The 72,089-nt window shown below is 35.6% G+C and overlaps 3 protein-coding genes across 4 annotated transcripts; all 3 read right to left on the bottom strand.

Annotated features, from left to right (window-relative positions):
• Positions 1 to 13,910: 13,910 nt before the first annotated feature.
• Positions 13,911 to 19,443, bottom strand: LOC126715525 (homeobox protein knotted-1-like 2). Of its 2 annotated transcripts, none has more exons than XM_050416165.1 (6): positions 18,734 to 19,443; positions 16,440 to 16,560; positions 14,930 to 15,123; positions 14,720 to 14,851; positions 14,491 to 14,627; positions 13,911 to 14,398 (listed from the first exon to the last, which is right to left on the bottom strand). In XM_050416165.1, the coding sequence occupies exons 1-6, from the start codon at positions 19,292 to 19,294 to the stop codon at positions 14,395 to 14,397; spliced, it is 1,149 nt and encodes a 382-aa protein (XP_050272122.1). In that variant the 5' UTR covers positions 19,295 to 19,443; the 3' UTR covers positions 13,911 to 14,394. The 2 variants fall into 2 exon arrangements, with proteins under 2 accessions (XP_050272122.1, XP_050272121.1); XM_050416164.1 differs by having other exon boundaries at positions 13,911 to 14,413.
• A 12,154-nt stretch (positions 19,444 to 31,597) lies between these two features.
• On the bottom strand, positions 31,598 to 34,129 carry LOC126715526 (peptidyl-prolyl cis-trans isomerase CYP28, chloroplastic). Its single transcript, XM_050416166.1, has 2 exons — positions 33,301 to 34,129; positions 31,598 to 31,960 (listed from the first exon to the last, which is right to left on the bottom strand). The coding sequence occupies exons 1-2, from the start codon at positions 34,019 to 34,021 to the stop codon at positions 31,752 to 31,754; spliced, it is 930 nt and encodes a 309-aa protein (XP_050272123.1). The 5' UTR covers positions 34,022 to 34,129; the 3' UTR covers positions 31,598 to 31,751.
• Positions 34,130 to 53,380: 19,251 nt separating this feature from the next.
• On the bottom strand, positions 53,381 to 53,987 carry LOC126715528 (uncharacterized). The gene has a single exon (XM_050416167.1). It carries the CDS (start codon positions 53,885 to 53,887, stop codon positions 53,567 to 53,569), a length of 321 nt encoding a protein of 106 aa, XP_050272124.1. The 5' UTR covers positions 53,888 to 53,987; the 3' UTR covers positions 53,381 to 53,566.
• Between the last annotated feature and the right edge of the window lie 18,102 nt (positions 53,988 to 72,089).

Raw genomic sequence — 72,089 nt, forward strand, 5'->3', positions numbered from 1 at the left:
TCTACCTTATGGACTTAATAATTTTTTAATCATCCTTTTGGATGAACCTGTCCTCTTATGGACTGGTTACTTTAATTCAAATCCTTCCACTTTATGGACTTTAAATGTAGAAAATGTAGATAGCAAAAAAATAGGAAACTGCTGTTTGGGCTTAAAAATACTGTAAATAATAAAAATTAATTAAAAGGAAGTAAACTGAAAATAAGGAATGTTGTTTTTTGTGTCACTGTCTACTAGTAGTACTTTTTCAGGTGCTTAGTGTTTCATGGGTGATGCAACTTTTGCCCATCCAATGTCTCTAAGTGGTATGTTCCCTTCCTATGCCATGATGCAATCCTGTACGATCCTTCCCAGTTAGGTCCTAGCTTGCCCTGAGAGGCGTCTTTTGTAGCGCCCATCACCTTTCTTAAGACAAGATCTCCAACCTGGAAGTCCCTATGTCTGACCTTGGAGTTGTAGTACTTGGCCATGAGGTCTTGGTATCATGCTAACCTCTGCTTAGCCGTTGCTTTGACCTCGTCCACCAGATCAAGCTGCAAGCGTAGTGCTTTGTCATTTTTTTCTCGTCATGATTTCCTATTCGGTAGCTGGTGAGCCCTACTTCGGTTGGAATGACGGCATCGCTTCCATATGCTAGTCAAAACAGTATTTCTCCTGTAGGTGTCCTTATCGTCGTCCTGTACGCCCATAAGACGCTTGGCAATTCCTCCAGCCATATACCCCTGCCCCCTCAAGCCTGGTCTTAATGATCTTGAGCAAGGACCGATTCGTGACTTCATCCTGTCCGTTGGCTTGAGGGTGTGTAAGAGATGAGTAGTGATTCTTAATCCCAAGTTGTGAGCAAAAGACTCTAAATGCGTCGTTGTCAAACTGCTTCCCATTGTCTGAGACCAGCACTCTAGGTATTCCATACCTGCAGACAATGTTCCTCTATATGAAGCTTCGCACATTTTTCTCCGTGATTATGGCTAGTGCTTCTGCTTCCACCCATTTGGTGAAGTAGTCTATACCGACTACCAGGAATTTTAGCTGTCGAATTGCGGTTGGAAATGGATCTATGATGTCCAACCCCCATTGCACGAAAGGCCATGGGGCCGTCATCGGAGTGAGTTCTTTTGACAGTTGTCGAATGAGGTTGGCAAACCTCTAGCATTTGTCACACGCCTTAACATAAGCAGTGGCATCCGTCTGCATAGTAGGCAAATAGTATCCCGCCCGGATGAGTTTATGCACTAACGATCGTGACCCAAAATGGTTTCTGCAGACTCCTTTGTGGACTTCTTGCATTGCATAGTCTACCTCCTCCGGGATGAGACACCTCAAATATGGTTGAGAGAAGCCCTTTTTTTATAAAACGCCTTTAATTAGAATGAAGCGTGCTGCTCAAACCTTCAACTTCCTTGTAGCTTCCTTTCCATCAGGCAACTCGCCATTCTTCAAGTAAGAGATTATTAGTGTTGTCTAGTAGCTCATGGGACCTATTTCCTACATGTTGATGCTGTCTATTACTAGTGAGATTTGAACGAAGGATAGTACTCGATTAGGTATGAGCATGTGTTTCACTGAGGCAGCTTTAGCAAGACGGTCGGCGTGCTTGTTCTCCTCCCTTGGTATTTGAAAAAACTTCACTTCGAGGTTGTTAACTCAATCCTTTACTTGCTCAAGGTACTTTTTCATCCGTTCGTTCTTGCACTCATAGTCGTCGTTAACCTGGCTGATTACTACTTGGAATCGCAGTATACGACAATATCTGTAGCTCTTATCACTTTGGCGAGATCCAGCCCTGCTATCAAAGCTTTACACTCTGCCTCGTTATTGGTCGTAGGGAAATCAAGGCGGATCATGCATTCAATTTTGTCCCCTTCGGGATTATGGAATACCATGCTAGCTCTACCTGCTTGCTTGTTGGATGATCCATTCGTGTGGATGCTCCACTAGGGTGTCTTTTCTACCCCCTAATCTTTCGTGAGGGTGAATTCTGCAATGAAGTTAGCAATAACTTGTCCCTTTATAGCCGTTCGTGGTTGGTACTGTATGTTGAATTCACTCAACTCAATCACCCATAACGCCATCTGTCCAATAGCTTCAGAGCTGCTCATTGCCCTTTGAAGGGGTTTATTCGTTAGGACAATCATAGTATGTGCCTAGAATTATGGCTTAAGCTTTTGGGCCATAGTTACTAATGCAAAGACGAGCTTTTACATCAGGGGGTATCTCTCTTCTACTCCTCGGAATGCTCGGCTTGTGAAATACACTAGTTTCTGCACCCCATTCTCTTCTCTAACTAAGGTCGCACTGACAATGGCAAAGGAGACAGCTAGGTATAGGAACAATACTTCCCCTGGTTTTGACGGGCTTAGTAATTGTGGGGAAGAAAAATACATCTTCAAGTCTTCGAAAGCTTGCTGACATTCGACCGTCCACTCATATGATTTCTTCAATGTACGGAAGAAAGGTAGGCACTTATCTTTTGCTCTTGAGACAAACCTGTTTAGCGTAGTTACCTTACCATTCAAGCTCTGCACCTCCTTTATAGTCTTTGGTGGGGCTAACTCCATTGTGACCTGAATCTTATCCAGGTTGACCTTAATACCCCTTTGGGATACCATGAATCCCAGGAATTTTCCTACCGTCACCCCAAGCACACACTTGCTTGGGTTCAGTTTCATGTTATAAGATCGAAGGGTGTCAAAGGTCTCTTGGAGGTCGTCCAAGTGGTCATCCTTCCGTATACTTTTGACCAACATGTCGTCCACGTAAACTTCACATTCCTCCCAATTTGGTGTGTGAACATTTTGTTCATCGGCCTTTAATACATAGCACCTACGTTCTTAAGCCCAAATGACATTACTTTGTAACAGAAGAGGCCCCGAATAGTAACGAATGAAGTTTCCTCTTGGTCGGGCTCATCCAGCTTTATCTAGTTGTATCTAGAAAACGCGTCCATGAAACTTAGCAACTAGTGTCTTGCTGTTAAGTCTACCAAGATGTTAGTCATCGTGAGAGGATAGTTGTCCTAAGGGCAGGCCCTGTTTAGGTCCATGAAGTTCACACACATCTTCCATTTTCCGTTTGCTTTCTTGACCATCACCACGTTGGCCAACCAGTTAGGGTAGTACACTTCTCGTATGAAGTCTACTTCCTGTGATTTGTGAACCTCTTCCGCTATGGCCCTGTCGCGCTCCTGCACGAACACACGTTTTTTCTGGTGTATGGGAGGAGAAGAAGGCGATACGTTTAGCTTATGGACAATGACACATGGATCAATTCCAAGCATGTCCCCATGGCTCCAGGTGAACACATCCTAGTTTTCTCTTAGAAATGTCATCAGTGCTTGCTTGACTGGCGAGCTAGCCAGAGTGCTGATTCTGGTAATCCGTTCAGGGTTAGAGTCGTTAAGGAGAACTTCTTACAATCCTTCCACTAGTTTTGCCATTGTTCGCTACTCCTTTATACACATTGCCTGCAAATGATCGTCTATTTCTAGCATAGCAATATAGCATTCGTGCACCGCTACTTGATCTCCTCGTACCTCCCCAACTTTGTACTCTGTTGGGAACTTGATCATTAAATGGTAAGTTAAGGTTACGGCCTTCCATGAATTCAAAGTAGGACAACCTAATATGGCATTATAAGCGGATGAACAATCTACAACCAAGAACGTGATATCCTTGATGATCTGCTGTGGGTAATCTTTGACTGTTACGGACAAAGTAACAGCTCCTAGGGGGTGTACCCTTATTCCTCCAAACTCGACAAGCAGCGCATTAACAGGAACCAATCATTCTCTATCAATCCTCATCTGTTGGAACGCTGGGTAGTAGAGGATGTCGGTAGAACTCCCATTTTTCACAAGGACTTAATGGGTGTTGTAGTCCCCTATTCGAATGCTAACCACGAGCGCGTCATCGTGTGGGTGGTGGAGGCGCCTGGCATCTTCCTCTGTAAAGCCAATGACAGGGTTATCAATTCGTGCCATCTTCAGGACGAATCCCATTAACTGGACATTTTGAACCACCCGTAGGTAGGTTTTGCATGCCTTTTTGGACGAGCCAGATGCCATGGTTCCCCATACGATCATCCATATGTCTCCTAGTGGGGGTCTAGGATGCTCATTTTCTCTTTGGGTAAGTGGTTCCTGGAGTTGATCCGTCCTTTCCTTACCGACGAACCTTTGCAACTTCCCTTGCTTAATAAGAGTTTTTATCTATTGTTTCAAGTTATAGCAGTCAGACGTGTTATGATTGTGGTCACGGTGGAAATGACAGTACTTATCTCTGGTCCTTTTACTAAGGTCTCCCTTCAGCTTGCCTAGGAACGTCAGGGCTCCTTCGTCCTTGATCTGCACCAAAACCTAATCAATCGGGGTGTTTAGCGAAATGAAGCTTGCGAACCTTCCGGTGGGAGGCTTAGAGCGCCTTTCTTCCCTTTTGTCTCTTGTCCTCGCTATCTTTTGCCCCTTGTCCTATCGTGGTTCCTCCTGCCTTTCTCTCTTCCTAGGCTTCTCTTCGTGAGCCATCAGTGCGTCTTCCACGTTCATGTACTTAGTAGCCCTATAGAGCACATCCAACATAATCTTTGGGTCGTTTTTATATAAGGAAAATAGGAACTTACCCTTCCGTAGCCCATTTGTAAACGCGGCCACAAGTATCTTGTCGTTAGCTTCATCGATTGAAAGTATCTCCTTGTTAAAGCAGGCTATGTATGACCTCGGCGTCTCATCTTTCCGTTGTTTAATGCTCATCAAGCATGTTGTGGACTTCTTATACCTTTGCCTCCCGATAAATTGTGAGTCAAACTGAGCGCTCAACTCCTTAAAGGTACTGATAGAGTTGGGTGCCAACTTGTTGAACCAAATTCTTGCGAGGCCCTTTAGCATAGTGGGGAAGGCCCTGCACATAATCTCGTTTGCCACTCCTTGTAGGTGCATCAAGGTCTTAAAGGACTCGAGGTGATTTAGGGGGTCCTTAGATCCGTCGTAGCTTTCCACTTATGGCATACGGAACTTTGGTGGAAGGGGAAATGATGTGACAAATGCAGTGAATGGTGAATCAGTTCGATGGACCAAGTCATCGAGGTCGTTAGACATCCGTCCTTTAAGGGCGTTCATCACGAAGTCCATTTGTTCCTTCATCATCTGCATCTCTACGACTATGTAAGGCAAAACCGTATTTACGGCAGATGGACGGCTCGTGTCTTGTCACTGTGGTCTACTTGGGGCATTGCTACCTTCTGGCCCCTCGTGGTCCCTTCTCTCAACGCAAATGCCTTCCTGATCCCCCTCCTGAGCATTAAGCTCTGCATTCTTTTGGCGCAGTTGCTCTTCTAGATCATGATTCTACTAGGTGAGGCATTCTACGGCAATGGCGAGAGTCTGAACCTATCTCTCGAGTGTGGCGGTACGTGCTTCGTCTCCTTGAACATTGTTGGTGGTTGTCATTGAGCGAGTAAACACCATGCAACTCTTTGTTTGGGAAGCAATGGTATGGCTTGTTCTTTCCCACAGACGACGCCAACCGATGATGTCAAAAATTGTCAGTAAGCCACGCAGTCCTCACGTGCTCAAGACAATACTTGCACAACACAGAACAAAAAGACCTTAGGAGAGTACCAGTGTGGTACTGGCCAAAGACCCTCCAAAAGTTAAGTTAGAAAACTTCTCATAACCCTAGAGTGTTAGAGTTGGGGTCAATTATGCGTACCTTCGTTTGGAAGTGCTTTTGGGGTTTTTATAGTAGTGTAGAACTGACTCCTGCTCCTTGGGTAGAAAGATCTTTTCTTATAGAAAGAATTGTAATAAATGTACGTATTTCGTGGGATTCTTCCCATATAGGGGTTCTTGACGTAGAGTGCAAGATATTTCCATTTAAGATTCCTTAGAATTTACTTAAGCCATGTGGGTGCCACGTGGCCTTGACATTATTTGCCCTCCTGTCCATACACCAAGGATTCCGTCCGTCTAGGACTACCCGTCATGCATTCTTTCCGTCTAGAACCTTGATCTGTCACCTTATATTATTTACAATCGTCAGGTTCATGTATCCGTCATATTTGATTTTTATCCCCTTAATCTATAATTATATAAAAAGAATGAAGGTAATTATATAGAAAGAATGAAGGTTGTTCAATGGATGGTAATTTTGACTTGAGTTTTTTGAGTTTGAGTCAAGTTTGATAGTCAGCATTTCAATTGAAAATACTACGATTGTCAATTGAACTATAAGACATTTGGTGTGACTGCACCTCAATACTAATAGTAGTAAATCTATAATTATAGAAAAAGAATGAAGGTTGTTCAGTGGATGGAATAATTTTGACATTTTAAGTTATGTGAGTTTGATAGACAACGTGTTTTCGTGTAAGGAGTTCAAGGAGAGGGTTTCAAGTTTCAACATTCTTAGGATTTGATGTTGATTTGGGCCCATGTGGCTTGAGTTTCCTTTTAGCTTTTTTTTTTCTTTTTTTTTTTTTTTTTTTTTTTTTAATTTTTAGCTTTTATATACAACTTTCTAAAACTTCATATTTTTCTGCTTTTTTTTTTCTTTTTAAATTTTTTTAAGGTATAACTATATTTTAGCACATTTTAAGCAAAAAACTAGATAAGCTATTGCCAAATGGACATTAAGAGTTTGTTTGACGTCAACTTTAGCTTTTAATTTTTATCTCTTATGTACAGCTTTTTTAAAACCCCACGTTTTCCTTTTTCTTTTCTTTTTTCTTTTTCTTTTTTTTTTCACTTTTTCTCACTTTTTTCAAGGTACAAGTATATTTAAGCACACTTTCAGTAGAAAGTTTTTTTGTAAAAAGCTAGATAAGTTGTTCCCAAAATGACACTAAATATATAACACAATATACATAGTCGTGTTATTAATGTAGCACTATGTGTGTTACTTTTAACAGTCGCAACTCACAAGGGGAAATGACAAAGTTTAGCTTTTAGTTTTTAATTTTTGATTTTTATCTCTTATGTACAACTTTTTTAAAACCTCATGTTTTTCCAAATTTTTTTTCCACTTTTTCCAAGGTACAATTATACTTAAGCACACTTTCAACAAAAAACTAGATAAGTTATTCCCAAAATGACATTAAATATATAACACAATATACATAGTCATGTTATTAATGTGGCACTGTGTGTGTTACTTTTAGCAGTTGCAACTCTCACGGGGAAATGACAAAGTTTAGCTTTTAGCTTGAGTTGTACCTAATGGCTACACTTCCACTCAATATCTTTTTCTTGGATGTGAATTTTGAGAAATTCACCATTCGATTATATTTTCTTCTTATATCATCCATAATTGCAAAATTTCCAAAAAATCAAAGATCATTTGTTATGTCATATATCAAATGTTTAAATTTCAAATTTTTGTACTTTAAAATTATGCATAAAAAGTAGGTTTATGAATTAAATAGTAAATATCATTTGATTAACACAAAATTTGACATACATATTAAGAACATAAAGAACCTTCAATCTAACATTTAAATTTCCAAAATAAGTAGCTATTGTAAAAATATTGTGTGAAGTTGTAGTTATTAGTTACAAGTCTACAACCAAATTTGTAGTCAAACTTTATCTTAGAAAAAATAACAAGAGAAGTTCAGCCATGTAAGAGAAAAAAAGTTGCAGGTTTCTTAGTTTTGTGACTATCTCCTTATTTTCTATAAGACAAAGTTTAGTTACAAACTTAGTTGTATCCAATGGCTACAACTCTACTCAATATCTTTTCATTTGATGTGAATTTTGACAAGATAACCATTGGATTATATTTTCTTCTTAAATTCTCCATACTTGCAAAATTTCTAGAAGATCAATAATTATGTTATCAATCAAATGTTTAAATTTAAAATTTTATAGTCTAAAATTATGCATAAATAATAAGTTTATGGTTCGACTAGTAAATAACATTCGATTAAGGGCCCATATATCAGTCTCACAGAGGGTCTATATGCCCAGCTCATACAAAATTTTCTCCCTTCGAGCACATACATGGTTATAGTATATCAATTGTAGTATATCATGTGTTTTGATATATATATATATATATAAGCAAATTACAACTTACCCACCTGTGATTTGCCTCGAATTTAAGTTGCTTGCTAATGGTTTGAAATTTGACACTTTAACCACTTAAACTATGCTTTGTTAGGTTTCCGTAACACACCTCTTCATTTTATGTTAAAGAAACACATTTAGATACAAAAATATAACATAAAAAGGATCAAAAAACTAGGGTTTAAAATTTTGCAAAAGGTGGATGAACATCACATAAAAAAAAAAAAAATCAAACAAATACAAATTAAATATCAAAACTTCTCTCAAAAAAAGTTCTAATCGAAAACACTAAGCCTTTTATGACAAACCCATCAAAATGAAGCAAACTTCCGGTGTTAGCCTAAAGAGAAACTAAAAAATATAAATAAAATTGAAAACATAGCATGAATCTTGGCTGGGGTTTTGAGAGTGAGAGAGAGAGAGAGAGAACTTCAATAAAACATGACAAGGCACTAGGGACAAGATGATATCTAGGGAAGATGATAAAAATGAAGAAGTCAATATATTTTCTACACTTTTGGCTAATCTTGATTAGGATTAGGATTCAGAAATAGTGATCTTGATTGCTAGGGTGTGGAGTCCTTTTCGGAGGAGTATTTAATTTTAATGCCCACAACTCTTTCCTATCTTCTCATCTTAGGAATTGGAAATTTGAGAATGTTGGACAATAAGGGGCTTCAACACCTTACCTCTACATTCCTCACATTCCCTTCATAGACATCGATGAAGAAATTGTTTAAGAAAATGATTATTTTTTCATCTTCTTGTATCGATTAGATGTGGCGTTATGCTGGCCTTAAAAAAGATCAATGGTAGAAACCAAGCAATCTTTGAAGGCCTAGAAACTAACCCTCTTGAACTCTGCCAAAAAGTTGATAAGTCCATAGTTGAGCATAGAAAGTCCATTGCAAATCAGTCAGGTCCCCAATTGTCGAAACCAGTACAAAGGTGGAAGAAACCCCCTAGAGATTCAATCAAGATAAATGTTGATGCTACTTTCAATGATGGTTGTTCCTCCATTGCAGTCGTTGCTAGAGATTGGAGATGGGAATTGGTATTTGCATGTGCTAAGAGAGTGTATACCAACCTCCCTCTCCAAGTAGAGGCAGAAGCCATTAAATGGGCTTTAAAGTGGAAAGTGACTCCAAAGACTATGTCGAAGCATTAGCATCTTCTTGTAAAAAGGGTCTCTGGAGAATTAGAGGTATTTGTAATGAAATTCTCAACTTGATTTTGCTTACCCTTGGCTATCGTGTTATCTGGATCCCTAGGGGGGCAAATAAAACAACTCACTCTCTAACTAAGTGGACCTTTTTTAATAATGTTTTTGGGTCTTTTGATGTAGGTTTTGGTCCCCCATGTTTTGAGCTTATCCTTAAGGATGAGGCTCTTTGTAATTTTGTCCTTGTTCTGTGAATAAAATATCATGTTCTTTGAAAAAAAAAAAAAAATCAATGGTATGGATTTTTACCTAGAAGTTACCAAATGAGGGATGGAAAGACGGGCACTTTCGCCTTAACAACTCAAACTATATTCACAAGTCACAACTACTTTAAATATTTTTGTATTTTCCTTTTAAGTTTTTTGAAGGCTTTGGCCAATATTTATTTCTATATCCAGGAATCTTCTCTACTTTCCCAACTTGGTCCAGACCAACTACTCTACTCCATGAGTGTATTGTTCTGTTTAACAAAAATGTCTTAAAGTGAAAGTAAAATTTCTCTCTTGTATTTGCTATCTTCATCTAATCGATACATATGTTTGACTTTGAATCATTTATCAAATAAGCCTAAGACTAAAATTCAAACTTGGTTTATTTATATACAAATAAACATTAATACACTTTTTATCTAAACAAGCCCAAGATTCATTTACAACCTTAAATAGAAAGAAAAAAAATTACAACCTTTTTTTTTTCAAGATTAGTAAGGTTGTATATTAGACTTGTGGATAATACAATAATGTCAATAGTAAATCTAGAAGTGATATTAGTTTAATTAAAATGTAAAAACACTCTTTAAGATTTGGGTCAATTGCAAAAACATGCTCCTAAGGTTTCATTTCTTCATTATGTGTGGGTTTGGATTCAGCATTTCCGCTGAATCTTGCGTCGCGTTTTCCCTTCTTTTTTTTTTTTGCTTTCACACGTTTAAGGGAGAGACAAAAGTTACTGTTCATGCGACATGTTACTGTTCACGCACTGTTTAGCACTGTTTATATACTGTTTAGCACTGTTCACAGATTAAAAAAATATTAAAAATGGGTCCCACGGTACTATTCACACATTTAAAAATTATTTTGCTACAGTGTTTTCAGTTTTCAGTTTTTAGTTTCAGTAACAATAAGTTCAATCCAAACAGACTCATGTGATTTTTTTCATCCATAAAAGCCAACTAAAATTATTCCTAAGGGTCAATTTAGTGGATATTAAAAGTTCAAGGAGTTCATAAAGGAAGGATTGAAACCCCCTTGGCGTTTTTGCATTTGATCCAAGCCCCATGGGATGTTTTTGCATTTAGGCGATAATTATAAATTACTACTTTAATAAATTTTTATTTTTTTTGAAAATATGAGAAAAATATTCTATACATAACTTTGTTTTTAAGTATGCTTGTACTGAGGGTTTTTTTTTCCGTCACCATTATTGTTTGTCCCTATAAATTCCTCACTGAATGTGTGCTAGTGTTTTAATAAGTAGTTCATAGTAAACTCAATATGGAAATGGAGAAACAACACGTCTAAATTCTATTCCATTTACAAACTTCATAGCTCATTTAATTAAGTAATATTCTTTATATTTGATGTGTATTTGATAGGGCTTATAATTCAGCTTATTTGACTTATTAGGTATATATATATATATATATATATATTAAATTTCTATGTTATAGTTTATTCAAAATTCATTAATTAACATGAACCCTATTTTTAGGACTTAAAATTTGAAGAAAAAAAAAGGCGAATATGCCACATAATCAATATATCGAAAAACACTAAGCCTTTTATGACAAACCCATCAAAGAAGCAAACTTCCGGTGTTAGCCTAAAGAGAAACCCAAATATATAAATAAAATTGAAAACATAGCATGAATATGGGGCTTTGAGAGAGAGAGAGAAAGAGAGAGAGAGAGAGAGAGCTTGAACTTCAATAAAACATGACAATGTACTAGGGACAAGATGATGTTTGGGTAAGATGATAAAAATGAAGAAGTCAATATATTTTCTACACTTTTGGCTGATCTTGATTGCTAGGGTGTGGAGTCCTTTCTAGAGGAGTATTTAATTTTAATGCCCACAACTCTTTCCCATCTTCTCATCTTAGGATTTGGAAATTTAAGAATGTTGGACAGTAAGGGGTTTCAACACCTTACCTCTACATTCCTCACATTCCCTTCATAGACATCAATGAAGAAATCAATCAATATCTGAGCCAAAAAAGTGTAGACAAGATCCAACCCATATGTTATTTGGGTAAGATGATGTAGTGTGAAAATTTTTCTTTAAACCCTAAATTTTTTATTTGTTCAATGTTATGTTTTTATATTAAAATGTGTTTTTTAACTAAAAATAGAGAGGTAGATTATAAAAATGTAACAGAGCATAATTCAAATAAGTAAAGTATCAATCCACAAGTGGATAAGTTGTAATTAACTCTATAATATATGACGAATTGTGATTGATAAGTGACAGAGGATTTTTATTCCTAATGTTAGGAGTGCTTTACCAAGGATTATATCGATGTGGCGTTATGTTGGCCTTAAAAAAGATCAATGGTAAGGATTTTTACCTAGAAGTTACCAAATGAGGGATGGAAAGACGGGCACTTTCGCCTTAACAAGTCAAACTGTATTCACAAGTCACAACTACTTTAAATATTTTTGTATTTTCATTTTAAGTTTATTGAAGGCTTTGGCCAATATTTATTTCTATATCCAGAAATCTTCTCTACTTTCCCAACTTGGTCTAGACCATCCGAACTAATCTGCTCCATGAGTATATTGTTCTGTTTAACAAAAATGTCTTAAAGTGAAAGTAAAATTTCTCTCTTGTATTTGCCATCTTCATCTAATCGATACCAGAAGATGAAAAAATAATCATTTTCTTAAACAATTTCTTCTTTTGAATTTTTTTATATTGATCAAATACTAATTCAAACTGTTGCACCTCACATCAATTGTTTGAATAGAACCAGTACTATTATAAACAGCTATGCAATAAAAGGAGACTAAAGTATGTCATTGGTTAGAAACTCATAGTGTGAAATGTCAAGTGTCAACCATGATGTCCAATGAGGCTACATTAGGCACAATTACGTACCAGACACAATTTGCTGAAAGAACTCAAACAAGTACTCATATTCGGCTGAAGATTTCAGATTTTAACAATCTTAGTGACAAAGAAAAGAGAGAAACTATCTGAGAAATTTACGTAGTTCGGCAATATATTTATATTTATGAAAGCGAGCAGTTGAGAATTTCATTATATAAAAATTAGAGTTTACAACAAATTTATACAAATCCTAAGAAACCCAAACTCGATATATTGAATTTTCTAACATACCCTTAACATATAGCGGGGTTTCACCCCCACATTCCATTTCTCCTTGTCCTTGAAGACTTTAAACTAAAGATCAAGGCTACTTTCACAAACAAAATATGAACCCCTATCTTTAACATTTTCTATAACCTAATTACAGAAGTGCACTGAAAACTTATCATATCTCTTGTTATTATTCTTTCAAACCGTCGTCAATATTGAGATGGTGCCACATTAGTTATATGGTTGGACTTCTTGTGCTCCAAATAAATGAGTGGCACATTAGAGCACGCACATGGCTTATGCAAAATAGCATTTTAGCCTAAACAGGCCTAATGAACCCCCCAAAAATCATCCACATTGGATTAACAATCATTTAGCCAAATTACCATTAGCTATGTGCTTCTCTAAAAAGAGAGAACACTGCATTAACAATCAATTAGCCAAAACTCCAATAGTTAATAGTGTTGCTCAACCCATTTGGATCTCATTGCTAGATTCTTTGATCCTATTTGGACGATAAATATGTGGTGACTAACGGTGTAGGCCGAGTCATTTCATTGTGGTTGAGAGTAGTGGTATTGGTAGGTGGGTCTTTAAGCCTCACTTCATTGCAGTTTGAAGACTGAATTTGCAGTGGATGCTTTCATTGTGGTTGAGAGTAGTGGTATTGGTGGGTGGGTCTTTAAGCCTCACTTCATTGCAGTTTGAAGGCTGAATTTGCAGTGGATGCCTGGAGATTGGAGGGCCAGGTTTGTTGCCGGTGAGGGTTTTGTTAGTGATTTTGGGTGTTGAATGGTGATTTGGGCATGAATGATGAAATGAAAATTGGGGTTCTAAGAAAAATATTGTGAAATCGAGCAACGTGAGATTAGATTTGGGGAAGAGAAAGGAGAGATATGAGTAATAAAAAAAATGGAAATTACATTTTAATAGAATAAAGAAAGAAATAGATCATAAGATGTGAACTTTATTTAAAAGTGCTTAGGTTAAATAGAAAAAGTAACTTCTCACCTACAAATTTGTCAAAAGAATTTGCCTAATCATGTGAATGCTCTTATAGTATACTAAATCAACAACAAATTTTGTTGGGTATACAAGAATAAGTGAAAGTCTCACATGAAAGAAAAATAATAAACTTGAGGAATCAATGACATAATTGGATAGTTAAAGTTTTTTGGTATATCTCAATATCTCATTTTAAGGCCTGACTACAGGCTCTTAAAAGTTCTTCAAATTACGCTTCTGGGCACACTCCTTTGTTTTACAGCAAAGTTTTTAGCTAGATACCAATAGAAATAGAATAGTACGAAATATATAATGAGAAGATTTTACTATATATATCCATAACTTCTGTATTATCTTTTGAGCTTAGTTATGCACCCATAATCTATAACCATAATAATTCACAGATGTAAACGCCAAAAGCAGAAATAATAGGTAGAGTCACCTGGTATAGAATATGCTATCTAGTTCCACACGCAGGTGGTACAAAAAGGCTATCCAGATAAATTTCTTCCAGTCCTGTATGCTTCAAGTACTTACATATGATTGTGGTACAGAGATCAAATGTAAAGCATACTCGTCATCGACTGGAACCAATCAGTGGTGGGTCAAATACTCATAGGTATCAAGTGGCAGGTTTAGACTAATCCATATGAACAAAATAAAGATCTTTAAGAAGTCTTGTAATCTTCACAATGGTGTGCTTCAACACTAAACTTCCAAAAAGATTTGACACAAGTATATACAAAGTAGTTTTCTCTTTCAATTTGTCCAGTTACAAGCACTGCTTGCTGGTTTCACCTGCATTAATTCTTTCTAAATTACAATTGGCAAAAATCTTGAAGTGAAATTGATCTTTAACAAGCAAAAAAATATGTTTATCATCAGCTTACCTCTTGCGTTTGCTCTTCAAAACGTTAGAAGATGATGGGTTAGTATGCCAATTCCTTTTCCTTTGATTAATGAACCAGTTATTTATTTGCTTCAATTGCAAGCCTGTTTCCTGCACCAACCTTGCTTTGTCTTCCTCCTAAAGACAATATTAACAAGTAAATACGTGCCCGTGGAGCCATTTTCAAAACATTTAGCCAAAATGATAAGAGGAGATTGTGTCAAACCTACCGTGGGGTATGGCCACTTAGAATGTGATTGCCACCAAGATTTTAAGAGCGAGGTGGTGTCACCTGGCAGTTTTCCTGCTCTTCTCTTGCGTAGAATTTCCTCTCTGATGTCTACAATCTTCTCCTTGTAACCCTGAAAAGCAAGAAGCTTATGAGCTACTTATCTGTTTGGCAATATACTGATATAGTAATGAAGCGTATGCATTCTTACCTGTTTTAGCTCATGCTTCAATTCTTGCCTTACACGCTCCATCAAGGACCTCTCACTTTCAGTTGGGATGAGAGGACCAAATCCCATGCTGTCAGGTCCATCCAGACTTCCATCATACAAGTTGGTGTCACTATCTGCTTGGTCATCTTCGTCATCAGACATTGTAGCACCTGTGCCTTCACCTGGAGATACACCTGTTCACACATTATCCATATTTGAATTAGCCACTTTAACCTGTTCTAGAATATACAAAAACAAAAAAGGGAGATAGAGTGAAAAACTGGGTAAGATCTTCATCACTCCATCATCTACTGTATGCCAGAGAAGCTAGAGGTGAAGACCCCAGAGCGAAATCAACCTTTGGGCCATATATTTTCAGGTTGGAAGTGCAAGAGAGTTTAGGTTCCCCAGATAATAACGATGCTAATAAACATAGTGAGAAAACTAATTTATAACAGAGGGAGCAGGATTGAATAAAAAAGTGAATCAGAAGATTCACTAGCAGATAACCCACAATTGAAGAATCCCCAAATAACAAGTATAATATCTTCAAAGTATTTAACCAATTTTCAGTAAAAAATTGTATGCTTGCATCCAAATGGACACTGAATTGATAATCACAAGCCTCACCCTAAAACAAAACCCAATCTCGATCCAAAATGAACATAGCAAAATATTGAAGGAAGACTATAAAAGTAACCATAATAATAGATATCTCATAAACAAATCTAAAATAAATAAAGGAATGACAATAGTTGAACCTTAATACTCTAGTAAGAATGTAAGCATCAACTCGTTGAAATCTGTGAAGCTGACATTGAAACAATGGGGATGCTTCCAATCATATGGATCAAGGTCACATAACTAGTTATAAGCGAAGTACAGTGCTAACTTATTCTTGTCATGACAATAATGACAACAAGGTAATAGATGTTAAGCTAAATTAAACAGAGAGCTCGTATAACAGACCTTTATTAAACAAAAGTTATACAAATAGTACCCTCTTCCCTTTAAAAGGGGAGGCTGGATTCAGCCTATAGGATAGGGGGAGTTTGGGCTTGGGGAGGGCTAAACTCATTTTGTGGCTCACTACTGCCAATGAAAAACAGAAGAAATTATTAAAAAAAATCTCAAAATTGAAAGATAAACATATAAAGAATTCTTCCAAACATCTAAAGCCAATTGGGATGTGATATTTCTTTGCATATGGATACATTTGCCAATCCAAAGTTCCTCATCATATAAAGAAAGAGCAGAACAATATGATCAAGTGTAACAGACATGATAGAAGGCAGGTCCATTTGTCTTACCATTATAGTTCATATACTAAATATTGGGAGTATTAGTCAACAAATATAAAAATTTGGAAACTAAATAAAAACTTTAACAAGATGTAGCAAATTTTGTACAAGCATATATACACTAACGTCTCAGTTTTCTTTCTACCATCTAAGACATGAGACATCAAGCCATATCAGATAAGGGGAGGGGGGTTGAGGTTGTTAGTTACCTGTTAAGCTTTGTAGAGACTGCTCAAGCTCCCAACAAGCCATTACTGCTTCCATGGCATGACCGCGGACATGTTGTTGCAATTGTTCTTTAAAGGAACAGAGCAATAGAACATAATGTGTCTACATCAGAAGGAACAAAGAAAAAGAGAGAAAAGAAAAAAGGAAATTCAGATGAAAAAAAACCAATCACCATACTGGATATGTTTAAGTTCAATAAAATCACTAAAAGCATGGGTAACGAGATAGTAGTGGATCCATAGAAAAAGAACTTTGCATTTTACCACATCCCAAAACTTCACTTTACCATTAATCACAGTGATGATTTTAGCAATTGTTATCCATTTAATTATGGTATTTTATTTCAAGTTGTACTTGGATAAATATAGACCAAAATATCAATTAATTTGATTTGAGTCCTAGAATAGGTCGATCTTGTGTTATCCATCTAAGGGGGCGGCAATGAATACAATAATAAACTGGTGGAAGTACATAAGGCAAATAAGACTTTCAAGAGTGATTAGAAGAAGGCCATTTGTTGCACTTACTAGTAACATAAAATTTAAGACAGTCATTCTTTGGCTGGTCAGTAAGGCCAAGGTTTCCATGTCAAAAGTCAATATAATTTAAAGTATTATCCTATTCCCATATTGGAAGGAATAACATCTGAAACCAACTTAGTTTTTTTGGAAAATATATTAGTTTTAATTGATGCTTAGTCATTCCATTATGTATCATCACTTTTATAAGCTTGTCTCTTTGGTTTTGCGTGTCATAGTTTTGGCTTTGTCTGAGGACCTTAACATCATAACTGTATACACTCTTACTTAAGGAATAAGGATAGCACACAAGAAATTGAGGAATCCAAAAGAGATTAAATAGACATCATTTTCAAAGTTTTCAATAGAAATTGCTCTTCTAAGCATCAATTCCTTGAAAAATGACATGCCTTTTTATGGTCGTGTTATCAATAAGGATAAACTTGAGCTTCAAAAATATCTAAAAATTTTAAAAGATTACTTCTCAAAAAAATTAATTTAAGGATATAATTTTCCTTAGAATAAAGTTCCTCCAACTGATTACGTGGTGACTCTATAAGTATCCACATGTACTTTTAAGTTTTAATCACTCAAAATAATTTAATAAGTCATCAAATTAAAATATACCTTGATGGTTTGGAGAAGATTTCTCCGACCTAGAACTTTGTCTTTCATTTAAGAGCCCAAAAGAGAAAAAAGAATAAATATAATTATAAGATTGACATCCATTGCAGCATAGATTCATCCAGCTCAAGTCACCTTCACACAGGTGCTAATTGAGGAAATGGACATCTACATCAACAAAATAAGTAACTAAACTAGCAAAACTATTATGGTGGTGCTTCATGACAGATCATATTTGGACAAGATATATAGCAAGGAGGACCGAGTCATGAATGACCCAAAACAAGTGGAAAGAGATTCTTCAAAGCACTCCAAACTTAAAGTTACAATTATTATTGTACTCAGAACAGCATGATTCCTCCCTCTGATGCCACTTCTGCATTCATTCTGATTCGCATCACAACCCAAAAGTTTGGTACTACCCATCTAATATTTAATTTATTTACTTTCAACTTTCTAAAATCATACAAGATTTTTTTGTCTAAAAATAAAATAAAATAAAGAGAGAAAACTGACACATAATCCTTTAATTGTCTGAATAAGGACAATGCCAACAGGGCTCTCTGTCTCACTCTCTACCATTCCCAATACCCATCTCAAATTGGATGGACTTTTATTATGTTAATAAACAATTAACAACACCACCCAGAAAAATATAATAAAAAAAACAAGGCTTCGAATTTTGATTTCAACACATATAATCAATTTCCAAAAACAACTAAAATGGAAAAAAAAAAAAAATCAAATTTTTATGCACTTAAATCAACCCCAAATCAAAATATGAATTTATCTACGGTAACTACGAAACCTTAATCTCAAAATTGTTTTAGTCATCTAAAAATCCTCAACAAATTAGTCGAGGTTGATTATAAATATTCTTTCCGACGATTATATTTTATCTGAAATCATACTCTTGTTATATTTTTTATTACAAAATTTTAAAAAACTCAATCCACAAACCATTAACATAAAAAAGGACTAACATAGAAACCAAGACAACACTAAACCTCCACACACACACACACACACACACACACACACACAAAAAAAAGAAGTCAACTTTTTTCAATACAGCAATTACCTAGAAGAGAGTAACTAAACAAATAACTAACAAAAAAAAAAACCGAACTAACCATAAACTGATCGAGCTCTTTCTGGTCCACCGCGCCGTTGCCGAGCACCGAGTACTTCGCCACCACGCGCTGCGACTGTTCGAGCTGTGCGTCGATCTTCGGCAGCTGGTCCACCGGCGTGGCGATCCTCAGACACGCCACGTGTGCCGATAAGAGCTGCTCGTACAGTGGGTGCGTCACTATATCCCCTTTATACTTCGCACTCTCCCACTCCCACCTCTCTTCTCTTTCACAATCTTCACTCTCCGTCCGGTTCCGATCGCCGCCGCCACCACCACGGTGGTTCGTGCTCCCCGCATGTACGTCGTCGTTTCCGTCGTGAAGCACCGAAGAAGAAGAATTGTTGTTGTTATTATTACTGCTCTGTTGCCGCAAAATCGCGTTGCTAAGCCATGTGGGTGCCCCGGATCCTCCTCCGCCGGATGACACGTCGACAACGGCGCCGGACAACCGTTGCTGCTGCTGATGCTGGTGGTGGTGGTGGTGGTGGTGTTGTTGTTGGTGGTGGTGGTGGTGGTCAGTGAAAGACTCGAAAGACATTTCGTGATCGTGAAACGCCATTTATAGTTTCAGTTTTATGTGTATTAGTAAAGAGTAGAAGTGTGTGTATTTATATAAGAAAACGTGGTTTGGAGTTGCGGGTTAAAGAGGTCATGGGTGGTGGTTGAAACTTGAAGGAGCTGCTGTCTGTTTAAGAAAGAAAGAAAGAAAGAAAGGTTTGGAAAAGAGCTTTTGAGGGGGGGGTGGGGGGTGAAGACTTTTCGAGGATGAGATCGATTGACACGAGGGATGATCAGACGGTGGAGAGTGATTGGGAAACGTGGCGGGGATTGTGGTGTGTGATGCGATGTTATTGGAGATTGTGTAATGAGACAAAGATTGATCATTTTATTTGTTTTTGATTGATGGTCTACGTGACATGGGGGATGAGCCATATATGAGATGAGAGAGTTTTTTTTTATGACAAGTTTTACACTTTTTACACTTTTCGACATCACATTTTTACAACATGTTTTTGGGTTATCTTGACAGGTGTTTTTTAGGGTAATAAATAATATATTATGTTTGGAAAAACTTTTGACATCACATGAAATATATAAAAAAATGGATCTAGTCCACGTATTAAACAATTTATTTTTAGAAATATTTTTTCAAAAATTAAAGAAGTTTTAAATATTTTTTCAATTTTTAAGAAATGTTATCCAAAAATGATTAATTATTGTGTACTTTTAGGGCACATATTAACAAAATTCATAAAAAATTATCAAAAAAAAAATTAATTGTTTTATTATTTTCTCGTAAAATGTTTTTAAAAATAGTTATTAAATCAATGTCTTTAGGACATCTACTAACATTTTCTCTTTTCTTTATAGAAAGCTTCAATTTATGGCATCCACTTCTATAATTATGTTCTTTATCATCAAACTAAGATACCGATTGATTTTTTTGGTGTAGACATGAATTAAATCTCAAATCTCTTATTCAACCAACATTTTTACAATACCTTCATAACAAATTATAGGTGAAAAGTTGTTATTAGTTTTAATTTGAATCTATCACTAAAATTATTTTTTTACTTACTTAGTAACAATTAATAACAATTTACCATTATCACCGTGCACCCTTAGTGCGATGGTCACTGAACAAATATAAATGCTTATGTGGTGCGGGGGATAAGAGTCACTGAACATATACATTTAAATTATATTAGAGTAGAATTTTTATCTTATATAAAAAAAATATTAATAATAATAATAATTTATTGCTTATAATTTTATTATTTATTGTAAAAGTGACAATTTTATTATTTATTGTAAAAGTGACGTGAAAATGTTTATGTTGGTGTTGTTTTTATTTTTACTGTAGGTTTCGTAATTGATAAGGAAACCGTCGTCCTTTGGGCGTTTCCCAATTCCTTTCTACAGTTTAGAGAACGAAGTCTTTTCCTTTTCACTTGTTGTTGTTGTTGTTGCTTGTTGGGAGTGTGAGTGGTTACTACCATCTTAATTAACAAGTACTTTTCCTTCTAGATTATAGCTCATCCTTGAATCGACCCATCAACATGAGTTTTATTTATTTATTCTTAGAACAAAATAATATTATCTAAATAGGCAAACAAATTAGGTGGTACTCGCGGATCCTCAACATCTAGGATAGAATGTTTCCAGTATTCCCTAGACTTAAATTGACCCATTCTCTCTCAATGCTATATTAATCAAGTGACTCTTTCTCATATACTTTTTAAGCAAATTCTTAATTATGAATCCAATTTGCTTGTACTTCCAATTATCTATCTTAATATTTTTTTTTTCCAACTGTACTCATTTTATGAACATGAACATGTTTCTCAACAACCCTACACTCAATATTGTAGAGCATAACTAATTTTATAGCAATCTTGTAAAAATTTTCATTTTAATTTAATAAGTTTATGATCACATAATACTTTTGATGTGCTTCTCGATTTCTTTCATCCACATATTTTTATACTACTATGCACATCCTATTCATTATTTTTATTTTTATAAATAATTGAATCTTAATATAACTTCTCTCTTTATTGTCTCTTAAGAATTAAATTTTATACTCATTTCAAACGTTAACTCATGTTTAATTAATTCCATCCATTAAAATTATATAATTTACAAAAAGCATTTACTAATGGATCACATCATGAAACAAATATCTTGCATCACAAAATCAAAGGTTACTTGTTTGAACAATCTCATCGAAGAGTTGCTTGTTCTATTTGAAGACAATAATTTATTATTACACAAATTGTATCATTGGAAGGAAGTGGATTGGTGATGTTGCTGTAACTTGTAACTTTGAAATATCGATCGATGTCTATTGTCACAATAATCGACGACGACAGTACTGTGGAGACAACTGTACAGATCCAATAACTCTCGATCTCAATATATCTTTTTTTTTATATATATATATATAATAATAATGAGTGTTGATATTTTTAGTCGACGTTGACGCCGACAGCAACTTCGACCTCGACGCCCCGTACGTAAGCCACTTGTCCTGCCCAAGTTTCATGGACCACTTGGGACTTCGCGCCCATTGATCAGCAAATCGTAATTTTACAACTGTCAAGGTCACAGCCTAAAACGAAGGGACCACTCTATACCTAGTTTCTTTCTGCCACAGAGCACGACGACAGAGTCATAGACTACAGGTAACGGCGGCTGAAGTCACGGTCACAGACAGAGTGAGTGAGTGAGTGAGGTATTAGAGAGAGAAAGATCACGCGCGCGCCTGTTGGTGGTCCCCACGTATAATAAAGCCGAAAGTGCGTTTGGGTGTAGGGGAAGGGGGGAGAGTCGGTGGTCCCCAGTCGGAGTAGACTGACTAGTCCGGGGGACCCCATTTTTGAGCTACTGTTGCATGATTTTTGTTGTACCGACACGTGTTTTGACGTACAAATGGTCCCCTTAATGCTACTTTCTCTGTCTTGCCGTTACCCTCACGGCAGTTTCTAATTTATCTCTCATGACTCATCAATCATCATTAGGCGCTTTAGGCAAACAACATTTTTACTTTTTTTTTTTTTTTTTTTTTTAATTTAATAAACGTGAGGATAGAATTTGGATTGTAAAACAACCACGTTGGACTAAATAGAAAAAGTAGGCGTGGCAGGATAAAATTGTTTTAGTAACATTATTTGTATTTTTTGAAAATATGTGTTAGTAAAAAAAAGTGTAAAAATACATATATTATTATTTAAATATTGAAAATTGTTGCTCAAAACACCTTATTAAACAGCTTCTAAAATGCTTAAATTTAGCTTGATCTTGAACACGTTAGAATGTTTAAAAGTTTAAGATCGGTCTTGCTTAACTTGATTCATTTGTCAAGTTGAGTTAGAGCTCAAAATCCAATACAAGTAGTATATTAATTCTAATCAAGTTTATATTAAATCCATTTGGTTTGAATTTGTAGTCTCAAATCTCAACTATCAATTAATCAAAAGTTTAGTATAATATGAGTTTATTTATCAATTTTGTATCAAACTTATTACCAAACTCATTAACAAGCCTAGGCTCAATTTTTTTTTTCTTAATTTTTATTGATCCTTATTGTTCACAAACTTGTTTATGAACAATTTTTTTCACTTGACTTTGAATCATCTATTAAATAAACCTAAGACTAAAATTCAAACTTGGTTTGTTTATAGACAAATAAACATTAATACACTTTTTATCTAAACAAGCTCATTCATTTACCGCCTTAAATACGAAAATAAATAAAAAAATTTACAACCTTTTTTTTTAAAGATTAGTAAGGTTGTATATCAGACTTGTGAATGATACAATAATGTCAATAATAAATCTAGAAGTTATATTAGTTTAATTAAAATGTACAAACACTTTTTAAGATTTGGGTCAGTTGCAAAAACACACTCCTAAGGTTTCATTTCTTCATTATTACTCCATGAGGTTTTTATATCTAATGAATTAACTTTTGGGACTAACTTTTGTTAGCTTTTACAAATAATAAAAAATAAAAATAAAAAATCATGCAACCATATTAATAAGAAGACTCACTAACTGATTTGTGTCACTGGTCACATATCAATCATGTGATTTTTTTCATCCATAAAAGCCAACTAAAATTAGTCCTAAGTGTCAATTTAGTGGATATTAAAATCTCAAGGAGTTCATAAAGGAAGGATTGAAACCCCCTAGGTGTTTTTGCAATTGATCCAAGCCCCATGGGATGTTTTTGCATTTAGGCAATAATTATAAATTACTACTTTAATAAATTTTTATTATTTTTGAAAATATGAGAAAAATATTCTATACATAACTTTGTTTTTAAGTATGCTTGTACTGAGGGTTTTTTTCCCCTCACCATTATTGTTTGTACCTATAAATTCCTCACTGGATGTGTCCTAGTGTATTAATAAGAAGTTCATAGTAAACTCAATATGGAAATGGAGAAACAAGACGTCTAAATTCTATTCCATTTACAAACTTCATAACTCATTTAATTAAGTAATATTCTTTATATTTGATGTTTATTTGATAGAGCTTATAAAATTCAGCTTATTTGACTTATTAGGTTTTTTTATATATATTTTTTTAATTTCTATGTTATAGTTTATTCAAAATTCATTAATTAAACGGCTTGTACATGAACCCTATTTTTAGGACTTAAAATTTGAAGAAAAAAAAATAATAATAAGGCGAATATGCCACATAATTTAAGTTATACTGAATAGACATTTAAGAAAAAAAACTAAAGTACCATTTTGGTTTCTAAACTTTATCAAGAGTTTGTTTTTCTTTTCTAAACTATGAAAAAGTTCGTTTTTTTGTTTCTAAATTATTGAAAATGTTTCACTTCTATCCTTAAACTTTAAAAATGATATATTTTTATCCCTAAGCTATTGAAAAAAAGCTCCTTTTTTGTCTCTAAACTATTGAATATTTTTTAAAAAAATCTTTACAAAGTTTAGGGATGAAAAAAGAATTTTTAAAGTTTAAGGACAAAAAAGAAAAATGTTCAAGTTTAGTAACCAAAATAATATTTTACCCTAAGAAAAAAGTTTAGTTTCAAACCTATTTAGAGCTATCTTGCTCTAACTTACTATGTGGTAATTAAAGAGGCCATTAGTATGTAGTTTTAGTTGTGTGACTTTTTAATTAATCATGTGATTTATTTAAATAATACATATAAATAGTCTTATAAACCTCCACATATTGATTTGAAAAAGATAATTTCAAACATTTTTGGATCCAATCTTTTTTTGACACTTAATAAACTAACTCCTTAATAATGAATTTTTTTTTTTTGGATAATTCGATAATTGTGAGAATGAGTACGAACCAATTAAAATAAAAATCTCTTGAAAATCATTGAGTTTTTAATAGTCAAAATAAGTAAATAAATTTTCTCAAAAAAAAAATAAATGAAATTAAGAAAGAAAATAATTATGAGTGTGTAGTCACATCTTGGAGGGGGATCTTATCCCTATTGAATTTATGGTAGTTTTGGTATTCTTCTTTGTGGCTGGTTTGCAAAATGTATTGCGAGTGGTTGAGTTTGTTGTATTTTAGAGACAACTTTTAAATAATTTCTCTGTATTAATAATTTATTGAGTGGGTGTAAATTTGTTCAACAGAATGACAAGGTCCATGTCTAAATCTCTAACTCACCTCTTTTCAAACCATTTAAGAGTTCTTTGAGATAAAGACAAAATTTCTTCTATTCTCATACATTGATACATACTGTTCATTAATTTATCTATAACATTATAAATTTGAGATTTTTTTCTTATGTCTACTTTCAAATATCTCAAAATATCCTCCCTTATAGTTAAAACTAACATTTATGAATTCCCATCACCAAAAGAAATAAAACTAATATCAAACAAACTTACGATTAAAAAAAAAAAACGTAAATGCTAAATTTCAAATTTCTAAAATATTTTTACCCAAAAAAAATTCTAAAATATTGGTATTTATTTTGTTGAAAATAATGTAACTTGTTTCTTTGTTAACTTCTTGTTAATTAAAGCAATATTGTTAACTTCTCACTATGTGACTTAGCAACTAATTTATTTGAAATCTGAAATTAGAAAAAAAATGGTTCATTAACAAATGTCTTTAGAGCATTCGTTAATTTTTCCCAATTATCAATATAGCTATATATACTCATGGCATGGGTGTAATTTTACATGAGATATTTTTAAGAATGCGCAAATTTTTTGAAAAGAAAAATAATTTTTGCATCAAAATTTTTGAATTTAACGGAATATACTAATGATAGAGGACGATTTGTCAATTACCAATCAATCAATGAGGACAATGCCCGTTTTCATAATTTAGTGAGGACTTGAATTGACCCAAATAATTAAGATGGAAAATTACAATTAACCCAAATACACTATTTTATTTTTTATTTTTTATTTTTTTGTTGATAAGAAACAAATTATTCTTTGTAGGATTGATAGTGGCATTTTCAGCACGACATTTATACTTTAATTAAAATACTCGTGGTGCGTCTTGATTCGGTGTTACTTATTGTACTCTATTATATATGTGTGTGTCATGTTTACCAGTGCTCTTAGGGCAATTGATAATAAATCATTATAGGAAATTTTTTACACTATTTTAATATAAAAAATATTAAAAATCGTAAAATAATTAATTATTTTATCATTTTTCTATAAAATATTTCTAAAAGTAATTCCTAAACCAATACCCTTGAACTTAGATATCCATTCACATTTCCATATATATATATATATATATATATATATAATATGAGAATGTTACATATATTTTCTTCTTAAAAAAAAAAAAAAAATGCTCAAGAGGATTCATAAATTAATGTCTTACAATGCATGTGAATTGTTGAATTGTGACCCACCCATCAATTCTTATGACTTTCATGCCTATAACGTGGTTGCTGCCTACTAGGTAGGATGCATCTATTGGAAAATTTCAAAGTTGCAGTTACTTAAATTACTATAATTTTCAGAGGCTATTCCCAATTATGATGCAGTTGGTGGAGACCTCTGTGTTGTGCAGCGAGCAAGTGGCCAATGACCATTTGAAGCGTTTGAAATGAGTTTTAAAAATGGACTTTTGAAATATTTTTGATTTTGACTTTTTTTCTACACAAACAAACAGAACTAAACCATGTGTTTATTTTGAACGAAAAATGTAAAAACGAGACCTTCTAGAATTTCAGATGTTTTGAATTCTAACTGAAAATGCAAGTCGACAAAAAAAAATTTCTATATCAACAGAGAACAAGTCTATTAGGTTAGAAAAACTCTCCTAATTGACTATCTATTAACTTTTTTTCAAATAACCTTCTTGCTCACACTAATTATGTATCACTTCTTTTTGTGCAGATTTCAAAATTGGGGGTTTGTTTTCGAATTTGAGGCTCCCTAATGATCTAAAATAGAAAATGTTTTTCTATTTGGAGTCTATTTTTGTGAATGAAAGTGTTTGTTTATTAATGATTTTTCATGTAAGTCAAATAACAGAAAATGTTTTACTCATTTTCAAGATCACAACCAAACACCAAAAAAGAAATCAAATTTTCAAATTAAAAAAAAGAAAAAAAGAAAAAAAAGAAAGCCATTTTATAGAAAAAATTGTTTGTTGAAACAAATAGAGTTCCAAAAATACAAACATATGAGAAAGTTCAAGTTCACTATATATAGCGTACAAACACATCATATGCTCTTGTCACAACTACCAGCCAGTTCACCATGAAATTCCTATCATGATAGGAATTTCATGGTGAGGGAACACCGACCCACTTTGCGTATTATATGACCTTTGACCATATCATAAGGTGGAGCCGTGGAGGAACGATCGATGTCTACTGTTTTAGCATGATGCCTATGCCTATAGCTCTTGCTATGAGTGATCAAAGGATGCTCAGTCCAATGTAATTAGATAAGCAATAACAAGCTACTTTGTCTCTTTAGAGCAACCATATCAGTGGTTGTAAAAATGTGTAAAATACAAAAAGTATTCAATTTTGCACATTTTAACCAAAAAAAACCCACATCAGTCTTTGTAAAAATGTGCAAATATACACCATGACTTTGCAAATGAACAGTAACCATGCATATATGCACGGTTACTATTCATGTGTAAATGATATTTTATTCTTTTTTTCTCTCTCCTCTATCAAACTACTTATCTTCCCCTACGTTTACAACAACCCAGTGCGGCAGAATAAGAAGAAGGAAGAAGAAAATAACTACCCACCCACCAAACCTAACGCCACCACCAAACACCGCTACCTAGCACAGAAAATTAACCCAAAATCAACGAAAAAACAATTAGAAAATCTAACTCAAAATCAAGACAAACCCACTAGAAAACCCAACTCAAAATCAATCAAAACTCATCGGGTAATGCAACCCAAAACGCCCAATCTACTGCCCCTACTGCCGCCGAGCCTTCCATTCTTACCGCCAGATCTTCCATTGCTATCGTCAATTGGCGGTGGGAGGTGAAGGGTCGATGGTGGAGGAGAGAGGGAGGGGCGAAGGAAAGAGGGAGGGCAAAGTCGAGAAGGAGGCCAAATCGGCGAAGGGTTGAGGTGGCGGCAGCAGCGAGCTGGATCGGCGGCCACGACGGGCTGGGTGAGGCGGTTGTGAGGGAGAGAGTGAGGGAAAGAGAGGAACGGGTGAGAAAGCTGAAAAAGTAAAATAGATTTTGAGGGAAAGAGAGAATGGGTATTAATAAATAATAATAATAAATAAATAATATTATTTAATTAGAATAGATTTATAAAATAGATAAACTAATGTGGGTGTTTTGGAAATGTGATAGTGTAAAATAGAAAAGTAGGTTTTTAGTGTAAAATAGACGGAAATTTTTAGATGAACTGATGCGGCTGCTCTTAGTCTTTAGGGGTTAGAGCACTCCCATCTGGCTTAATGCAATTTTATTCAAATTTGGTCTAAAAAGCTATTTTAATTAACTCGTTTGTAAATACTCTTACATCATATTCAATATTCTATTTTTAAAATTTTATTTTATTCATTATTCATTGTTTTTCTCTCTCTTACCCATTGATTTTTTTCTTCCTCTCTCCATCTCTCTTTCTAGATCAACACCTTCACATACAACCCAAATAAATTGTGGCCAACGTCCTTCACCGTGAGCTTTATTGTGACCAAAGTCAAGAGAGAGAGAGCTCCGATTTCCAAGAGAGATTTGCTTCATCGTGAACCCCAGTATTTTTGATTTAGTGATGCATGATCTAGAGAGAGAGAGAGAGAGAGAGAGAGAGAGAGAGAGAGAGAGAGAGAGATTATTATAAAATTTGTTTGTTGATAAACAGTGCCTCAACAATAAGTGGAGAAAGTATACCATGCGGCAGGTATATGCAACATCTCTCACAGCAGGTGGGTCCCACACATTAGTGGGCCCACCTGCTAATGTGTAGGACCCACCTATTGTGAGAGAGATATTGTATATACCCACTGTGGGTATAAGTTTTCCAATAAGTGTAGTGAGGTATTGGCCATTATTAAATTTTTTGGGTAAACTATATTGAGCATGATGCAAAGCACTTTTAAGGGAGATTTGCTAATTGTAAGCAAACTCTTTGCGCTTAATGCTCTTGCACCATGATAGTTTCAATGGAATTTAACTAGTATCCCTATGTGCATGTTTGGCTTATCTTTCACACGGACCAAATGAGAGAGTCAGGCTTGAGATAGTGTGCCTTCCATTGTGGTGGGGAGCAATGGTTGGAGTTTAAATTTTCAAAATGAAGTTTCATACATATATATACTTAGATTAGACTAAAGTAAAATTTCTATTTTGTAAAAACAAAAAATGGTTAATGCTATTCCGGTACAAGTATGATTACACATGAGGTTTTTTGTTAAAATCTAGAATTATGAACTCAAAGTTGTTGATTTTGAAGTGTAATTATTTATACTTTAATTTCCTTTAATTGCAAACTGGTTTCAGGCACTAACATATGTTGAAAAAAAAAAGTTCTAAAATATGTAAAAAAAAATAAAGGCTCTAACATAAGGGCCCGTTTGGTAAAAGATTTCTATTAATATTGTCTGTATTTTTTGGAAATACGTGTGGGTGAAAAAATGTGTAAAAATATGTGTAATATTATTCAAACACTGAAAATTGTTGTTTAAACAATAGTAATAAACGAAGCCTAGTCTTGCAAATAGAAATCCCAAAAAACATTCTTATTCTATCTAAGAGTAATATTACAGACACAAATTATTTTACAATATTTTTCCTTCTATTTAATTAGACCCTCTCTAGTTTTTAAGATTTTCATGTATGGTTTTTGAAGATTTCTAACATAATTGATAGCTTGATGACCAAAACAAGCTGAATTTAGACTGAGCTTATCACTCTCTCACTTCTGCCATATCGGACCCATAACACTTCAATCCAAAATGGTATTTGATTGAATCGAGGGTCCACTTTCAAAAGGCCCTTGTGTGATAGGAATACCGAATATTGAAAGAGGAGGCAGTTTCATTCAAGAACATCATTATTAAGCTAGTTTGGGCTACTATTCCCTATGGAGGCAAAGAAATGAAAAATGTCACGGTAGTATAGGATTAAATAAAGTGAGAAGAAATCCTGAAAACAATCATGATTGATGTCAGGTGTAGGTTACTGTATAAGAAGAAATTCTTGAAAACTCTATCCAAAGTGAAGGGCATTAAGCATGTGCTGCATGTGGAGGTATTGCCTACCACTGTGGTCCTTGTTTGGTTGCTTTCAATCCAAGTTTGTTAGGTAAAGAATGCTGTTGTTGACTTCTTGTGAAGTATAGTTTAGATTTTTGCAGCAATGCTGCTTTGTACTTTGGATGTTTTATGACCTGTAGTTCTTTGTTTTTTGTTTGAATAAAATTCTCACTTTTTTTAAGGGAAGTGTGTAACACCAATATCATCCTGTACTTCGACTCTAATAATATAAAAGCGCTTAGTACTGGGCTTGAAATTTTGCCAAGCTAAAATTATGAAAGCTTTCTGTAATTTGCAAATTTAATTTCCTTCCTGCTGTTGCAAAACATGTGGATAGGTGTACATTGAATCACTTGCAATTAAAGTAGAAATAGTACGGATATATAAAGTGAATGATGATTGATGAAGCCATTAGAATGGATGGTCCGAATTCAATTACCTAGCAAAATGCAGGACAGAGCATTAAAACATATATATATAATGCTAATTTAACATAATGAAAAATTATGGCTTGTGCTAAACTGCTAATCCGATTATGTAAAATAAATAGGTGAAAGCCATTTGTTAAGTTTCTACTTTGACAGGATTGAAGGGTATGGGGAATTTTCTTTTGGGCTTAAAAAAGGGTATAAGGATTTAGCTTCTACTCTTTAAATTTATTTTGAGGCCATAGATTCTCAAGGAAGAAAAAAAAGAAAAGAAGAAGAAGTCGAAGAAGAGAGGGTAGCGTCTCTTTCAATACCATGTGAGCGTCTCCACACGTGGGCCAGACATAAGAGTGTTTTGAACCTTGGGCTTAGGTTTACCTCACCCCACCTATTGGTGAGACTTGAACCCAAGCGCTTATGGCGAAGAATCTGAGCTCATACCACACATTGACAAGCTTTAGTGGTGTCCAACATATTTTTGATTGAGAAATATTAGCACATAAATTATTCAATATGCAATTTAGGTGATAATTTGTGACTGAAATAACATCATTAATTTATACTAATTATATTATGTACCAATTATAATAGCTCATATCATTAACAACAATCATTTTTTGATCCGATAGGAAAGCGCCCACCTTAGCTTGGTTAGTCAGGTACTTGATGATTATATAGCAGACAGTTGCCATACGAATGGCCGAACTCAACTGAACTCATGTCTATATATTATTGAGATTTTACTCCACCTCATTGGGCCTAAACCAAGTCTGTAGAAATTGGATGAGTTTTAAAAGTTAAAACTTTGATCATTCAGCCTTCTGAACACCAAGCTTAGTAGGGTACTAATCAAGAAGCAAACTTGGAAGTATAAAGCAAAGCCTCAGAAGCCACCTATAGTCTGAAAGTCTTAAACTTGTCTTCACCCATAAACTTAAAAGATTATTTACACATTTCCATAAATGCCATAACATGATAGAAGATTAAAAAGAAATTCCCAGTCAATGAGATCGGTGGTTAAAACATGTTCGTGCATAATGGCACTTTGTTGAATATGTAAGTAAATAAACTACCTCTTCTCTATTAGACTTTTTCATTGTAACTGGCAAAACATTAGCATGATGTCTGAGCTACAAACGTACTCTATAAATCACAATTCACCTCCAAGTTCCATTTAATAGGCACTGCGTATGAATTGCATTCAGGAAATTAAAGAATTTTGAACTGTGGTCTCCTTTTTCTTAATGAATTAAACCGAGTACAAAAATCTTCCTTTTTTGTTTCCATTCAGGAAGAATAGATATACGTACAAGAAAATTAACTAGTAGATACCAGAAGGACCTTGAATTAGTGAATAATGGTTTTAAGGTAGAGTAGGAGAAAGGGAAGGCTTAGCCACTTTGAGCTCTCCACAGTCACTGATATATACAGTCTTAAGAGGCCTGTTCCATATTGCACGAGCATTTTGGGCTCTTTCATCTCCAAGAAATTTGGCCAAGTCATTGAATTGGCGAATTCGTTCCCCTGGTTTGTATGTAGGGATGGAGGCTATGGCTGCCACAATATCCAAACCTGGCATACAGTTCAGCTGAGAGGTTAGTCATGCACTAGATGATAATACAGTAGAAATACTTTTATTTACAATTTGTTGCTTTGAAGATCCTTTGCATGTTTGAGATTCTGCTTGTGCCACTGACTTAATTTTGGTTTTAAGCCCAAAAATGAAATCTCATTAATCAGAATTTTTTTAATTTGTTGTTCAATTACAAAAGTTCAATGCATAACAGATGAGAGATCTGTAGATGCATGAAATTATATGTAATGATGGGGAAGGTGTTTATCTATATGCGTGGTGCACTACATTCCAGATATCAACTCTTACATGCTACAAGCTGCCATGTACTAGTGAACCAGAAAGCTAGAATCACCAAATCTAGGAGTTTGTCACATGTTTAAAGAAAGCAGTGACATTTTTATTAGACCAATCTTAGATACACAAGTTTTTTCACAAATCATTGAGATGAAAGTTATGATTGGTACATCACTTTCACATGAGCATACTACTAACATCACTTTTATTGTACATCAATCACAACATGTCACTTTGTTAGTTATGAGAAATTTTTTGAATTTTTGGGTGTAGTATTTATTGCTTGTAGTATCAGGGTATCTATGCTACGTATACCAGTAATACTATAAGCCAAAGACAGAATTTTAATGTCTTAGCACCACAAAGAAGATCATTGATGCACTCCAAACAGTCCACAAAAGTGATAAGAGGCACAAAACCATTTTTCACATAAAACCATCATGCCTCATTAGACAAATATTACAAAAGAGCTCTTCAAACTTCTATATACTCATTGAACTTCTGAGGAGGACAAAAGAGACACCAAAACTGAGAAATGCATGCGATATTTGTTCCAAAAACAGACTTTTGAGACAGATGCCTTAAATAAAGTACTGATTTAATTAACACATGGGAAATGCTAAAACTATTACCAATTTTACCACAAAAGACTTACAAACCGAAATGACAATGAAAGCGATTAGTGATACATAAATAAATGTATACATTTATATTCTTTGATTGTTGAAACATCACTTATCTCATGAATTTGTAGTTAAGTCCTAGCATCAATCTTAACTTGAATAACTTCACAACCATACAAAGCAAGAGGCAATGGCCTTATATAACATTCCAGTGAATCGGTATGGTAATGTATTATGTATATATAGCTACCCCTACAAAAATTACTAGCCCCTGAATTGAATTCTGTCAATTAATTATCAAAACACGAAGCTTGACCAAACACCAACCATATATCTTTGGTCATATCAAAAGAGTTCATTTCTAAAAGACTGGTACAAGAGAATTATTCAAAATCATAATAATGTGCACAAAAACTAACCTTCAAGGACGGTCCCGAAAACAATGTTTTTGTTATCGAGTTGTGGACAAGGACCAGGTCCAGTGGTGATCAAGAACTCAACGTTTCTGTAATTTGGATCGAACTTAATGTCTTCATCATCATCATTCTCAGACAAACAAAGCGAAACAACACCAGCACGCGAGTGCGGGAGCAAGAAAGCTTTGGACTCAACAGCCTCAGTGTTGCGAGGCAAGTCATGAGGTGGGCGAACCTCAGCCTTGTCACGGCGGCCTTGGCGACCAGCGAGGAAGAACTGACCCGGAAAGATTTTGTGGACGAGGGTGTTCTTGTATGAGGAAGAGGAAGTGGAGGAACACATGGACTTGAAGTTGGAGACAGTGAGAGGGACGAGGTGGCCGTAGAGGCCGAGAATGAGGCGGCCTAAGAGGAAGGATTCGGTGCAGAGAGGAGTGGAGGGGTCGGGGGAGAGAGTTGGGTTGGTGTTGGGGAGGAAAGTAGTGGGGCAGAGGCTGAAGTCCATGAAGACACGGTCGGTGATGGTGGTGTCAAGTGGAGGAGAGGCTAAGGCTAATGAGGGTGGTGGTGGTGGTGGTAGAGTGGTTGTGAAGGAGAGTGAAGTGGTGGAGAGGAGGAGGGAGCGGCGGGTGATTATGGGGTTAAAGTGGAGAGGAGGAGGGTGGTGGTTGTGGTGGTGGTGGGAAAGGAGGAGTTGGGGTCGGAGTGTTAAGGAGGGGGCCATGATGGTGGTGGAGTGAACATGATGGGAGGGAGATTGTTTTTTGTTTGTGGATGGGAATCATGATGGGAGGGAGAGGGAGATTGGTTTTTGCTGGAGGATTGGGGTCTACTCATTTACAATTTGGATAGAATATGAACAGTTCTAAACTTCTAAAAATTACACACTTTTTTTTTTATTTTTTTTTAATTCAAGTGTGGCATTGTTTTCATTTTTGGTTTAATTTTTGCCTATAAAATCTGATTTTGTATTCAAAATATTCTTTTTGTACGTATCAATAGCTATTATGGCTTTGGAGCATTCTCATCTTGTTGCAAAAATTTCTCTCCATTTTAATATAACAACTTACTTTTTCTATTTTATATACTCACTTTTTAAAATATTTCACATTAGATTATTTTACAGTTTACACTACATTTTATTAAAATATCAATTTTTTTTTCTTTCTTCACACACAATAACCACCATCCACTCTCTTATTTTGTCATCAAGATACGTAAAAAAAAAATAAACAACTAAATGCAAAATGAATAGTATCAATATAAATTTATATAATTATTGTAGCAAATTTGTAATTTACATTGTTATACACAAACTGATGTGAGTTATTTTTAGACAAAATTGTGTAAATTCTATTATACACATGCTAATATAAATGCTCTCAGTGATAGGAAAATCAAAAAAGAAACAATGTCATTTTGTTTGCACTTAATAACTAAATCAATCACAAAGATTGACCGAATGCCTATTTTGAACATGAAATCAAATTTGGTGGACAGAAACGAAATCTTGAACTTAAGGGACCAAAATATATAAAATCAATCTCAAACTTTTAAAGATAAAAAATATCAATTAGTCAAAACAATATCAAACATACGAAAAATTTTATTTTTTTAATTTTTTTTAAATAACATATAAGATGACATCTTGTGTTTGATATAATATAATTTTCATAACTAAAAAAATAAAAAAATAAGTTAATTTTACTATTTTAGTTCCTTTAGTTAGGAGCATCTTGTACTTATACCGACCACACAAGCCCATGCGTATGAGGTATGACCAACTAGCCAACATCTTCACCAAATCTCATTTGTTAGGTCAACTTTGCGATCTCGCATCTAAAACTAAGTTGACTTTCGATTACCCATTTTGAAATTGAGGGAAGTTCAGTTGTGAGAGCACTCAATACTCATTAGATTGCGGGCCAAGCCCATTACTTGCATACAAGAGTGTGTATTCAATCCATAAACTTTATGAAGCCAAATCAACTCAACCCGATGCTTTGCGTTGGTTGAAATTTTATTTTGAATTTCGGGACGAGGGTGGGACAGGTGGGTGGCTCGGATTGGAATTTTGATTTTTGCATAGTTTCCTCTGAAAGGTACTACCCATTACTGATTATTCTGTCTCAGTAGATAGGGTATTTAATATTTATCATCATATTGTCATGCATGATGAATTGACTTCTACTTTTATGGAACACAGAATCTGGTTATATGGGTAATGGATGCAAGCATTTTTTTAATATCCGGAAATCTAGCCCTGGTGACCCTATGACCCATCACGCGTACGGATTCAGGAGTTGTGTACGGATTCAGGAGTTGTGTGTTCGGGTAGTAACATGCCCAATTACTGTCCAGGTGGTCCTATACCATAATGCAAAGCGGGGGTTTAAGTAGTGCCAGGCAGTGACTACGCTTATAAACTCCTTTTTTTCCTTAGCAAAAAAAAAAAGTGATGTTCAGATTTTTCACCGTTCTAAATTATTCCAATTTCAATAAATACATGCTTTTATCTGAATAAATGAGAATGAATTATCCATTTAAAAAAAAAAAAAAATATTTTGATAGCTTGTGAACTATCGAAAACTTGGAATAAAATGCAGATCAAAGTGACAAAAAAATTGTATCATATATGTCTTGAATACTCAAATGGCATTTTTTTGTGCTACCTCTTCTTTTAATTTTTTACAAGTAAAAAATTCATTTAAAAAGGCACAAGGAGGAATGCAATCCTAGTACTTGGAAATATACCCTTTCTTTTAAATAATTCTAAGCAGTAATGATTGTACATCTACTTTTCTGTTATATGGAATCTTCCAAGCCATTGTGCAACTGGGTTTTTGTCTTGATTTGGGGAGAGAGAGATGGGATACAAATTTAGGATTAAGGTCAGTAGCAGTTTTGTCTTGATTTGGCTCTGGATCTCATTGTACAAAATGGGGTTTTAACTTAATTTGCTTAGACAAAAATATTTTGGTCAACTTATTTCATTGGATTCAAGTCCTTGTTGTCCTCAATAGCATTTTTTATTGCTGCCAACTTTTTTGATTTTGTATTCTCCTAGTTTGATTTATTCCTCATTCCAAGAATATATCCCTACCTCCAGATGGACATTTGAGAACACATTGTCCTTGTTTTCGTAAGTGATAAAGTGAGCACAAGGGAACAAAAACATAGAATAATGTTAAGGCCAAGTAATTCGTTAAACAAAAGTTTTGATAATAAATTATGCTTCTCTGTTGTCTGTTTTGTAGACTTTAGTGTTAAGAGAGAGAGAGAGAGAGAGAGGATGCAACTTTGGAATTGTGGTGGAGTGCTAGCAGTGGTGCTTTGTCTTGGTTTGGTCTTGAACTCTTGTTTGAACTGATGCTTTTAATGTGAGAAAAGATTATGCTTGTTTCCACAATTAGAGCACTGGTGAACTAAAACATAGAATAATGTTCAAGCTAAATGCTTAATTTAACAAAAGTAGTAATATTAAAAGGTGAAAATATACTCCTGGTCCCTAAAATTTAGGTCAGGTTCTATTTTATTCCCTAAAATTTGAAAAGTTTTTTTTAGTCTTCAAAAAATTAAAAACTTACCAATTTAGTCTTTATGTAGCCTTGCTGTTATAATGAAGTGCCACATGGCTGTAGAATTTAGGCATGTAAGCAAGGATTATAACGGAGGGTGATTATATTGGAATGTGTTCCGTTAATAGGTTTAATAATTAATTTGTTATTGTATTGCCAGATTAGCAAGAATTATAACAAAGAGTGATTATATTGCCTAGTACCAAAACTATTTCATTTCTAGAGAATCATTATATTTGGAATGTGCTGGGTAGTCTGAAAATTAATCATGGCAAATTTACTGCTTCATGTCATGTTAGAAATGGGAGAATTAGTTCACAATACTGAGCGCATCATGTAGGTAATGATTCAGACTCCTCAGTGGGTTTGAATCATTACCTGCATGATTCACATGATTACTGGTGAACAAAAAGGAGACCATTTTGCACAATTCACTAAATAACCTATGTTTCATGAAACCCAAAAACATGTCATGGACTAGGTTTCAGATTATTCACTTGAATCAGAAAAATGTTACACTGAAATCACCTGGGTAGCACCAGTAATCATGTGAATCATGCAGATAATGATTTAGACTAACTAAGGAGCCACATGATTACTAGTGCTACCCAAGTGATTTCAATGTAACATTTTTCTGATTTTAGTGAATGATCTTAAACACCGGTCCATTACATATCTTTGCATTTCATAAAACATAAGTTATTTAGTGAACTGTGCAGAATGGTCTCCTTTTTGTTCACCATGTTGATTGACTTTTGCTTATACAAAAAAATCTTATATGCATAGGCTTCATTTGGATTAGCAGTAGAATGATATTAAATTGTTTATTTAGCTTATGTACAACTCTATTAATGCTTTAGTTTTTTAGGTACAAATGTACTTTTGCCTAGCTTATTTTTAAGCACAATAAACCCAATGAAAATAAGCTTTCCCAAACAAATGTGCATCTTTCTCCCAGTTTTCTGCCTGTCTTAGGACACAGTTTGAGTTGCTGGTCTTTCCATTTTGAGGGTTGGCCTTTCTGCATGATGATAAAAGGTAACATTCTTCTTCATCCTAATTTTGTAATTGTTTTTATTTGTAAATAGAACATGCCTAGATTGGTAGATGAGGGGTAATGTTGGCTATATCACTACTACAATAGAGGTAGCCATTTGTCAACATTTGTAAATATATATACAAATCCTGATTAACTTTCTTATTTGTGTTGCTGTGTTTCTATCTCTGCATTGAGATAGAAGAAAGAAGAGAACATATAAAGAAGGGAATTCCAGAAATTCTCCTCATTTAGTGAACATTCTTTTGGAGGAAGATTGGGGGGGCCATTGCTTTCATTGTTCTTAATTAAAATAAATGAAAATTTTTGTTCAATATCAAAATCTCCTTCATTTATCTAGTTCTTGGTTCTTCATTTCCACCTATTCTCACTAAATACATTTACATTATCAAGAACCTCAGTAGTCTTGCATTTGTTGCAAATAACGTTATCATTATGACATGTTGAGTTTGATTTCAATTATTTTTAGACAGCTAGCTGATGAAAGGAGATGATCATTTACCATAAGAAAAAAGGATGCGCCTGTTCTAGGATATCCCATAGGCTATAGCACACATCCACTTGAACCAGCCTATTACTCCAGCCTACACAAATCCCAGGGATGTATTCAACGAGAGGGGAAAGTGGTCACAGGTGACAATTAGTAGTGCGGTTCAGTGGAAGATCGGTGCTCTCTCTTATCTCACCTTGGTGCACTGTGAAGTACTGAATTCCTTTGACACTGAACCAGGACCTAACAACCAAAGTTTTGTACCTGGCAGTAGCCTAGCTTAGATGTATTCTATACAATGTCGAGTTTGAACCGTGAAGTTTGTTACAATTTATGTGCGTAGCTATAGAAACTCCAGTAAATATATTACAAGCAAAAATTGGAGGTCTGCAAACTGTTAGCAGTATCTGCTCTTTTCAAGTTCAACCCTTATCTGTTAGAAATTAATTTGTAATTTGAATAAAGAAATTTTTAGATGATGGCTGTTAGTATTTCAGGGTGATAAACTGTTGGTGTTCTGTGTTCCTAAGGGTCAGTTACTTGTATCTAGAAGTGTAGAAGGCTCTTTCAAGCATAAATAAGTGCTATTGTACTGGTTTATGCAGATCAGAAAAACCTGCCTAGCATTGTGCAGGAGCAGCAGCTCTGCATCACAAAAACCTTGTAATCCATTGCTATTTATCAATAAAAATTCCGCATATGCCAACATTATCAAGCTATTAAACCAGTGCTGTATCTAGTTATCAAGTAATTATAAGTTGTTATAAGTTGGTTTATATAACTGAGAGTGGTTAAGGCAGTTAGGTGTAATTTTCAGCTTAACAAACTTGGTTATTCTTTTAGTAGGTGCCCGAGCATTGAGTCTGTATGTATATAAATACATGATGTACTCCCCTCATAATGCAATGCAGAGATTCATATGTTCTCAATCTCCTATGATTTTACCTTTCTTATTCTTCAGAATGAGTTTCTTTACACAAATGAGCACCAGACATGTGAATCATATTAATGACTATGTTCCCATGTCTTCATCCTAAAATAATGTTTTTGTGTTGTATTAGGAGCGTCACTGCAAATAAAATAAGTGTTGTGATCAACAATACAGGGCCATGTGAAATTGAATTAGAGTACAATATTGCAGAATTCTGACACCCACCCCCACAACCCCCCCCCCCCCCAAAAAAAAAAAAAAAATATATATATATATATATATATATATACAGACATGATTGACAGTAGAAGAATCCCGTGTGCTCACTCTGCAATTTCTGGAAGACAGTAAAACTAAAGAATGAGGAACAATAGACTCGCTTCTCATTTCCTAACCTTTTTGTTAAGGATCCGATAAACTCTATTTTCTGTGACAGGGTCCCATTTGCATCTTCTTTGTTCCTAACTAACAATTTGTCCACAAGAGATGATGGACCAGAGAGTTTGGAAGCTGCTGTAGACAATGAATAGTTTGTCCATTACTGTTTCTTGGGAAACAGACTTTTGCTTTGTTGAGGACAGGGATTAGAGCAAACACCCTTTGACTTGTGCAGTGCATAGCTGCAGTTGCGATGGTATGGCCTCCGCTCTATCTCCTTGTCCTGCATCGATAAGCTTCCATTAAAGATGCACTGGAGCATCATTTGTGCTGCTCCAGTGGCCATTATCTCCTCTCTCTTACCTTTTTTGAGTCCCTGTTAATGTTTGTATACCAATTATGTGTTTTTGTTGGGAGGGGAGGTTGTTAACGTGTGAATTTGAATGTTTTGAAACCATTGCATGCTTTTTGAAGCATTTATATAGAGCAGGGGTGAGGTTAAAGAATGGTAATTTGGATTAAATAAAGAGGGAAAAGAGTTTGTGTGGTTCTCCCCCGTAGAAGTCGAGAAATTTTGTCTGGAGGCTTATTGGCAAAGTAGTTATGCAACAAAGGCAAACGATTTTCCCTAGGAAGTTTCAGGTTTTGATTCTGGTGCCTAAATTAAGCTCAGAAGGATTCTTAAGAAAAGACAAAAATAATTTGGCTTGTTCTGTCTTGCTTATTGTGGAACTCATTTTAGATGTAGGGTTTTAGTATAGATTACTCTAGTGTTGTATCTTTCCAACTAACTTTTGAGAAGGGATGCAATTTTGTTGCTATGTGTGATATGGGTGCTTATATCTATGCAATGAAGGATCTGTAAGAGTCCCACTGGTCACTTTTAAGACATGAAAAAAAAAAAAGAAAAAAAAAAAAAAGAGTAACATATAATCTGTCTTAACTATGTTTTCGCTTGACCATGATGTTGGTCTGGTCTTTCGCTTGTACGTACATCGGCTTGTTGGTGCTCGGAATAATAACCTGCGCTAGGTGCTCAATTTGTAGCTTGGTTTTATTTTATCATCATGATTGCTGTTGTTCACTTGTTCTTATTTGTGCTGAGCAGTTGGTGGTGGTCTAGGGATTTCATGTATACCCCCTTTGAATTATGAGATTTCAAACCTAGTTTTGCCAATCTAAGGAAATAAAAAAGGTTTCAAACCTAGGTGAGTAATTGGCCGTATAGTATGCATATTTGATTATGATGTAAATTGTTTACGTTACCTATGTTTTTAACTCGAAAAGGAATAGAATTAAAGTAAGAAAGTTTTGTGGGAATCTGATTCTATGTATATGTCTACTTGGTTGTTTTGACGTTAGGAGAAACAAATAGTTCATTGATGTGTACTTATCAAAAATAAAAAGTCTGGAAGCAAAATGCATGGCATGTAAGGCTTCTTTTTGTTGCTTTCTTCTTATTTACTGGGATATAAGACGGTCAAATATTAACTCTTCTCATGTAATCTTTAGGAGAAACTTTTTATGTACACCCTGTGTATGTGATGAGGTTTCTCCTCCTTCTAGTAGAACTTCTTGCTATTAGAAAAATATGAAAAGTAAAAACTATAAAATTGTAATGTTAAGAAAATGTAAAGATGAGAAATGAAACAGATTGGAACTCTTTTTTGGGTGTGACCACTCACCAGTTAGACATCCTCAAACAACTGTTGTGTCTCACTTATCAAAGTCAAATTGTATTTCAATTTATTACAAATTGATTTGAAAAATAAAAAAATAAAGAAGAAGATTCAATTTAGAAGTTTGAGTCAATATGTTTTGTTTGATATACAATGTTATGCAGAGGTGCTGGAAATTACATTATGTTATTATTCCTCAAGTCTAGTTAAAAATTACTGTATCTCTCTCTAAGCAATGCTGAATGAGAAATTGGCCTACTAAATATTTGGGTGTTTGTAGGCTGTGCTTTCTTGAATCACTCGAGTCACATCATCTTCTTCTTGACTTATCTTGCATGATATGTCATAGAAAAGCTGTGATTAGCTGTCTTTTTGTTTTTTGTTTTAATTTCCTGCCCGGAATTGTTACAAGTGTTATCTTTTGTGCAATGATCAAATGTTTTGCTCGCTGTTAAAATATTGCATTTTTTATGTTGTTAAATGAATTTCAAACAGAAAGCAAGGAAAATGGCAAATATATTTTTTTGGCAGCCAGTGCTGTTGGGAGCATATCTTGCCATCAAACATCATTCTCTCTTGGAAAAAGAAAAAATAGGATGCAATATCTATGTTGCCCTTTTCTCTGTTTGAGGAGCAAGTTATATAAAATATAAAAATTATAAATTTAATTCATAATTTAGAATATTTGCTACATTCAAATTTTCAAATAGCATGCTAAGTTGAGAATTAATCTGCACAATCTTATTTTTTTTTAATTCTAAATGTGGGGAAAATGAGTTTAGTCGATGTTACTGGTTGCTTCATGCTAGTAATGGTTCAGACCTGATGCTATATAAATATAAACTATTCAGGTATCGGGTAGTGTAGAACCTAGCTAATTTGGGGCATGATGTTAGCATTCTGATTACTTAGCTACTCCAAATTCCAACTTTGTACTGAGTACTTCAGAATGGTTCCATTGGGATCACCTAAAGTTGGGGATCATATTGGGTTCTCAAGTGCTTCTTGCTCTCAGCTTTCTGCTAGGTATATAGATTGAAATTAATCTACTTTATTTCGTTTCTACTTTAATTGAGATGAAGGGTTCATATTCCATCCTCATCCTGATTTCAGCATAGTATGGGGGCCAATACTGGTCACCTCATTAATAATTTTTAGGTTTGCCCTATGAAGAAATGCCCCATGTTATTGTGAGTCGGGATGGATGCAAGTGAACAAGTCTTGAGCATGAGATGTTGTACGGTTTCTCCATTGAGCAGGAAAGAAGAAATGTAACTATCTGGAAACCAATTCCTCTTTCCAGATGGAAAAATTTTAGGAATAAGAAGAGGAGACCTAGTGATTTGAGAGAGAGAGAGAGAGAGTGTGTGTGTCTGTGTGTCTGTTATCAGAATGCTGCAGGACTGCCATCATATCTCTGGTTCTTGTTCATCTCATTAAGATGTTATTGGCAAATGCAAATGTTGTTCATTATCTGGAAGATATTTGACAAAGCTACTTTTTATGGTTTATATTTTTTTTTTGTTCTCTTTCCTCTCCCTTATATACATATATTTAACCCCTAATTCTATAGTGTTGATATATTAGTTACATAGCCTAAATTTCTTTGTGTTTTCAACATTTTTCCTAAACACAAGATTGTTGAATGACAAATTTGACTTTACCTACCTTATACTTGTAGACAATCTGAATGAAAGGGAAGTTAGTGGATATACAAAAAATAATGAAAGGGATGTTAGAAAATAGAAAATGTGAAAATTATATCAGCTAAAACTTAAGAACTTTTTGAAGATAAACTTATTCTAGATTAAAACGTCCATAGCTAATAATGCTAGCTGCAACTCTCCACCCTACCCAAACCCCAGGCAGCTGAAATTCTGAACTAAGTAATAATTTTCCTTAATAGCCAAGCTATAGGTACTGTCACTAAGAAGGGAGAAAGTTAAGTAAATAAATAAATGTGGTTACAGGTTTATGTTTATTTATGTATTCAGTGCATAAGTACTGCAGCAGAGAGCACAATGGACAATGCTATATATGCAGGGAATGGAGTCCGGTGAAGTATGTCTGACAGATTGAGTAATAAAAATCAGATTGCCCAAAAACATAAACCCTCTATACTGTGTTAGTTGTACTATCATTGCAAGCAGATTGAGCTATAAAAATCAGAAAGCTAGGGCATATGTACTTAAAGTTGAATTGTTAGTTGCATGCAGATAATTTTTTTCAATTATTAAAAAAAAAAAAAAAAAAAAAAAGTGAAGACAATGTTTACATAAAACTTGGGTAGAATGTACAGTTGATGCTAGAGGAAATTGATGCATTCATTCCTCAAGCCTTATCTTGAGGAGCACCGGAGAACTAGAAATAGAAAAACAAAAATATATAAAAGGGTTCTGTTAATGGATACCCTTAGGATATTTGTTGATGGATCATTTTAGGAAAGTTTTAATGTCACTTTCATAAGAAATATTAAAAAAAAAAAAAAAATGTCAAAAAAGTCTATTGCTTTTTTGTTTTTCCATAAAAAGTTTCTAAATTTTTTTTCTAAACCAATGTCCTTAGGGCATCTATTAACTTTTCCATATATAAAATAGCTTCTCATTCCTAACTCATTCTTCTGATTGAGCTGTATCAAACCTCTGACAAATTTGTCCACATTAGTATCTTCTCCATTTCTGTTCGACAATTCACCGAGAAGAGAGGAGTGAGAAGAGGATTTGGAAGCTGCTATGGACAAGGAGCACTTGGCCTGTGATTGTTTCTTGGGGAATGAAATATTCCTTTGATGGGAACAAGAGTTAGAGGAACCATCTTTCAAATTATGTAGTGCACAGTTACAGTAGCGATGATATGGCCTTCGCTCAATCTCCATATCGTGTATTGATATACTTCCTCCAAAGACACACTGAAGCATCATTTTAGCATCTCCAGTGGCCACTCCTCTCTCTCTCCCTGTCTCTCCTTTTGAATATGCTGTATTTCTGAAGGTATGAATGTGCGCAGATTTGTATACTTGCTTGAGTTTGAAGATGTTGAAACTTTTGCATGTTTTGTGAAGCATTTATATAGAGCATGGAATTAGCGTATATAGGTGGGAGTACTCTTGGACAGAAAAAGTTTGTGCTTATGCACCGTTGAACTCGAGAAAAAGTAGTTACACGACTAAAATAAACGTTTTCCTCTAGGAAAGTTTCAGTTTTGGAATGTTGGTCTTTGACTTTTCCTGTGAGAGAGTAACTTAGGAATTGAGGAGCCCTTGGTTTGGCTTATTCTTGTTTGCTTGACTTTTGAATCTATTGTAGTAATGGGATTTTAGGCTTGCATAGATTGCTTCGGTAATACTTTTATAAACCTAATTTGTTTGGAGGATCCTAATTTGAAAGCTCGAATTTGTGTGAAAACACAAGAGCTGTTTAGACCCTCAAATTAAAATTACGGCTCGGTTGATTTTACTTTAACTTAAACTAAGTGCGAAATAGAGTAAATGCAAGCGAACAAACAATATAACTACTCTAAGCCATATTTATCAAATATCAACAATAAAATGAAAGCTAAAAGAGTAGGGAAGAAAAATGTAAAGACAAAATAACACATCAATGTGTTATCGAAGAGGAAACTGAAGAACTCGGCGAAAAACCTCTCCACCGCCCTCCAAGCAGTAAATCGATCCACTAGAGAATGAGTTCGAGTACACAAATAACAAAAGACCCTCCAAACCTAGTTTACCCCATGTACTTGAGCCCTCCAAGTTCCTGCTAGCAACTAACTTGATGAAGTCTTGTCTTCTCTAACTCTCCGAATCACGCAATTCAGCCCAATTGTATCCGCTAAACAAATGGCTTCTTCCAATGCTTCTCAGTAGCACCAAAACCTCACTTTATACTCAAAATGGGTGTGGTAAGTGTTTAAACTATCAACCTCTCAAGGATTTGGATATGAAGAGGTTGGAGTTGAAGAAACCACAATGGATTGTGTAGAAGATTGTGGGTATAACAATCTCTCACTCTCAAGGGTAATGGCTAGGGTTTTCTCTTTGAAAAACACGCCTCTCAATATGTGGGTAATGTAGGTATATATATAGTGTGAGTAGAGACCTGGTGTATCAGATATGACAAAATGACAAAATAGAATGTTTCGCGAGTATCTCGCAGGAAGGCTTTATCCGCGAAACACTCGTGAAAACTAGTTGTCACCATTTGTCATGACTCTTCGCATTCCAGTCATGTGCTGAGCACATGGCTTCACTTCGCGGGAAGTCTTCTCGCGAGCTACTCGCAAAATCTCCTTTGATCTTCAATTTGTCTTGAGTCTTCACACTCTCTCACACACACAACCTATACAAAGAAATCCCACATATAATACGGGGTACATAAGATTGAACAGAATTACAATTAAATTTGACACATGTTAAAGCATTTTAATATTAATTAATTAAAATGAATAAATGTTACAATATAAGTGTAAAGATATGGAGTGAATATGAAAGATGAGGAGTTAGTGAAAATATTTAATCTCATATTGAAAAAGAGAGAGACTATTTTATTCTTTTTAATTATAGTGATTAATAGGCTAACATGAATTGTCTCAAATATTGGGATAGATACGTGCGCAAGGGGTTGGTAAAGAGTGGAGGTATAAAAATTGGAAATGAATCAACCTCTTGGATCCTCCTACTTAACAGCCCATTCAGAGTAATTACCATATCCATTAGTTAGTAAATGGCCTGAATAGACTCATTCATACACAATCCAATTTACTGTAATATACAATATACACACAAAAAATAGAGAGGTTCTTGACAAAGAAGGGTGTTCTTTTTGGTGGAGTTTTGGACTTGAACACTTTGTGCAGAGGTTGTTCTAGTCATACGACACTTGTTAAGCTGTTGTATCCTGGGGGAGACAAGTCAGAGAAGGTTTGCACCGATTACAAAGTTTAGCCAACCAAGGGCTTGAATCTCTTTAAAGAGAGCAAGTATCGCACCTTAGTCCAAATAGTATTGTGTAATTTCTTTCTTTACGTTAATAATATTCAGAAGTATTATTCAATTTCTCGTTGTGTTATTTCCATTATTATTGTGTTTTGCACCAAAAACATGGAATTATAGCCAACACAAATTAGTTGTAAATCACAATTTTACATAATTTGTTGTCATATGTATTGGGGGCGACTCTTTCTATGCAATAAAGGATATCAGTTTAAGCATCATTATACTAATCAGAAGTAGGAAGCTAAGTATTTGTTTTTCTGAATAGACATAATATAGCTCTCTCTCTCTTTCTATGCAATAAAGGATATTAGTTTAAGCATCATTATACTTTATCAGAAGTAGGAAGCTAAGTATTTGTTTTTCTAAATAGACATAATATAGCTCTCTCTCTCTCTCTCTCTACATATATATATATATATATAATTGATTTTGATATTTGGCTTACACAAGTTCATTACATGTCCAACCTAGCTACATGTGTCTTATTTGTTGGTTTAGATAAATAGTTCAAAAGTTTTCAACTTGGCAGATGGAAAGAATGCAAAACAATGAATTTTGTTTCTATATAACATTTGACTGTTAATCAAGTTTTTTCTGTTTATTCTGGTATACGATATCATGAATTGGTGCTTTAAATTGTGCCAATGAGCTCTGGCTCAAATGATACTTCCTCCTCCCACAAGAAGAGGAGGAGAGCGATATCATAAGTTTATAACCAGCTAGTTGTGGGTGTGAACTAAAAAAAAAAAAAAAAAAACAATGGTGCTTGAAAATGCATTATGATTGTTAAGACATCACACCTTATATAATTGCATTCAGCAAAACTTTCTTTTTTGGTTCATATTTTTGATCGGCTTCATTCCCTATAGTAAGATGAAGTTTCTGACCTAAAAGTGTAAGAACTCAGTGGACCCCCCCCCCCCTTTTTGACCAGAAAAATAATGCTTAATGATAATTACTAATGATGCTGAAAATCGTCAGTAAGTCACACAGTTCTCATGCGCTCGAAACAACACCTGGGAAACAAAAACAAAGAAGACCTTGTAGAGGATACCGGTGTGGTACCGGCCAAATACCCTCCGAAGGTCAAGTTAAAGAACTTTCACAACTTTAGAGTGCTAGAGTTGGGGAAATTATGTGTACCTCGGTTTGTGAGGGCTTTGAGGTTTTTATAGTTGTGTAAAGTTAACATTCGTTTCTTAGCAGAGAAGGTCTTTCCTTGTGGGGAGGATCCTTGTTAGTACGCGTATTTTGCGGGATCCTTTCCTTATAAGGGTTTTCTTGATTAGGGTTAACCGTGAGGCGTAAGTTATTTCCTTATGTATTTATTCGTGGAGCCCAAGCAAAAACCATGCTGGAACCGTCAAGAGACCTTTTACTACCATCAGCTTCTTTTTGTCAGCTTTCCATCACGTCAAGGTGGTCTGGTCGTCAAACAGCAAGTCGTCGGCTTGAAGGGCAGAGTCATCGTCTTTGGTATAGTAAAGCTGACGGGTCCAAGACTAGTATCTTTCTAAAATTACCCTTATCAATTACCATAATTAGTTGGTGTTTGTTAAAAACAAGAATAAAATAATAAAGAGAAGTGAAAGCAAGAAAGAGCGAAGAATACAAGGGGAATAAAGCCTTAGTGGCTACATCTTTAATGTATATTCAAGTCCATTACAACAAACCCTATAATATATAGACTAGAAGTGGGCCTCTTGGCCATTACATCAACATAAAACCAATAATTTAACAGTGTTAAATAATATAACAACTTAATTTGAATCTTAGAAAAATTTTTAATGAATATTGTAGCTCATATAGGTAGTGATAGGAACGCATGGTGTATTTCATACTTTTGGGTTTTCCCATTGTTACCTTATGGTTGACTCTCCAAATTTGAAATATTTATCCATGTTTGCTATACGAACAAGAATACTTTTAAAGAAGAAAATTGCTGGGGAATATCAAACGTGCAGCTACATTTGTAGCTTGAGATTTCTAATGGAATTGATTAACTTTGAGCTTGAAATTTAAATTTAATTTATTCACTCTTTTAAGTAGCTGTCAGGATTTTCTGAGATTTCTAATGGAATTAATTAACTTTGTGCTTGTAATTACTTCTATTCACTCTAAGCAGCTGTCAGAATATAGGAATATTTGAGCCCTCTTCTTCTTAATTTTGTGGTGGGGGGGGGGGGGATTGGGTGATTGGTCAAGTGTGGGGCTATGCTGAAGCTGTTATCGTATTATTGTTTCTCAAATGTAGGTAGAACTTGCTCTTAGGAGTTGAGAAATAAGAAATTCGCCAACTCATCTACCTGCTGGCTTCCGACTTCCAAGCCATGCTTCAGATTGCGTACAAGGTGTATTTTTGTTACAGGTAACTCATATCACATCATATGATTTTTCTATTAAATACAGTTATCTGTTGCTTTATTGGGATGATCATTTTTTCTTTCTTGACACAGTTTGTATCTCTTAATCCTTGTTTAAATGATTAAATCACTCTCTGGAAGTAGTGAGCAAATTGAATAAATATTTTTTAAGGAGCCAGTTGCATTAAAGGTCGATATTACAAGATCAATCATCATTGTCTTGCATGATAATTAGATCAAAAGGAAAAGAAAATACTGTGACAGTGGGACTGCGATATTTCTCACTGCCATTGTATAATTGAATGACATATCTAGTGTACTCAATTTAATGATGGAGAGATTGAAGTGTATGTGAATCATAAGATAAGAGCAAGGTGAACGAAGTGGAGAAACACGTTTGGAGTATTGAGTGATCATAGAATTCTTTTTTAATTTATGAGAAAATTTTATAAGATTATTATAAGACCAGCTATGCTCTATGCTCTATGATGGACCTCATAACCATGCAATTTGAGAGAACTTAAATGAAAAAGAAAAATAAATAGTAGATTTACTCTTAAGTAAAGTAGTTTAGTTCACTGGCTAGCTCAAATCTGACCCTTATCCTCACCATATATCCATTGCAGTTTGAAATCTGTGCACTAAAAGTGCTCGCTTCCCAAATAAAGGGCCCAATATGTGAAGTTTGGTACATTTCAATACCCAATCTATAGGTATTTTCATTATTCATACATGAATAAAAATGACAAAGGAGATTGCGTTGTATGTGTTTTCTGTATGCAATGCAATCAAAGATGCATTTCCTGATGAGAAATAGTGGTATTGTTTGGCAGCCAAGCTAGGCATTTCCATAGGATTAAACGAAAAACAATAAGTAAAACATGGAAGTTAGAGTCTTTTTGAGGCAAGCTTGGAATTATGCTTAATGAGTCTCCGTGACTCCTCTCTGTCTCTAATTTACTTAGCATAAAAGTCAATGAGCTTTGGTTCAAATGGCACTTCCTTCCCTTGTAAGAGTATGGTGGAAGATGGGATCATGGGTTCACGGCCCAATAGGCTTGTGTAATTACCATTAATAAATTTACTTAGAAAAAAAGAACATAAGGATTTACACACGCACATGCACATTCAAGCACCCAGCAGAGCATCTGTCTCAACATGTCTTCATCTTAGGAGGTTCCCATGCTGAAACTAAGTCCTTGTCCCATGCCTAGAAATCATACTACCAATGAAAAAGAGAGAAGAAAAAGGCAAAGAAAGTTTGGCATATTGCTTCTTTTGTTTTCCATTGAAAGTCAATGGCATGGAACCCATACACTGGTTAGAAAATCAGGACGAGAAGGGTATGTTAACTCAACTTAAATTAGTATATTGTTATTGAGTCGGCATGTTCTCAAAAGAAATAGTGGTAAAACACCATAGCTACATAAACTCTGCAGAATTTACAGTAATGAAGCCAGAAGAAACTGCTCTCGAATTCTATAGGAGAATTAGAAATAGAGAAACAAAGCAATAATATGGTTTCTTAGTTCCTAACCTTTTTTCCTAACTCATTTGTATCAAGTCCCCAATAAATTCCTTTCATCCATGTGAAAAGAGTTCCATTGGCTTCTTCTCTGTTTCATACTAAGAGGAGAAGATTGTGAAGAGAATTTGAAAGCTGCTATGTACAGGTTACAATTACTGCATAACTTTTGCAGTGATTGTGAAGGTAATGAAATTTTCCTTTGTTGAGAGTAATCATTGGAGCAAATATTTTCTAACTTGTGCAGTGCACAGCTGCAGTTCCGATGGTAGGGTCTCCTCTCAATCTCCATGTCATGCACTGATATACTTCCATTAAACACACACTGCAGCAGCATCTCAGATGCTCCAATGGCCATTCTTTCCTCTCTCTCTCTTCCCTCTTTTAAATTCCCTTATATTTTGTGTACGTCTTGGTGGGTTTGTATGTGTTTGAATGTAATTGTGTTGAAACTTTTGCATGCTTGCTATTAATGAAGCATTAATATAGAGGAGGAAATCAACAATTGTTTTTAGTGTGTGGTAGAAATCTAGAGAAACTTTCGTGCAAGTGCTTCCACGTAGAAGAATTCAAGAAGGGTCTGGAGGGTTTTTGGCAAAGCAGTTACCTAACTAAGACAGACGTGTTTCATTAGGGAAGTAATTCTAGCTATAGAGCCTTGGAAATTATGTTCATAGGCTGTCTTGGCTTGCCTTTTGACTTCATTGTTTAATGTGGTATTTTAGCATAGTTTTCTCCGAAGAAATACGCTTTGACTTTTACTCTTCTGACCAGAGGTTTACCAAACTTATATGAAGGTAGGTGACCCTTCCCAATTTCCCTGCAACTTAAGATCTTGGTCAACTGTAATATTTCTTAATACAAGAAAAAAAAATCTTATTAATTCGTTTTGGTTTTGCATTTTGTTTGATGATTTTGATGCTCTGTTTTAATTTCACCAAGGTCCATTCCTTCCATTCAAATGGTTGGCAGCATATGATATGACACTGTTTTGTTTGGTGTTATCCATAGATGCAAAATTTCTCTTTGCACCAAACAGTAATTAAGGAGCTGCTGGTGATGAGATTCAGTCATAAGCTACTAATCTCTTATAGTATTAAAGAGCATTAAGGACATTCACGTGTTTCCTTTTTCCTTCTCTTTTGGGGGATCGAATTGGATACTGTGGAGGATTTAATTGATGTTAAAAATGAAGGTGATCCTATAACCCCTCAAGTCTCAGGCTTTCATTAGGATTTAATTGACCTTAAACATGAAGGTGACCTATATATAACCCTCAAGTTTCAGGATTTCATTGACTTCGCATCAAAGCCTATTGATTTTCTTGAAGTAAAAAAATTCAATTATCTTCAACCCATTGTTAATTGATGTTGTAAATCAATTGAAGGTCAATAAGAAAAAAAAATTACGCTACAAGATATCAAGGATACAAGTTTCAAAATTGGATTGTGTAAGTACTCGAAGTATCTTTTTATTTGGAGCGGAAAATTTCAATTTCCAAATGAAAAATCAAGGACAAGTTTCATTCAAGTGGCAGAGTCTTGATGTATTTCAAGATTTTAAATTTTTATCCTTTGTTAGTTTTGAATTTTCATGTAATTTTTGTTATTTTCGGATTTTGGATTCTATTTCCTTGATTTTAGGAGTTTTTGAGGTTTTTCTAGTCAAATTAAATTCCTATTATTGGCACTATATTAATTAGAATATGTAGACTATTTTTACTTGAAAAATTAGTTTTCTAGAGCCTTTAAATAAACTTGCAATATGTAAAAGGAAAATACGATTCAAAATTTATAATTTGATTAATAATATTTTCAGAAAGGTTTTCTCTTTTTCTTTTCTAGTGAATTCTAGAGTCTATCTTGTAGGTTTAAAAGAGTAATCTCTACTATGCTTTCTGTTAGGTATTTACAAAGCGGAAAAATCTTATTACACACTCACTATTGCATATTCCTTACACACTTCTTTTGAAGTCGTGTTTTTAGATATGATATGATTTCAGTCCACATGACAATGTGTTGTGTATAATAGCAAGTGTGTGATAATCATTAGTTTTGTCAATCATAATTTATAAATATGCACTTAATTCCCTTTTTATTTGACATGCCCAAACAGGTTCTCTCAATTGTTAATGGATGAGTAGGCATCACAAGATGAGCTTCTGTACTGGTACAGAGATCCTTTGCCATTTGGTTTGGATTGTCATTACATGACAATACTACCGAATTGGAATAAGAAATATTGAGACTTTTTGCCTCTGTCATTTTCGTCCATTCAAACATGGAAGTGCCTTTCTAGTAGTTTCTACCCAGTTCTACCTTCCGTCCCATGTGGTCAGCTTTGGCAACACCATGATCAAAGGAGTTCTTTATTCATAATTATTTAAAGAAAAAAACTCTTCTAATTTATATATTTAATTAAGAGGAGGATAAGCTGGATTTCACACTTTAAGATGCCTTTTTTCCTCGTATCTTCCTTCCTTTGATTTTATTTTATTCGTTCTTTTTCCCCTAGCATTGAACAAGGGAGCCGCCCATATGTGACACGAATTGATGCTCATCTGACCTGACCATCCCAACAAGATGTGCAAGCCATTATTTTAAGAAAAATGCATCCCACCATGATGCTCCTTTTTTATGAACTAAATTTACGAATAACTCTTTAAAAAAAAATCACTCTAATGCATCTAAATTGAACGACCTGCTGCTGCAGTATTATGAATAGGCTTGACACTAGAATTAAATAAATGAAAATAGAAACTTGATAAAATAAAACTACAAAAAAGCTAATTTAGATTCGATTTAGATTTTGACGGTGCTTAATTTGGTTGAGTTATAAAGTTTTCCAAAATTGTCATTGGAGATCAAGATTCACAATAGGGTAGAGCTTAATTCGAGTTGGGAATCCAGGTTCCAAAATTCACAAAGAATATGTAGAAGAAAATTTCAATTTGGGTTCTCGATTTTAAAGCAGTACACAGATGCTATTGCGTACACGAAACTAGAGCACCATCTATTCTTCATTTTTTTCTTGACAAAAGAAGGGAATTACGTATACGTTGCACCATATTTACACTGTAAACCATTCCATCAAACACAAAATCCATTTTTGATTAAACCATTCATAAGATTAAGAACACGAAAACTGTCAGGAATAAAAAAAGTTAACAACCATTAATTCCACCAACACATATATAAAATTGTCACAAATCTGACTTGAACGCCAATTTGTTCTAAAAAAGAGACCATGTAATTAACAAATTAAATAAATAAAAATCAGATCTTGAATGTAACATACTCTTCCTCTTGTTCACACAAACCCAACTGGTTCCTCCCAGTACCAACCAAAGCTGGAGAAGTTGAAGGTGAAGAATAGTTAGAAGCTGCCAAGACCAAAGACCCTTCACTCCAAGCCCTCCTTATTGGGTAGGACACGTTTTTGCACTTAGGCAATGGATGTGAACATTCTTTACCAGCCTTGTGAAGTGCACAGCCACAGTTTTTATGGTATGGTCTGCGCTCTTTCCCTGTGTCACAGCCAGCAATGCAACCCTCATAGACACTTCGGAAAAGTCCATCAGCAGCACCGGTGGCCATTGTCTTCACCACCAACACCACTACTTTTCTATGTGCAACAGACCACGCTTCTAGAAAACTTTTAAGCTTGTAGAGCAATGGTGGGCATTTATAGAAGTAGTTATTGATGCTTATATAGTGGTAGTGATGGAGTCGTATTAGTCTTTTTCTTTTTGGGGGGTTTTAGGTGGTGGGGTCAAAATGTTGTTGTTTCCAAGCTGTATTGCGCGGCATTTAAGAGCCGTAGAAGACGTGTCCGCGTGTCTTGAGGGGTCGGTTATAGGAGTGTAGACATGGTAAAAATACTAGTAAGATACGTGGCCTTTTGCATGTGTGTTAGGAGAGAAAATAAAGGGGTGTGTAGTTACCGACACGATTCTCATAGATTGTCCCTAGGCAAACGTTTAGGCCTTTTGGGCTGATTTTTTGGGTTTTTTTTTTTTTTTTTTTTCTTTTTCTTTTTTTATATTTTTATTTGCTGTGATTTGTGGGGGATTGTTTAGCATAATTCTTGCATGATTTGATTTGGTAGTCGTCACAATCTTAGTATTTCTTGTAATTATCGAGTGGTGATTGGTTAGGAGTTTCTTTTTTTAATGGGAAAATGATAGCATTCCACAATAGAGAAAAAGTACAAAGCATATAATAAGGAGGGGGGAGGTAACAATGTGAGCAAATGCTATAGCCTTGTGGCTTATGATCCATGCCATTGATGCCAAAATGTGATTACTGGTTCTTCACCTGGTGAGCGATTCGACTGATAACTCCAGCAAGATCCCAGTGGTATACATGGAAACTTCTGTTTTTATTTAGCAAAAACTAAAAAAAGGTATGAAGAGATTGTATAATTTTATGGGAGAAAGATGCTCATAAATGTAATATGTAAGTGAATCCCACTCTGAAAATAGAAAAAAAGAAAGGAAAAAAATATTTATAGGTTCAATCAAACGAGAGTTAGAGCAAACTTTCGGTCTAAAGTTGACTAAAGTGAGTTATCACGCTAGGTTAAGCGCAACTATAGGCAATGATTACTTAAGTGAAATGTTGTTGTGCAAGGTCAAGAGAAATTTGAGGCATTTCTAGTGTGCTCAATGGTTCAGTCAAGTGAAGTGTGCAAGGTTAAGCGTAGCTATAGGCTATGATAACTCAAGTGAAATGTTGTTGTGTTAGGTCAAGAGAAATTTGAGGCATTTCCAATGTGCTCAATGGTTCAATCAAGTGAAGTGTGCATCAAAATCGTTTGAGACTCTAGAATTATTCAGAATTGCGATGAAAAATGTGCCTTAAGTGACCACTAAACTTTTTAACGTCTAGTAATAGTTTTGACAATATTTTGAAGGTTATAACTTTTGAGACAAGACTTAAGTACAGTACTTAGATACTGTTCTTTAGGTTTTCTTCTTAAGATTCTGTTATGTGGTTTTTTTTCTTATGGAATAGAAGTGTATTTTTTTAGTTAAGTAACCACATGACAGAATCTTAAGAGAGCAACATAAGAATAACACCTAAAATATTGTGTATAAGTTTTGTCCTAAATTTTCAATGGTGACCTTTCAATAATGCGTTTTCATTTGTCTTGTTGACTATTCAAATTACTCACCTTCAATTAACTTATTGTCTTATTGAATTATTATGTGAACATTTTTAGTAGTAATATAAAGGGAAGATTACTTTCTTTCATAATATTACATTCACATGTCCATGATATATTATTTGTCCTCACCACGGGTTTAAGTTATGCGTAATTAAAAAAAGTTTGTGGTGTATGTTTGTTTTAAAACCTTATTCCATCTCCTTTGTGTGTATGTATGTTTTTCAAAAATAGTAGTAATAGTAAAGAATATTATAGCTCAATTAGCACATCTTAACATCTAGGTTCAAATCTCTCATTCCTCAATTATCAATTTTTTTTTTTAAATATAATAGTATTTTCATTAGTTAAAAAAATATCGCTAGAGAAGTATGGTGTATTAATTTAGGTTGACAAATGCTAGGATTTCTTCTTCTTTTTTTCTTTCTAACCATTCGGCAATAATGGTAGGTTATATGTCAGGTTAGGTAGTCTTTCTCTTCAGTTGTCACAACAGCAAACAAACAAACAAAAAAACAAAAAAAGAAGAAGAAGTTAGTCTTTCTCTCCTGAAAGCAAAACATTAGGGTTGATTTTGGTTATATTTATTATACTACAGTCTACCCAACATTTTTAGCCACCTGCATTACTAATAAGTTAAGGGAGCAGTTTCGGTCCAGTGGTCCTGGATTTATTGAGATGGTGACACGTTTCTATTTTTGGACACGTGTCACAATCTGACTGGGTCTAACGCATTGGAAGCACTGGACCTAATCCAGACCCATTAGTTAATACCCTACCAAGCCTACCCAACCATACAGAACCGTATCCACATGAGAACATGATCATCTCTATTGTATTTGAAAATTTGAAATAGAAAGAAAAAAAAAATCGTAGTTAAGAATTTTTTTTGAATAAAATAATACATAAAGTATTATGGCGTGACATTGATTACACTATTAAATTCGAACTCATATTTAATTATTTATTAAGACTATGAAATTGAATGAAAAGGGGTTTGACTTATCTGTAGTACTTTTTTAAAATGAATCTTTTTTTTGTTTTAATGAGAAACTGTTCCATCACCCACTAACTAAATAAAATGTAAAAATTAAAACTCACTACTACTTATTATTATATATTTAAAATAAAAGAACATACCCAATAAAAAAAATAAAAATAAATCCTCGAAGCCAAAATATCATAATACTTCCTATTGTATTATAGCTTCTGTCATCCACACAATCTATAGCTTGGCAAGTGTCAAGTGTCTACTATGGTACTGTCCTTGGGACTTTGACACATAACATAGCCTTTATTTAGGTCTTCTAAAAGGTAGCCAGCCAAATTAAAACTCACTACTACTTATTATTATATATTTAAAATAAAAGAACATACCCAATAAAAAAAATAAAAAAAAAATCCTCGAAGCCAAAATATCATAATACTTCCTATTGTATTATAGCTTCTGTCATCCACACAATATATAGCTTGGCAAGTGTCAAGTGTCTACTATGGTACTGTCCTTGGGACTTTGACACATAACATAGCCTTTATTTAGGTCTTCTAAAAGGTAGCCAGCCAAACTACATAGGTGTATTCGTTTTCGTTCAATAGCAGAACCAAACTATGGATAGCCCCCTGAAAATTCAAAAAAACATAGTCCATAATTATTTTACAAATTTTTTTATATAATTATCGATATATTCTATTATAATAAAGCAAAAAGATTTGACACATAAAATAATTTTTTAACTAGCATAGTAAGATGCTCGTTAAATATAAGTTATTGACTTATTATGGATTCCAATTAATAAAAAATTACTATGGATTGAATCAATTTATAAAAAGACTGAAATGTTACTGAAGTAATAAATTTTTTTTTTTTTTTGAAAAGATATTGAAGTGATAAGTGAAATTTTTGAGAAGATAGTAAAGTGATAAGTGAATATATTTGACATAAATCAAGATTTTTTTGATAAGTAACTGTTTTGAAAAGTTTTAATGTCGCTATACTCTATATATATCCGTTTAGTAGGCTATATTATTAGACACAAACCGATTCCTATATATATGAATACAGGGGGGCTTTTTAAAGCTGTAGGTATTTCTGGTCCCCCTAGCTCCGCCAGCACAACCGTGATTGTGAGAGACTAGGACATATGTATGTGAGGCTCAAAATATAACATATTTCGAGGAAGATATTTTTAAGTAGTTATGTTATGCCTTTTTTGTTTCCTTTTGTTGAATAAAATTTTCAGTTAAAAAAAATATAGTTATGGTATGCTTAGAGAGATTTTTAAGAAGTTACTATTGTTATGTAACCTTTAAATTTAGAAAAATAATATATCCACAATATTTTTACAACAAATTTTAAGTAGCATGTTATTACTGGTTGTTATTGTTAGGGCAAAAAAGTAATTTTAGTATTATGTTCAAATTTGAATCAATAACAACTAACCATCTACGATTTGTTGTGAAAATGTTGTGGAGGTAGCATCTCTCTTAAATTTAACCCATGATGTATTTGAGAATAGTAACTCTACTAAATGAGAAATGATATATCCACAATATCTTCAAATACTTTCATAAAAAATTTTAAGTGGTAGGTCGTTATTGGTTATTATTGATTGTCAAAAAAGTAATTTTAATGATAGATTCAAATTAGAACCAATAACAACTCGTCACAGATGAGTTGTTGTGAAAATGTTGTGGATATAGTACTTCTCGTATTGAACATATTATGACATTTGATATTTATAATTGAGAAGTGCTACAACCACAACATTTTTATAATACTTTCACAACATAAATGATAGATAGTAAGTTGTTACATGTTCTAATTTGAATCCACTACTGAAATTATTTTTTTACCCACCAATAACAACTAGTAATAACAGATAGTAAGTTGTTACATGTTCTAATTTAAATTCATCATTGAAACTATTTTTTTGCCTACCAATAACAACTAGTAACAACCTACCATATAGAATTTGTTGTAAAAGTATTGTAAAAATATTGTGGATATAGCATTTTTCATTATGTTTTCATAACAAATGATAAATGATAAGTTGTAACGGGTCCTAATTTGAATTCACCATCGAAATTATTTTTTACCCACTAATAACAATCAGTAACAACTTATTACTTAAAATTTATTGTGAAAATATTGTAACAATGTTATGGACTCATTAGAGTTGGATGGATAATATTCTGAGTGTCTGGATTGCAAGGCTCAATTGACTTGTTGAGAATGATTGATTAATATGATTGCCTCTCAAGTAGAAAGAAGAGAGAAACTTTTATAAGATTACTTCTCTTGGAGAGATATCGGTAACTTAAAACAAAGTAAAGATGTTTTGAGAGGCAAGATGGGAAGAGTGCTATTGTAGAAGAAAAGGCATACCAAAATAGAGTTACCTCTGCTCTTGGTTGTCCACAATTTTCACACCAACTGCACCTAAAATGGATTTTCTACTGTGGAGAGGTAACACTAAGCAAGTGAGCTTTACTTGGGCTAGTGAGCCAACTTTCATTACTCAAAGGTCTCGAGGATTCTTGGTAATTACTCATCCAAAGAGAAAAAAAAGTTTGCATATAAGATCACGATACGTGCAGGTTACATGAATTTGGAGCTAACCAATATTAGATTCCATTAGAATATTAAGATATATTGCACAGACAATAAGTGAAGTGGCCATGTGAAATTAAATATGGTTGCAACAATCACGAGTTTTTTGAAGGTGAAGAGAGAGGAAAATCTTAAAATTTTATATGCTGAAAATCTCGAACTAGTTGGTGGTGGTGATTCTGGTGGATGCAATTAATTCAAGTAAATGTTATTCTGCCTATAGTCAAGGACTCTAGATTCTAGAAAGATTCGAACAATGAATTATACTTTTAATTTTTTTTTATAGAAAAAAGTACATTTTCTGGTACTAGGAGGTCTCCCAATTAAGCAATCATTCACCATGAGAGTACGCAAATGATTTCAAGCAAACAAAAAATTTTAAAAATCACTCACATACACATCAGACTCATTATCACAGCCCCTTAAAAAAAAAAAAAAAAAAAACTCATTATCACACCCTCCACATACGTGGGATACATGGAGACCTGGAGATACCATTAATCTAAAGATTATTGGTGTTATAGCAAATTAGCGATCACTAGAATATACCTAGGTACTAATTTTGACAATCTTATTCTATAAAATCATACTTTGCCCCCTCATAACAATATTATTGATTTTTTTTTTTTTTAAATATCATTGATTCTTTAAAGAGTAATACTATAGTCACAAACTTTTCTATAACATTTTTACAATTATTGAAGTAGCAAATTCTTATTAGTTCACATTTGAGCTCATCACTTATACCACTTTTTTGCTGTCCAATAACCACACCACATCAATAATTTGTAAAAAAGTTTGTAACTCTAGAATTTTTCTCTTTCTAAAAACCATAAAAAATAAATAAAAAATAAAAAATCTATAGATCTGAAATCTTAAACCAAATATACAAGCAGAAAAAAAGTAACCCAACAACAAAAATTACCTATAATAAAGCTAAAAAAATTAAGCTCAATCATCTAATTTTACCTAAAACAAACAACATGACCCTTTCAAACTTTTTTTAAAAATAATAATAATTTTGTCCTTACCCAGCAACAACCGCAAGCAAAAAAAAAAAAAATAAAAAAAATAAAAAAACCCTTAGCAACTTAGCTATCGCATACAATCAACAACAGAGCCATCCCCAAATTCCAAGCTCTAGCTCCATCCCTAACTAGAAGCCCTTAGACTGTGTACAATTGAATGCAATTATTAAGATTACTAGATAGATTGATCATGCTTCTCATTCCCTTACTTAATTATTTTTAATTTTTGGTTAGATGATTGGGACTAGTTAATAGAGATAATGCTTGTCATCTCTTAGTGTGAGCAACCGTTTGATTTCTTCAATACAACACCAATTCTATGTTTAGATGCAGGAAGATGGTAAAAGAAGAGAGGAGAGTAGAGGGAAAAGTGATTGGAATATAATTCAGCCCTAACCATACTTTTAATATAGGATAAAATACATTGAAAATTTGGGCTAATGTTAACCAAGTTCAAGACATTTTAAAAGTGACCAACTTGGTCCTAAACCCAACTTGGGTCCTAAATTGTTACTCATTTTTCTCCACTCCTTTATGGTGATTAGGGACCAAGTTGGTCAGTTTTAAAATCTCTTGAACTTAACTAACAGTAATCCAAACCTTAGAGGTGTTAACTGTATTTTACCCTTTAATATATTTCAGTCACATTCCTCTCTACTGTACTCTCTTCTTCTTCTCCACCTCTAGTTTTCTGTTTGCCCCTATAAATCATCTCGGTTGTTCATAATGAACCAAGAATTTCCAACTCCCCTATTGTAAAGAATGTGGGGATGGTGCAATAATGTAATCAGACTATTGAGTTGAAAATATAAAGCCATGTAAGCCGTACGGCCCAGCCCATCATGCGTTGTCCATTTGGTCCAGCCAGTACATGATATTATTCAACCTTAATGATAAAACTGCAAACAAGGCTAGGTGCAGGTTAGAGGCCTCACTTTCCTAAAATAAAAAGTAAAAGTTTAAAGGCCCCACATAAAGTGTAATCGGCCCAAGTTCAGTTCGGTCTGTAGTTAATAGTGGACAGAGTCTAGGTAATGCAAGAGCAAGACCCAAAAAACAAATAATAATAAAAAGCCCATAAAGTCCTCTTTTTTTCTTTTTTTTTCTTTTTTTTTTGGGAAAGATAAATAGAGCTAGAGTTCAATAGTTCATCCACAGGAATGAATGAGACACTAAAAATAATATCATTATCACTAAACTAGCATTTAAGACCAAATACTTTTTAACATATTCACTTTTACAAATATAAAGCATTAAGTATGAAATATACAAATGTGAGCATTTACATTAAACTATACTAATTTTTTGCTAAATTTAATCCAAAAAAATTACTTTATATATTTTAGATAGTCTTTTCATCACATAGGTATGTATCAAAACTCTTTGTTTTTTACTCTATTACTAATTAAATGTTATTTTTAATTCTTTTTCTCTCTACTTTTCTAGCCTCTCCCTATCTTCACCATTGATCCACAATCACCCATTGCCACCAGGCCCACCACCCACACAAACCATGAAATCCCCATCATCTCCATCAGCTTAATCATCACAAGTGACGAGACTGACGAATTCGTCTCCTAGAGACGATCTCAACGATACAGATGAGGACATCCTCAGATGAGCTAAACAAATACCCACATCACTAACAAAGGCAACCAGGCCATTCAATGCGACCAATTATACCCGGAGCGGTTATAGAGCTAGCTGTGTGGACCGTTGAAGCACATTGAAGCCACATTACAAAGCATAAAACTTTACCAAGAGGGACATTAAGGCCACCATAACTACCCCAATGACTAGAAGTTGCAAAAACATATATAAGGCCCTCACAATATCAACATAAGGTACGAGAAATACTCAGATAATTTCACTGTTATTCTACAATTCTGTTTTAACTTATAAGGGGTTCGTTTGTACTGACTTTGGCATCGGAGATGTTGTGGCAGGCACCACACCGGTAACCATCTTTGAAGATACATTCACACAAATTGAGGATTGGTTCCATCTGCCCACTCTGACTGACGAACTCACACTTCATCAGTTTGGTGCCATCTGTGGGAACAACATTTCCGTATTCATATTCGAAAATGCAGTTTCCATCAATTTCTATATTCAGATGGAGTCCAATCAAGATTCCGTAGCCTTGGCTCAGCAAGTCCAAGTTCTTGCGGTCACCATTGAAGAGCTTACAAGACAAAATCAAGAAATGCAGCTAAGGCATCAACAAGTTCAATAGAAGGAGAATCAATCTAAGGACAACCCGAAGAGTGAGGGAGACAGTCATAGAAGAAGTCATCATCAAAGACCTACTACTCCAAACGAACAGAATTAGGATCTTCTTTGAGAGATGAGGAAAGAGATGGACGAGTTGAGGATTGCCATCAAGGAGAAAACAGACCGAAGCGTGGATAGAATGGTAAGGGTCACGGATTCGCCTTTCACTACAGCAGTCTTCGAATGTCCAATGCCATCGAAATTTTGTCTGCCTCAACTTGAACCGTTTGACGGGCTTAAGGACCCTCAGGATCACCTTAATACCTTCAAAACGACGTTGGGCCTTCAACAGCCCCCTGACGAGATACTGTGTCATTCCTTCCCCACCACTCTCAAAGGAGCTGCAAGGGAATGGTTCACAAAGTTGCCAACATCATCCATTGACAACTTCGAGTAGTTGAGTAATGCCTTCTTGCGTCACTTCATTGGGGGGCAGCATCCTAAGAGGCCAGCGGACCATTTACTCATCGTCAGGCAGGGAGAGAAGGAAACCCTGAAGTTGTATATGAAACGCTTCACCCGAGAGACCCTGGAAGTAGACGAAGCTGACGACAAGGTGCAGCTGACGACCTTCAAAGCGGGACTGAGATCTAGAGACCTCGTGGCTTCACTCGCGAAGAATCCTCCAAAGATGATGGCAGAGATGCTCCTGAAAGCACAAAAGTACATGAATGCTGAAGACGCATTAGCAGCCATAAGGGATGTAGAGAAGCCAAGAGACAAAGGAAGGAAGGACGACGAGCGTAGGGGACAAAAGAGGGAGCGTCCAGATAGTCGGACTAGTGATGGGAATAGAAGGAAAGACGATAAAAGCCCTCGGATGGTAACATTTACCCCTCTAGTCATGCCTGTTGACAAAATTTTAACGCAGATTAAGGACGAGCACTACCTCAAATGGCCGAGACCATTACATTCATCCCCTAATGTCCATGATAAGAATAAGTACTACCAGTTTCACAAGGATCATGGCCACTACACAGAAAATTGTCGGGACCTAAAGAAGCAAATAGAGGAGTTGATACGGAAAGGGAAATTGCAGAAATATGTGAAGAAGGGGAAGTATAGTAAGTTCAGAGACAACAATAAGAGCCAGCATAAGTCCTCATCTAGGAGTGACGATCATCGGTTCCAGCCTCCACAGGGAAATAAAGACGGTTGTAGGGGGGCCCTTTACAGAAGGGTCATTCAGATCCCTTAAGAAAGCATGCCAAAGACAAGTGAATAGCGTCCACATGATACCTCCGTTTAAGCAAAAACGGACGGACCAGGATATGTCCTTCAATGAAGCAGATGCCAAGGGAGTGAAGTAGCCTCACAATGACCCTTTGGTCATATTGCTGACTATAGAGGGATTCAACACCAAAAGGGTCCTCGTGGACAATGGTAGCTCCGCAGACATCATCTACCTTCCTACCTTTCAGCAACTGAAGTTAGATCCAAGAAGACTACGCTCATTTGACTCCCCCCTCGTCAGTTTCAGTGGAGACAGGGTACATCCCAAGGGCATAATGACGTTGACAGTAACAATGGGGACCTACCTGAGGTAGTTGACCCATCAGTTAGACTTCTTGGTGGTAGATTGCCCCTCATCTTACAATGTAATTATTGGAAGGCCCACACTCAACAAATGGAAGGCAGCCACGTCCACCTATTACCTGAAGGTAAATTTCCCAATGGATAACAGTATCGGCGAAGTAAAAGGAGATCAAGTCTTAGCTAGAGAGTGCTACCAGGCCGTCTTGGCTGTAAAGGAGAACCATACATGGATAATTGAAGAGAGGGAAGAAGATAAAATGGAAGCCCTGGAAACAGTGGAACTGGCCGAAGGAAAGGCAACCAAGACGACGAGGATAGGGACGACGCTAAGTCCTGAGATGAAAACAAGGCTTGTACAGTTCCTTAAAGAGAACCTAGATGTCTTCACATGGAGCCACGAGGACATGCCAGGCATATCTCCAGAAGTCATTCAACATAGGTTGAATATGAACCCGGAGAGAAAGCCCGTCCAGCAAAGGCGGAGAGTCTTCGCCCCAGAACAAGACCAAGCAGTTATATATGAAGATACCAAACTATTGACGGTAGGCTTTATCCGGGAAGTGTACTATCCTGATTGGCTCAAAAACGTCATCCTAGTGAAGAAGGCAAATGAGAAGTGGAGAATGTGTGTGGACTTCACGGAACTGAATAAGGCATGCCCAAAAAATAGTTTCCCTCTACCAAGGATAGACCAACTTGTAGATTCTACAGCCGGACATAAATTGCTAATGTTCATGGACGTTTTCTCAGGATACAACCAGATAAAAATGGCTGAAAAAGATCAGGAGAAAACTGCTTTCATCACGAGCCAAGGACTCTATGACTATAAAGTAATGTCCTTTGGATTAAAGAATGCAGGAGCTACTTATCATAGATTAGTAAACAAGATGTTCAGTAAACAGATCGACAGGAATATGGAAGTATACGTGGATGACATGCTCGTCAAGAGTAAGAAAGAACTTGCCCATCTAGACGACCTAAAGAAGACGTTTGCCACCCTCAAACAATACCGGATGAAGCTGAATCCTAGTAAGTGTGTTTTTGGTGTATTTTCAAGGAAATTCTTGGGATTCATGGTGTCCCAGAGAGGAATAAAAGCAAACCTAGAGAAGGTTCAAGCCATAATCAACATGGCATCGCTTAAGACCGTCAAGGAAGTCCAGAAGCTTACAGGAAGGATTACAGCTCTTAATAGGTTCATCTCTAGAGCGACAGACAAATGTCTGCCCTTTTTCAAGACCTTGAAGCAGGCTTTCGCCCGGACCGACAAATGTGAAGCAGCGTTCCAAGAACTCAAACGTTACCAAAGTGATCCACCCTTCTTAAGACTGTCCAAGGAAGGGAAAACCTACATTTGTACTTGGCAGTATCAGCTACCACCGTGAATGCAGCCTTGATTCGAGAAGAAGGCAAGAAACAGCTCCCAGTTTACTACATCAGCCAAGTTTTCCAAGGGGCTAAGTCCAAGTATCCAAGGATTGAAAAGATTGCGTTCACGTTAATAGTAGCCTCACGCAAACTAAGACTTTATTTTCAAGCAAATCCTATCTTGGTGATGACGAACTAACCTATCAAAAAGTCCATGAACAAACCTGAGGCAGCTGGAAGAATGGTCTAGTGGGCAATTGAACTAAGCCAATTTGACATTGAGTACCATTTCAGAACAGCCATTAAGGCACAAGCTTTGGCAGACTTTATCACCGAGTTCACCTTTCCAGACGAGGACAGTCTCACCAACGAGGCCGAACAATGGATGATACAAATCGATGGTTCGTCAACCCAAAAAAGGAGGGGAGTAGGGGTCGTCATAACCACCCCTGACAGAGAAGTGCTTAAGTACGGAGTCCAACTGAAATTTTCGGCTACCAACAACAAAGCCAAGTACGAAGGAATACTGACGAGACTGAGACTCGGAACGGCGTTTGGAGTTAAGAACCTGTTAGTCCAAAATGATTCAAAACTGTTGATTGGGCAAATCAAGGAAGAGTACAAAACATCTGACTCAGGAGTTCGATAAGGTGGAATTCGTACAGATCCCCAGAAGCCAGAATATGGTAGCAGACGAAGTCTCGAAGCTAGCATCGTCAGAAGAAGGGGGGATGAGCATGGGCTTGGCAATGGAAGTCCAAAAACACCCTAGCATTGAAGAAGTTCCAACATTCACAATCCAGAGCACAAACAGCTGGATGACACCAATCGTATCTTTCCTCCAAGACAGGCACCTCGCTCAGAATGCAGAAGAGGCCAAGAAGATCAAGAAGAGGGCGGCCAAATTTACGATCCTTAATGACACCTCATACAAGAGAGGCTTCTCCATGCCTTGAAGTGTATTGACGAAGAGGAAGCCAAGTACATACTAGAAGAAATCCACGAAGGGATTTGTGGGGACCATGCTGGCCCTAGGTCTCTGGTAAGTAAGGTCATATAAATAGGTTATTTTTGGCCTACTATACAGGTGGACGCAATGGAGCTCGTCAAGAAGTGTGACAAGTGCCAACGATTCGGGAATGTCCAGCGACTTCTAGTAAAGAAACTGACGACAATAGCCTTCTTGTGACCATTTGCGCAATGGGGAATCGACATCGTCAGCCCACTGCCCCTAGGTAAAGGTCAAGTAAAATTCTTACTAGTTGCTATTGATTACTTCACAAAGTGGGTCGAAGCAGAGGCTCTAGCAACAATCACTGAAGCAAGAATTCAGAACTTTGTGTGGAAGAATATAATTTGCAGGTTTGGGATTCCATTAACAATCATATCAGATAATAGGCGGTAGTTCGACAGCCAAGGCTTTAGGGACTTCTGTTCAAGCCTAGGCATCAAGAACCAATTCTCATCCCCAGGGCATCCCCAGGCGAATGGACAAATGGAAGTGACGAATCGAACACTGCTCAAGATTATCAAAGCCAAGCTGGACGATGTGAAAGGTGCCTGGCCAGAAGAATTGCCCAACGTCCTGTGGGCTTACAGAACCACGACAAGAACCCTAACGGGAGAAACCCCCTTCAGGCTCACCTATGGAACTGAAGCAGTGATCCCGGTCGAGGTAGGAGTAACCAGCACCAAGCGAGAGGTATTCAATGAAGAGAGCAATGACGATCACTTGCGAATCAACCTGGATTGTCTGGACAAAGTAAGAGACAAAGCTTCTAGTAGAATGATGAAGTACCAGTAAAAGATGGCCGAATACTACAATAAGAGGATAAAACTCAGATGACTTGACATAAGCGACCTCATCCTGCACAAGGTTACTACAGTGACTAGAGACTCTGCCCAAGGAAAACTTGGCCCCATATGGGAAGGACCTTACTGAGTTGTCCACTACTCTAGGCAAGGCAGCTATCACCTGGAAACCGTAGATGGACAAAGGCTCCCTCGACCATGGAACATTGAGCACTTGAAGAAGTACCACCAATAGATGTATCAATTGAATGTATTCAGTCCTGAAATTAATAAAAGGATAATTCAGCTAATGTCTTCGTATAAGCAGGTCCAGTCAGCTATAAGTTCAAAAAACGACAAGATCCCAAATGGGTGTGAGTCACAAAAGCCAAAAATGGCTAAATAATAAGATTCCGCGATGACAAATGTAAGTTACTGACGAAGCCATAAAAACGACATGACCCCTAAATGGGTGTAAGTCACAAAGGCCAAAAATGGCTAAGTAACAAGATTCCACCTTGATGGATGTAAGTTACTGACGAAGCCATAAAAACGACAAGATCCCAAAAAGGTGTGAGCCATAAAAGCCAAAAATGGTTAAGTAACAAGATTCCGCCTAGACGGATGTAAGAAACTGACGAAGCCATAAAAACGACAAGATCCCAAAAGGGTGTGAGTCACAAAAGCCAAAAATGGCTTAGTAACAAGATTCTGCCTAGACGGATGTAAGTTACTAACGAATCCATAAGAATGACGAGATCCCTAAAAGGGTGTAAGTCACAATAGAAATGACCAAGTAACAAGATTCTGCCCAGATGGATGTAAGTCACTAACGAAGCCAAACAAAAAAAAAAGAAAAAAAAGGAGAGAGGACAAGAACCTTGCAACAAACAGGAAAAAAGCTCAAATAGATCAACTCAGTAACAGAATCAGCGCAGATGAGAAGCAAATCGTTGACGAAGAGAAAGGAAAATCAAAACTAAAAATTTTACTAAGTACCCACAAGCATATCAAGAGCCAATAAGTGTGCAATCGCAGAAGCAAGTAAGTACGCAGCCATAAATTTAATTAAAACCCAAAAGCAACGGGCAATTACCAGTGTTTTTACATCTAAAGGCCCATAAACGCTAGGCCAAAAATATTGTTCTCAAGACAGATAAAAAAGAAAATCGTTACGAAATTAGATTTACAAAGAGCCCAAAACATTATGGGCACACACCAAAAAAAAAAAAAAAAAATTAAGGATCAGGTTTAGGCATCAGTAGCAACATTATCACTGGCTAGGGTGTCACTAGCAGGGACATTCTCGAGGGCATCAGTCTTAATGGCAGAAGACTGGGCAGCCTCGTCAGTAGCCATCTCCTAGTCGACCTCTTCCAAATCCAATTTCTCTAAGTCTACCCCGGAAGGATGCCTGACGAGGAATCTCCTCAGAAGCTTAAAACCCTTGAAGTATCAGCTGAACAGGACTGTATTGTACTCATTAATCGTCTAGAAGGCTTCAACAAACCTGGCAGCAATAGTCTTAAGCTTCTCCTTGGAACCCAGAAGTTACTCATCCTTCTCCAGGGTCAACTAATGCTCAGCCCTGAGTTTGTCACTCAAAGTCTTCACTTTTTCCTTTAGAGTGGCGGCCTCGCCCATGGAGTCCATCAGATTCTTCTTCAACGTCGAACTCTCCGCCTCCAAAGCCTCCATTCTCAATGTAAGAAAAGCCACCTTGGCCTCTTGAGTGAAGTACTCAGAGGTAATATGGAGACTTTCCCCCAACACCTGAAAAGAAATTTAAAATCGTCAGTAGAATGAAAAAGAAAAAGAAACTAAAAGTTGCACAAACATTTTACATGAACAAGCTTATGGACGTGGCGACTCGCAACATTGTTAAAAGGCACTCCAGAAAAGACCTTTAAATCCTCGGCAGTCACGACCTCGTGAGCCCTGTCCACCGCCAATCTCTCATCATCCTAGACAGTGGACGTGTGAGGATCGACCTTTTCCTTCTCCTTGTCAGACAACCGCGGCCTTTTAGAGGCGAGAGTAGGAAGCTCTTCAACCGAGGTCGAAGGAGAAGCCGTCCTCGTCGTCTCAACACCGGGAATAACAGGATTGACAGAGGCAGCTGGAATGACGGAGGGAACCTTCCCAGTGACGCGCACCATCTTCTTCCCTATGTTCAACAACGGCTCGTCCTTCTTCGACCTCATCTTTGCATACATGTCCTTGTTGAATTTGGTCATCATCTCTGCAAGAGGGAAACACTTGTTAAAAAAAAAAGGTGCGTATGAAAAAGTCAATACTGACGAACCTAACACTTACTCTTTTTTCCTTCAATTTCAAGATTGCGCAAGACAAAGGCGGAAGGCTCTAGTCCGAGACAGTAGAAGGCAAGAGTCCTTGGGTCCACAAGATCATCCCAGCACTCAATTGTCCACGCGTATTCGATAGCCTTCTGCACTCACTCCTTATACCTATTCTGAGTTTGGGCCGTTTTTTAACTGCACAAAACAAGAAGTGAAAGAATCAGTAGCAATAATTGTAAACGTAATAAAACGTAAATGACGAGAAGAAATATTGACGCACCTAAGGTCGGGGTTCCCCATCAACGATGCAACCTCAGGAGATCACCCCAAACCTTGCCAAAGGGAGTCTCAAAATCGTCCCCAGACACAAAGAAAAATTTGGACTTCCAATACCTGAAAGACGAAGGTAAACCCTTGATGATCCTACTCCTCCTCTCCCAGGGCACTAATTCATAGTACCCGTGCTCCTTAGACACTTTTAAGCGGTACAAATAGAGAAGCTCGTCAACCTTTAGCATATCTCCGTCCATAGCGTCCAGCCATATTCCCATGCAGTTGACCACTATTCTCCACGAGTTAGGCATAAGCTGATTAGGAGCAATACCAAAGTGGTCTAATAGCTCTATGAGGAAGGGATGGACAGGAAACCTCAACCCACAGACGAAGGCAGACTCATAAAAGCATACCTTCCCTGGGAAGAAGTGACATGCCCAATCCTCCTCACTGGGCAGACGAACCTTAACTCGTTCTGGGAATTGGAATCTTTCCCTAAATCTCCCTAGTGTGTCAGCATCCAATCCACACTCCTCCTTGAGGGCGTAAAAAGCCCTAACTTCTCGAGGGGTAGAGACGGCAGTATCCCCCTCCACTGGGTCATCGCTAGATGGTAACCCAGTCTCAAGTTTGCTAGACCTAACCTTAGACATTATCTCCTGCTCTCTTACCCGACTCTCGAACCAAACAATCGATTGACGAAGCAAAGGCAACAGGTCAGCCAATGCAACGCCCAAACAATTACCCTTAAAAACGAAATCCTTAAGATGTGGGAAAACACCTAGAGACCCCCTTAAGCGAGCAAAAATGAAGGAAATTGATGGGCAAACTATCCTAACCTTAGAGCTACTAACCATGGAAATCCAGAAAAAACACAAAGGGAACAATACAAGCTAAATCCCCAAGAAATCAAAGACAAACAAAAGGAAAAAGGAAATGAGAAGAAGGAAGAAATCAGAAGCTATATCGCAATAAAATAAAAAGGGAAAGGGTAAAGCCAGAAAAAGAAAAGAAATGTACCTTAAAAATGGCGGACAAGGGAAGCACCACCGCATAGCACAACAAGTCCGGAGAAAAGTTACAGAGTGAGGTTGGCGAAGAAAATGCTTAGAACAATAATTGGAAGCTTTTGAGAAAAGTGAAAAGAGAAAAATGAGAAGGGGAGAAGTTTAAAACCAAGGCTCAAAAAACTGAAAACTAGTGGGAACCCAATAGTCCCACAAATTGGAGCATTAACTCCACCAGTCAGAATGTGCCACGTAGGCCACGACTTGTGGAGCGCCGCCACTATGCATTTAATATGGAGCGAAACCCCAAGAGTCATCTACAGCCCATAACCTTTCATATTCTATGATCGTCATGACACGTCATGACGACCACAGAATCGGGGGGCAGCTGACGAGACTGACGAATTCGTCTCCTAGAGACGATCTCAACAATACAGACAAGGACATCCTCAAACGAGCTAAACAAATACCCACATCATTGACGAAGGCAACTAGGCCATTCAATGTGGCCAATTATACCCGGAGCGGTTACAGAATTAGCTGTATGGACTGTTGGAGCACATTGAAGCCACATTACAAAGCATAAAATGTTACCAAGAAGGACATTAAGGCCACCATAACTACCCCAACAGCTAGAAGCTGCAAAAACATATATAAGACCCTCACAATATCAACACAAGGTACAAGAAATACTCAGATAATTTCACTGTTATTCTACGATTCTGTTTTAACTTATAAGGGGTTCCCTTGTATTGACTTTGGCATCGGAAACATTGTGGCAGGCACCACACCGGTGACCATCTTTGAAGATACATTCACACAAACTGGGGATTGGTTCCATCGGCCCACTTTGATTGACGAACTCATGCTTCATCAACAAGTAACTTAATCCTATTCTCATCTAAATTCTCCCTCCCAGCTCATTCTCAATTAATTAAAATGATGACGTCCTAAATCATCAACCCCATGGTATGATGGGCTTGGAGATATCATAAACTCTCGACTTCCCTACAATGCATGAACATGGGAACATGGTGGTAGATGAATACATATGTACATGGGTGGCTTGACGCATTTGGGGGCTTACGTCGAAAATTGAATTGAGGTCTTTAATATATTTAAATATGACATTTAAAACAATATATAACTTAAATTCTATTTTCTTGCCTTATATGTAAAATTACTAATTGATGTAAATCACTTGTGTGTGTATAATTGGCAAAAAAACTTACAATTGTTGATGTGGCAAATTGATTGTGGTAACTAAGAAAGTAATATTAGTGGTGAACTTAGATAAGAACTAGTAAAAGTTTGTCAACTCAACTGTTGTGAAATTTTGTGCATTGCTCTTTTTTTTAGAAGTGATAAATTCATAACATTTTCATAACAAATCCTAAGTGTTAAGTTGTTACTGGTTATAATTTGAACCTACCATTGAAATGACT

The sequence above is a fragment of the Quercus robur genome, chromosome 2 (assembly GCF_932294415.1).
Source record: "Quercus robur chromosome 2, dhQueRobu3.1, whole genome shotgun sequence".
In the NCBI taxonomy this organism is placed as follows: domain Eukaryota; kingdom Viridiplantae; phylum Streptophyta; class Magnoliopsida; order Fagales; family Fagaceae; genus Quercus; species Quercus robur.

Bases quoted from the DNA above. Each gene is read 5' to 3' on its own strand.
- LOC126715525 (XM_050416164.1), bottom strand. From the start codon at position 19,294: ATGGCGTTTCACGATCACGAAATGTCTTTCGAGTCTTTCACTGACCAC. The intron at 16,561-18,733 runs GTTAGTTCGGTT...CTTCTGATGTAG, and splicing joins AAGAGCTCGATCAGTTTATG to ACACATTATGTTCTATTGCT. The intron at 14,628-14,719 runs GTAGGTTTGACA...TATTGTCTTTAG, and splicing joins CTAAGTGGCCATACCCCACG to GAGGAAGACAAAGCAAGGTT.
- LOC126715528 (XM_050416167.1), bottom strand. From the start codon at position 53,887: ATGGCCACCGGTGCTGCTGATGGACTTTTCCGAAGTGTCTATGAGGGT.
- LOC126715526 (XM_050416166.1), bottom strand. From the start codon at position 34,021: ATGGCCCCCTCCTTAACACTCCGACCCCAACTCCTCCTTTCCCACCAC. The intron at 31,961-33,300 runs GTTAGTTTTTGT...ACTGTATGCCAG, and splicing joins TTTCGGGACCGTCCTTGAAG to GTTTGGATATTGTGGCAGCC.